At 36.1% G+C, this 72,089-nt stretch overlaps 1 protein-coding gene across 2 annotated transcripts in view; it reads right to left on the reverse strand.

The window, feature by feature from the left end:
* TDP1 (tyrosyl-DNA phosphodiesterase 1) overlaps window positions 1-1,845 on the reverse strand; it is a 49,533-nt gene extending 47,688 nt beyond the window's left edge. For both annotated transcript variants that reach the window (XM_061998063.1, XM_061998061.1), the window contains exons 1-2: window positions 1,771-1,845; window positions 549-1,099 (exon numbers count right to left, since the gene is read on the reverse strand). In XM_061998063.1, coding sequence (XP_061854047.1) covers window positions 549-1,095 — 547 coding nt within the window. In that variant the 5' untranslated portion in view covers window positions 1,096-1,099; window positions 1,771-1,845. The remainder of the gene's footprint in view (window positions 1-548; window positions 1,100-1,770) is intronic.
* Between the last annotated feature and the right edge of the window lie 70,244 nt (window positions 1,846-72,089).

The following is a 72,089-nucleotide window of genomic DNA, read 5'->3' on the forward strand; positions in this document are numbered from 1 at the left end:
GGCACTCCTGAAGTATCAGTATTGTACACCACAGACTCCATTCCATTTTGACAACCTCATTTTTAATTGAGCTGAAATGGGCCTATGAATTCCAGCCACAGAACTTCAAAAGTACTATCTTAATATTGTATCCAGTAATAACAAATCACTAGCTCCAGTTAGCAGCATGAAGACAGGTGCAGACAGCTACCCAGGAAGGATGATTATACATCCAAGGAAAGCATCCCTTTAAGAGCCACAACAAGTGGTTTCAGTCAGATTAACTCACAGGGAAAGCAACAACAAGAAGCACCATACGGTTTGTCTTAGCTAAATGCACATTAGATTTTTGCAGCATAACTCAGAAGTTACAACAGTACCAGCAAATTAATGCTTTATACACCATACTGCTAAAAGAGAAAGGCAAAAGTGACAGAACCAGTTCCTACAATCTGCACATTTAGAACACGAAGGCTCAGCTACACTAACAAATACATACATTTAAAAATGCCCACAAATGAAAAATAAGTATTCTCTTGCAAACAAGTCTCCCAAAAACCACTCTTCACCTTTTATATGGAGGGCTCCAGAATTATAGCTCTGCTCAATTCCTCTGACTTTAGTGAGAAAAAATCTGAAAGGGTTCCCTCCATTCAACATATCCCAGGTATCTTGGGCTTCACTAGGTGTTTCACCATACTCCTCTGCCTTCGGACTCTCTGAGAGTTCATGATCTTTGAGAAGATTCAGAGGATGTTCTTCAGGTGAATCACATCTTTCTTCTTTCTGTGCTTCTTTATAGGCATGCTTTTCCTGATCCTCAGGCTCTTCATCACTACTAGAAAGACACCAGCCTGAGCCTTCTTGGCTGGTTCTCTGTTTTCCTGTTGGAGGTATTTCTGTAGAAAAACTTTTACTGCTGAGCTTCAGTGGAGAAGCTTTTCTCTTGTGAGCAGCTTTCCTAGCTTCAGAGCAGGGGTACTGTGGGCCACTCGTTCTGCCACGTGCAGCATCCAATAGTGAAGATGTAGATGGTTTTTCGCTGTCAGAATTTTCCTCAGTACTTTCATCACTGCTAGATACTGTCCATTTTCCATGTGCACCTTCCTGAAGCATCTTTCTGGGGATTAAAATACAAAACAGCAAACTAAAAAATGCACATTTTTACCACGATGAAGTGTTTTTTCCTTCCTAGTTGCCATTTGAATATTACTAGGGAACCTGTTTTTTTGCACTTAGCAGAATCTCCATACCATTTCTGCCTCGGGAAAGTTTTATAGTGTACAAAAGCTGATTTATTTCTGTGCCCAGGAAGCAAAAAACCCACGTGCAATTGGGAGCAACTATCAAGTGGGAAGAGGACAACGGGGAAATCTGCACATCAAAACCAGGCCAGGACAGCAGCCCGTACAGAAATGCGTTTCGAAAGTTAAAAGAGTGACTCGTATCATAAAGGTATTTCTCATACCGACTCTGTTGCTTACGGGTCTAGCGCGCTCTGGGGAGCGGACACAGGAGCACGGAGCCGAGCCCGGGACACCCTTCCCGACCCGCGCGGCCCGGGCCTCAAGCGTCGGGCGGGGCCAGGAGCGGCGCGCAGCAGCCTCTGGCCCCGCCCACCCACGGCCGCCGCCGGCCGTTCGGGGCCACAAAGCGGAGCGCGGGCCGCGGCGCGGAAGGCCCCAGGAGCCGCTCCCGCCCCGCAGCCAGGCGGCCCCTCCCTCCCGCGCCGGGACCCCGCCAGCCCCAGCGCCCCCCGCCAGAGCCCGCCCTGGCAGGGCAGCAGCTCACCTCTAGGCCTAGCGCCCAGGCAGCACGCCCGCAGCTGCTGATGGAGGGAAGAAGCCGGAGGGCCGCCTTCGCCCCGCCCCTCTCCCTCCTCCCGCGCCAGTGGCGCGCGCCTGAGTGTAGCCAATCAGCGCTGCGCTTGCCTCACGGGCGCGGGTGGTGGCGCGTGGGGACTCGGGGCCGTGCGGCCGCCCGCCGAGGTGAGGGCCTGGAGCGGCCCGGCACTGCCTGAGGGCCGTCAGTGGCCGTGCGGGCGTCGAGGGGCGCTCTGGCATCTCTCTCCGAGCTGGTCAGCCGTCCAAGCCGTCGCGTCGCAGTGACCTGCGTTAATCTAATAAGCCTTTATTTGACCTTAACATCAGTTTAGGGCAGGTGCAGTATTTGCATAATCATTCGTTCAGCTCGGTGTTAATTACTGTGTCTGAGGTGCCTTGCTATTGAGATAACTGTTTGATGACTTCGAGATGGGAGAGGAGAACAGGTGTAAAATTAATCTGAGTAAGAACATGTCTCGCTCTGATTGCGGAAAGGAACCATCTTAGTGTCTCTGTTTCATTTATTACAGGCTTATGACTGACTGTTGTCAACAAATAGTGTGTCATATCAGCGTGTGCTAAAATAGACAAGTTAACACCTAGAAACACATTGATGACATTTTGACCTTTTTTGTGCAGTTTTATTAGTACTTTTCTGAAGAGTTCCATGTAATGCTTCCTGAAACAATCTATATTCTGCAGTGCTATGAGGTTAATTGTTTTATTTTCAACCCTTGCTGAAGGTCTTTTGTGAGAAAAGCTCTTCGGTTTTGTATGTTATGTGCATAATCTTTAAGTATAGACTCAAAACAATATTTGTTTTCTAAAAGTACTTAAGAAATTGTGATGGCTGCTGACTATGCTTGCATTCTGGTTTCTCCTCATAGTTTCTATCTATGTAGTGACTTAACTGATAATTAAAGCCTGGTATTTTTCAAGCAAAAAGTTCAAGATCTTGCAGGAATTAATGTAATTTGGTTTCTAGAAGTCTGTACCATATATTCTAAGTTTGCAAAAAGCCTTTTCATAATAAGCACATAAAATGTAGAAGTAGAAAAGCATTACTGTAACTTAATAAAAATTTAAAGTAAATTGACTTGGTAATTTTCAGTTATTATAACAGTAGATGAATAAAGTTCTGATGGAGGTGTGACTGTAGCCTTAAACGGTTTTTTTCAATAGTATTCAGCAAGCCCCTATTTTATTCTTGGCATAACAGTTACTCAAAGTTACGGTCATGTAAGAAGTTACTGTTTTTTTAATGCAAATCACTTTCTTTCTGTAGGTTTTTGAAGTGTGCGATGAAGATAACAAAGCCAAATTAAGCAGAGAGGACTTCAAAGTTGCTGTAATAACATTTAATTATAAACCTTTAAAGGTATGTATATTTTCATTTGTGTTCTGAAGATCCAGCTTATGTAGATGTCTCACTATTGAGAGCTCTTACTTACTGGTCTGCACTAATTGGAGTGAATTACTATAGGTTTCTTAAACAGAAATACCTAGAAATTCTTAAAGTAATTTTGTTATCTGGGGGTATTTATTTCAAAAGAAAATAATCAAACCTCTACCTTTCCTGCTTCAGACTGTGGTGAGCAGGAGGATGCATTGTATTTCATATGTGTACAAGATGTATGAAATAAATGACTTACTGATCTTTTTATTGATCAATTATTGTTTTTTTGTTAGAGATATGCTCAATTTCTTTACCCACTGGTTTCAGTAGATGTGAAACTACCACGTGCCCGAATAATAAAACAGACATTCTCGAAAGTATAGCAATTTTTTTACTTCAAGGAATATTTTTAGTCTTGACTTCTCTGATATCAATCTATAGCTGTACAAAAATTTTAACTAAAGAAAGGTTTATTCAGAGAAATAATGTATTGCTGTCATGATCCCCTATTGTGTTGCAACTAATTTGGCAGAAGTTAAACCCCCTTGCTTTCCAACCTCAGATAGTTCTGGGTGGCTGGGCTTAATTCCTGTGTGATGTCCAATCAAAGAGGTTATCGTGATCAGGTTTGGTGTATTCTTGGGAACAGAGACTCAAAACAGAGTCCAGTGCTAAACCACTTTATTTTGCTCACAACAACGCTGTAAGAAGAGGGAGAGGGGAGAAAGAAAAGAGAGAGAGAGAAGTTCATAATTGTCACCACGAGTCCACAGCATCCCTAGAAAAGGGATCCTGCTAGTTTCATCTAATGATTGCTTTCTATAACATTGTTTCATTGCAGAGTCATTAAGTTCCTGCTGCTTTGCACATCCATGCTTTCCACTCGGTGGTGAGGCGCATGCCCAGTACCATCTCTGGAGGGTCCTGGAAAGTTCTGGAGAGTCTGAGCACCCTCCGCTCCACTTCTCTTCTGCTGACCCTGGACCCGGGTGCATGCACGGAGGCGATATTTTCTGGGACAGCAGGATGTGCATTCTGAGAGAAAAATATAAGCATCCTCAATGGGTAGAACCTCTTTGGTTGCTGCAGCCATGTGGTTCTGGCAGTTGAGGCATTAGTACCTTACAGTTGCATACTTACAGGAAGATACAGGACAAATTGTATGGCTTAATGTGGGTTCTGGAAGTTTAGGTTTCTGTTCTAGTACTGCAAGTGATCTCAGAAAGAGTATGAAGAACACATGTGCAAGATTCCAGAATGCATACACATATGTCTGTGAGTTTGCCTTTCTCATGGCATGTCAGTACAAGCTTGACCAATATACTATAAACTGTATTTAGCATAGAAATTATGCTTCATTCTTCTTCCGTAAGGACTGCTTGTGTGTATTTTTTTTTTCTTAATATATATTTTAGGAAAATAGTATTAACAAGCTCATAAACAAAATCTTGTCTATGATCATTTAAAGTAAAAAATACAGAAACATTTTATTACACTGAAAGTAGTCATCACTGATACATTTCATCTGTGGGTAAACATTTTCTCAATGAACTAGGGCCAAATCTAAAAATAACTTACACTCTGAAGGGAATCTTGACTGCTGAATTACAAATCTGAAAATGCTTAGCTTCCCCTTATCTATCTCTTTTTACCTTCATGCAAAAATGAGCTGTTCTGTTAAATTCCCTGAGTGTATCTTCCAGTATCTTCCACTCAAAACATGCTTAAGGCATTCAAACAAGAGCAGGTTTGGTGCATAAGTCACTGATGATTCCTTGGAAAGAGAGAAGTGGAGGACTCCTGAGAAGAGAGGAAGTACAGGCTTACTTATTTCTTACTGAAAAGATGCTAAGTCACATCTGCTGTGTCTCTAGGCGGTTCTGTGACCACCCGCCTGTAGACCATTTTAGCTGTGCAGCTGCACAAAATTTATTTTAAAACATTTGCTCTCGGACTGATTCTGTTGTCTAGTGGGTTTACTAGTTCCTTAAGTAGGCTTAGTTCCAGCAACTATTGGTCCTTACCCAAAGCATGCTTATTGTAAAGTACTGAAAGATCCCTGGGTAGACAGAAAGTGCGATTTGTGGCTTTTACTTTCATACATTGACTATGGTTTATGGCACAGCCACACCTTTTGATTTTGCTGATGACTGGGCCTTATAAGTGTTCCTTTCAACATCTGGGTAGCTTTTTGTCTAGTTCTGAGAAACAAAACTTTCTCTGGGCACCAGAGAGGAAGCAAACACTTAAGTTACAATCCTAAAAGTTGATTATTAGGATCCAGTTCTTGAACACATTACTGTGCATTTTACTTTGCTGTCAAAGTGATTAAAAGTAGAGGGTATAGTAACAGCCCCTGACCTGATCTAGGTGAACCTACTTCTGCAGGGGGATTGGACTAGATGATCTCTAAAGGTCCCTTTCAACCCCTACCATACTATGTTTCTATAAGTCAGTAAAAACAACCCTGACGAGCTTTTTCTGAGGAGTAGTGTGTGTATGTTACTTCTTAAGGTGAAACTGTTTCCTCGACTACATTACATGCTAACATAAATTTTTCAGTAGAAATGACAATTACTTGACATCATCAACTGCAATCAAGCAACTGCATTTTTAGTAAATTGTTGCCACATCTGGTTTTTTTTTGGTCATGTTTTAATTTATTCTGTAAATTAAAAGTAATACTGATTTTACCCACTAGATGTCATTAACAAACCCTTTACTGGAGAAAGTAAACCCTGTGAATTTGGATCACTTTCCTACTTTGCTTGCTTTTTCAAAGTGATTTGTTGAAAAACATTTCTATATTATTTTTTATAAAATATTACTTTTATGTTGTTGTTCATAGAAATTCTGAACCCAATACTGTTTTAAGTCAGGCTTTCTGAGACATGTAACTTTGAAAATGTGAAAATAGATTAACTTGATTATTGGACTGATAGTACATGTGCTATATAAAATATATCTACAAATATGATAATTCCTGATAACTAGCTGCATTGTGGGAATCATGTGACACTTTTTGTTTAATGTTTTGTTCAATGATCCTTTTCCCCAAAATTATTTGAACTGGTCTAAAGTACTCTCATATTTCAGTGATCTTTCAGCTAGCTCACTGCACATTCAGATGTTAAGTGTTGCAATTGGAAAGTGTACTGCAGGGATAGTAATGGTGAAAATATGTCATTTCCCAAGCTGAAATTTCATTTCTGGTACTGTGGCTTTCAGATCTAAATAAAAGTACTCTCTACACTGTGTGTAGGAGGCCAGACTCCACAAAATTTCCAGTCTTTTCCCTGACTTCCTACTTTTGGGTCGGGACACCAGCAGGTCGGCATCTGCTGATGAACAAGATGCCAACAGCAGGGCACCTGACATCCAGAGTAGAGAACAGTAGTGTGAGCTGAGGGCTGCTTACAACTTCCAGCTGCTCTTCTGGAATAGCTTACCAAAGCTTTCCAAAAAGGGACTCCCTAGTCTATTTGTGTACATGACATACTTTATGTGAAAATTGTTGCAGGCCAATGGAACACGTTGTCTTAGGTTAACTGTTCGTGGCATGTTTGCTGTGTCTTTTCTTCATAATGGAGTACGATTACGTTGCACTAGAAGCTGTTAACATATCGTTTTCTCTCATAGGAGTTGTCTCAGTGCTGCAACCATGCCCAGTCTTGTATTCTAATAAGACATATGCAAGAATTTGGATTCATAACCACTCAGTCATGCTAAAAAGCACTATAAATATAGCTTGAAGTGGACCTCAGTGGTTTCTTGGATGTATGTTCCATTTCTGTTTCTTACGTGATTCAAGTTACTTTTCCAGTGGTCTCTCGGTCACCTCCCAATTCAATTCTGAAAAGTAAATTTTTTGTTTCATCATGTTTAGCTTTTTGCTGTTGTGCTATTAGTGAACCTTGGTGATACACTAACATTAGTGAATAGAAGTGAATCTTGGTAACAAAATAATCAACATATGTCACTTCTGTTTGTGAAGTAATTATCCTATTGAAAGACGGTAAAGGAGATACATAGTACATAATCAGACAGTAGTAGATTGGTTTTAGGATAGTTGTAGAAGCTGGAGGATGCAAACGGTTTTTTTCCCCATTTCCTTCTCATTTTTTTGTTCTCTATCTTTTTCTTAAAGTTTTTCATTTTAGACAGGTTTACCAAATGAATTTTGATCAAACTAGGTTTTAGGATATAGTCTCCAGTCTGAATATTGAAATATAATGTTCTTTCATTCTTTAAAGGAACTATCAAATTTGGGGACTGACACTCTCAACATTAATTTTTAATATTATAGTTCCTTAGTGTGTAGTTGAACTCCCATCTGTATGAAGTTAAGCATGTTTGTTTACATATACTTAGTTTAAAGTTTGGATTTTGATTAGGATTCTATTAGGACTAAATATACACTTATCTTACTGGATGAAAAAAATTACCTGAAAGGAGTTTGTAGCAAGGTGGATGTTGATCTCACCCAAGTAACAAGCAATAGGAAAAGAGGAAATAGCCTCAAATTGCACCATGGGAGCTTTAGATTGGATATTAAGGAACAATTTTTCACTGAAAGCAGTGTCAAGCTTTGGAGCAGTCTGCTCAGGGAAGTGGCTGAGTCACCATCCCTGGAGGTATTTCAAAGATGTGTGGATATAGCACTTCAGGATGTGGTTAATGGTCAGACTTGACAATCTTAAAGGTCTTTTCCAAGCTAAGCTATTCTATTGTTCTATAATAAACTGACCGTGGCTATTAAATGGGATCATATGATTTCATCTAGTTTTGTAATATTTTTAGTGCTTATATGTTACATTTATCTTGAACTTGATTCTCAATGTGACATTCCTCAATAACAGCATTATATCAATTAGTGATAGGGAAAAGTAATTAGTAACCTTTCATGTTCAAGTTGGTAAGTGATCAGAAAGGTTCTATCAGGTTTTTTGATACTATTCTGCTGTTTACTTGGGCAAACACTGGAGTCTTATGCCCCAGTTCAATAAATATCTCTGTAACAATCCACTTGTTCCTGTAGTTGTGCTTGGGGTTATTTTGTCCTTGAACTTACCAATAATGCCTGTACGTCTGTTTTTGAGGTCGTGTTGTAAGTCTTATTGGAGAGGTGATCCATGTAAAAAATGAAGCAGCAAAATGAAGTGACGCTTTCATTATTAAGTTCTCACATCCCTTTCACCACATGGCCCCACAAGTATTTGTATCAATGCATTTGAAGGGAATTGTGGTGGCTGGTTCCATTTATTCTAGCATTGATCCTAAAACCCATGTTCATTAAACCACACCCTTACTTATAAATCTTTACTTTAGTCAACAAATAAAGTAAAGAATTGGATTTTTTTTGGAGAGGGGAACAACTGGATAGGAATGCCTGAAGGAAAAATGTAATACCCGATTGACTTGAATATTTTTTTTAAGACAAACATTTTATATGTTGAGATAGCTTTACAGACTGTTCTAGTAGCAAGTAAATTGCCAGCTCTCAAGATCAATGAATAGGCAGCACTGTATTATAGGTGTCATTCTGTAAAGGGAAAATTGTATACTATAATTACTCTGAAAGAGAAAAAATAAATGGATGGATAGCTTGTATTGCTTTTCATGGTTTCACTTCCATAGTTATCCCATTGAATAGAAATCTGTTCATGCAGGCAAGTTCAGTATGTTTAGCAATCTCTGTTATTAAAGAAATTGTGTATGTATAGAACCTGGCAGTTGAAAACAGCAAGACTGTTATTCTGGAAACTGAGACTGTAACAGTCCTTAATATGTAATTTTTTTTCCAAGAAGAAACAAGGAAAGGAACACTGGAAATCTGTAAGATTGGATTTTAAGATTCAAATTGAGACAGCAGGTGGAGCTGAAGGAGTTGTGCTTTTGAACCACTGCAGAAAGAATCGAATATGAATGAATCAAAAGAAAGAGAAGTCCAGAGCTTTTGTTATGTTATTTGATAAAGAAAAATCCCTGCAGGATACAGTTATGTTGCTTCCTAAAGAAAACAAAATTGTTTAAAATGAGCATATATAGCAGAAAGATATGAAAAAAATAATATTTGTCTGTGTTCATTGAGCTGAAGTGGGATATTCTTTTGCCAAAAAATCCGCAGAATTTATATTCCAGGGCCTTTGCATGAGGGGCAGATTTTTGTTTCTTAATTTTTATGTTTTGCTTTGAGTTTAGAAGAATTGGTCAATTAAGAACTCACAAACTAGGTTTGCATTTCAGTTTCTTTCATTTTTGGTTCATTAAAAGGATATGATAAATGCGCAAGTAAAGACTTTCATGTAGTATAAATGAGGAATAACCAATCATTGCATTCAATATTATTATGAATTTCATAGGAATCTATATCAAAGGTTATAGATTATCTCACTCACTGCTAGGAATAATGCCAGATAGATTATTTATACAGCATGGATCTTTATCCATGGCATGCAAGTGCTATTGACTTAGAAAAGTCCGTGGTTCTCTCCAGTGCAAAGAAACATGAGATGGCAGGTAACAAGAAAAAAAAAGCAGAATTAGATAGAATTATAGAAAATATGTACAAAAATTTAAATTAAATGTTTCATTGTAATCTTACTTTGAAAGCTATTATTTCTTTTCTGGTTTTGTGTTTATTGATTAAAAATATTCACAATTAGTAGACAATAGTGATATATGTTTTTTATGAGGAAAATAAAACTGACTTTTTTTCAGGGACATTTATTTGTATTTCATATTTTTCTAGGTCTATTTGAAACTTTTTTACACCTCATGAATGCAAAGAAGGCTGTACAGTTATACAGTCCTGAAACTAGACAAATATTTACAGCTTTTGATGTGGAAGGTAAGGTTTTCCTGATAAATATTTGGAGTATTAATTTAATTCTTAAACAATTAAACAAAACAGAATACCTAAAGGAAATCACCTGGATACTGCAAAGTTAGATAAAACAGTACAGACTAACAAAGATCATGATGATATTTCTATAAAGTCAGGATAGTAGGCTGCAGTGTCATAGATGGTAGCTCTGGATTGTCTGTGGCACTATGAGCTCCGCCAGCTGTTAGAGGAAAACTATAGCCATTCACCTTACCTATTCACTGTTACTGCCTCTCATTATTTCTCTTACTTAATGTATGTCCACTCACTTATGCCAAATATTTTACGAATTTCTGTCCCTGGTGATGGCCAAAGGTCTTTTACCTCTCATGACAGACCAAAGAGGAGAGACCAAAGAAACAAGGATTTTTTTCTTATTCCTGTTGGAAGTAGATGTGATTCTTTTTGATTCCTCCTAGACAGCAGAGTTTCTCTCATCATGAAACTGAAAAAAAGAAAACATCAGGAGCCTCTGAGCTCATGGACGTTCAGGTGATCCTTTTCCTTCCTGATCTGAGATAGGACTATGGTCCTTGAAAAGAGGGAAAGTGAAACATGGCAGATCAGATGCTGGGATGATTAGCAACCATTCAGCCTTTTACCTTGAACTTAAAGTAGCTTTTGAAGTGTTATTTTTAGTGACTTATTTCAAAGGACTTGACTGTTTCAAGCACTGTGTGTGCATTTGTCTTGCTGTCTGCTGCACATAATTTGCGATAGCCCTGTTTGAGATAGATTATGAATTCACTTCTAGAGCCAACTGGAAAATAACATAAGTGATTAATCATTTGATATTGCTCTAATATAATGTATTCAGGGTCTGAGGTCTGCAACAGAATTAAACTGAAGGAGAAATTTGTTATGAAAGAGATTTTTTTGAAACATGATGCTTAGAGTAACAAAGAGGTCAATGAAAATGAAAATATGCTCTAAAATATTGCAAAATTAAGTTTCAAATCTATCAAAGTCTTATAAATCTGATATTTTCCGTTCAAAACATCTACTTTTGAAATTAAGAGAGTTGTAGTTGTAGGCACAGTACTTTTGAACAGGGGTCACAGTGACAAAAATCAATTATCAGTATAAAATCAGTCTTAGACTTTTAGTCTATATAATGTAGCCATCCTAAAATATTTTGTGAATATAGTAACTTAAATTTCAGAAATGTGAATTGATAGGCTCATATGCAAATTTAATTCTATTAAGTACTTTAAAAAAAACTCCTTAATTTATACTATTTTTTCTCTTCACTAACCTTCATATAAAAAAGAGAGAATTTTTGTCTTTTGAAGACTTCAAGAGGGCCTTCAATTCTGTTTCTCCTAAGTTATCTGAGAAAACCTGGAGTCTTCAACTACGATCAGATTAACAGAGATCCTTATTCCTTGATGTCAGGTTTTTCGTAGTATATATCAGTTAATTGAAAAGATTAGATTCTGTCATGCAGCTGAAGATAGAAGCTTCAGTTCTTTACTATTTCACTGTCTTTAATGATAAATAAATATAAATAACGTGTAAATAATATAATTAGTACAATTTGTCTAAACAGAAATAATAAAATAATAATTGTAATTAAAATAATAACTATAACCAGATACAGAAAGTAACTTGTTGCTTGTACTGTTTCTGAAGAAGCCTAAATTTATTTGCTTTTACATTTTCTTCCTGTAATCAGGAAATCTGCATTCAAGAGCTCTCTTGAATAATTCAGTTAAATTATATAGCGCATATTGCAAGGCAGTATTGGTGTGATTTACCGGAAGGCAGGATTGACTCAGAAGTGAAAGGATAAAATTTTGAAAGTAATTTGTAGGTCATAAAAAAATTGATCTTACCTCTGCAGTTACCAGTAAACATTGTTCTCAAAAATGTTTTGGAAAACCTTTCATTGCAAGATGTAAAACTTACTTTTTGTGATGTAAATGATTTGTTTGGAAGTAACTCAGGCATTGAGAAAAGTCCTTCAGTTTTGATGCCATGGTATCAGACAGCCTTTGGAACACCATCTTTAAAAGATGGAGCTGAATTTTGGGGCATTTTTCTTCTATGCAGCTATCTGGAGTTATGGTGCGAAGCATTATAGCAGAACAGGAATTGGTCTGTACACCTTTGAAGCCACTGACACACAATAACAAAATAAAAGTATAAAGTGACTAATGTCTTGGATGATAATCTTGTGGTTTGGCACTAAAGATGTAATATCTTTTGCTGAGAGTAATCATTTTAAGAAGGTTTGGAAAGTCATGTGATATATTTTTCTTGATGTCTGGATTTTTTTGGTATATTGTCAAGAAATAAATAGGAAAATATACGTAGAATAACTTGAGGTGTTGTCTTTTAAAATTTTTTTAAAGGATTTCTAAAATTTTAAGGACTTCTGTGAAAGACTAAATGGCCTATTTTGTTGTCCCAGTGATTTAAATGTTTTTCTTTAATATTAACATTTTTTTAGGTTGGAAAAGCATATGTAGTTGCTGTTGATATTGTTTTATTTTCCATTTTTAGATGTTTTTTCATTGTCTTCCTCATTTGAAAAATTGTCAAATAAGTGCAGACTTAGCTGCCCATTATAAAATAGTTCTGAAAACTCTTGGCTTATCCTCAGTCAATGAACCTCCTCAATTTCAAATTCAATTATAATCACAATGAATTTAATAAATGAAGCAAAGTTCAACCAAATGTTACTGTATACTGTGTATGTAGTAAAGAAGATGTGTCCTTATCAACAATAACTCTAATGATATATCTCTAAAATCATAGTCCAGCAAATGAAACTTGAGATTGCATATTTATGAACAAGGTATGAACATGAAAAAAAAATAGGGAAAAATATTTTTCTTGAAAGAAATTACACAGTAGTTTTGTGCAATCAACAAATCTCTTTGGGACTGAACAGGCCAAATCAGCTTGCAACTCATCAGAATTGTAATTTGAAATCAGTTCTGAAGCCTCTTTTAGGTACACATCCTTTTTTGGATATTTTTTGGTATTTCTTGTATCTCTTGGTGTGAATGTTGAACTTTATGTAGGGAAGGACTTTTGTCCTATATAATTGGATTAAACCTGTATATAGAAAAAGCCAGAGGAAATATTTTATATTAATAAAATTTGATATTTTATTAATATAGGAAATCGTAAGAAGCTTCAATGTATTTGTGACACAAATCAGTATTACAATGGGTTGTTAAAACAAACAATGTATATAATTATATATGTGTAGATGTGTTTCTTGTCCTCTCTTTTTTTGTACAGTGATTAATATTGTTTTGTGTTAAGTTTGTGTTAAGACTTTACAATTCATATACCTATAAGATGTTTAGCATCTTTACATGTGATGACTCAAAGTGAGTTCTTAAACTACATCTATATTAACAATACAGCACATAGGGATCAGGTCTGTAGAATAAGAAGTTAGTGCTATGCATCTGTATGACATTCTGTGAGGGAGTTACTTGGACCAATTCTAATCTGGGTAACAGACTGAATGATTTCTAGAAGTTTGGGTGCATGCCATCTCTCAGTTTCATGTCATCTAGAAGGAATGCAGTTTGCATACTGTGATCACTGTGATGTTAATCATAGTACAATCAGTGGGGAAGACTAGAAGATTCAACTTAAAAGAATCTTCCAAATCTTAAATAAAACATCATGGCATATTGAGATAAGGAAAAAAAAATAGCAGAGTTGGTATTCAGAGTTTCGTGAAATTGTTCTATGAAAAGGTGTTTTTATGTTTTTCATAAAACTTTCACCTTGGTGGAAGTGCCATCTCCAAACCCTGTCAGGTACCCGTGGGTTCCTTTAATTTGGAAGTTTGCATGTATTTTATTCTTATACTTGAAATGAAGTAAATGTTACAGAATGAGCTGAATCTGTGATTAGTGTCACAACCACTAAAAGAAAAGGGAATAAAAGAGAACTAGAAAAAACCCCAAACCTAAAGGTGTAGAAATATACTTAGCTTCTCTACTTACCATACAGAGCAGGGCATTGTTTGTTTTCTACTATAGAGTGTAATTCTGAACATATTATTGGACATAAAAATGAAAACAAGAATACTCAAGCTATGAAGAACACGAGGAAGGGCAAATATCAATAACTGATTTTCATTGGGAATGAGGGATCCCACTGAAGTAATTTAGCTTTCAAATCGACTTGATTTGTAGGTATACGAAATGCTCATAATGAGTCACCCATACTTGTTAAATTGATTTTAACAAAGTAGAGGATTGAAAACAGGACTACTGTATTTAACATTCATATATTTTATTAATGTTAAAGTAGTCTTGAAATGTTTAATATAGTAAGAAGCGAAAGAATAATGGATTATTTTTCTAATGTACTTGCACAAAAACTGATATGCTCAAAGTCTTATTGTGACTACCAAGGAGATGTACCTGATACATAAAGCCAAAAATTTATTGTTACTATGTAGAATCTTAGCAATCCATTAGAAAATCATTAGTGGTACAGATTTAATAATTGCAAAAAAAAGGAAAGAAAAGGAAAAAAAAAATAATACTATGCTACAAAAAGTCTCAATGTGGTTAAACGTTATTTTCCTCCTAACATCTACTCCTGTTGTCATTCTCAATCTTTTACTGTCCTTCTTGATCCTGAGGCTGACAGATTCAAGGCAAGCATGGCAGGGTGAATTGTAATTATCCTGATTTCTTCACCAGGAGAAGTATGGTATTCATATTGATGTTGTCTTCTCTCTCACTCTAGTATCTGCTTTGAGTCATTTTTACATGTTTTCCAACACAGTTTACATGTTCCTTTTTCTTCATTGATCTGCAAGCCCACATTGCATCCCAACTTACTAGATATAGCACATATTGCCTACTAAAGGTAATTTGTTCGTTGCTCTCTCTGCCATCCATAAAATCACTTTTGTACAGCTCCCGTGTTTGCATTTCTTTGACCATTGGTGAGTTGTTTATAGTCTTGGTCCTCCAGTATGGCCTATATCGTTACATCACTTGTCTGTCCTATATGCAGTATCTTTACATCTGAAGGCCTCTGTTATCATGCCATATCTGTATCTCTCTACACTCTCTACACAAGCCTCAGTCCTCAGACCTTGCAAACTCATACAGGGTTTGTGGCCTGTATGAGCACGAGCAATGACTGTATCATGAGCAATGACTGTATCATGAGCAATGACTGTATCACGAGCAATGACTGTACTGTATTTACTGGAATACAGGGCTATGAAGCTTTATTTCAATATTATACATTTATGAAAGAATATACAGAGATGTAATTAATTAATTAGTATTGGTAGTAGAACTTCAGGATGGGATGATGTTAAATGCTCTGTTTTATGAAAGAAAAAAGGCACCTCATTCAGCAGTGTTTCTTAGTAGGTGGGTGGTTTGGTGCTGATGTTTTTCTTGATTCCATGGGAGAAGGACCAAATGTAAATATATTTTCATCTCATACTGATAAAATAATACTTACTGTATAATTTTTTTTTTTTTCCTGAGGGATTGTTTTCTTACAACTGTCTGTAATATACTGCACTTAGCTATTGCTAAAGTTTCCAAAATGTGAATATTTTCAGTTTATATTTTACTGTATTAACTGACTATAATCTTTCCTGAACAATAGTGTAATATTTATCATTTCTGACCTAATATTGCAGCTGTATTGAACAAAATGCTCAAGTACTTATCATGCACTTGGTATGCTCTTGATTAAAATGCCATTGTACCATAAAAACTCAACATTCTTGACACAGGAGCTGCAGGAGTACCTCCTAAGGTAAATGTTGCAGTGATATGTTCTTTTATGAGGGAGCTCTTTAATGGGTAGCACACACAAGAATTTATTTATAGTAGTGCTACTGTTCTGCATGTAGCTACATGGATATGAAATGTGATAAGTCCTTTGCAATAATAATTTATGATAAATGACTGTAAGTGAACATGTCTTTCAAAGTGGAATTGAAATTCTTGTAAAAATATTTCAAGTATTGTTTTCCTTTTTTGTTGTGAATGTGTCATATTCAAATTATACAATATTAATTACTGCTGCTGAGAAAATAATTTTCTTAGCTGTGCCATTTGTTTAGAAAAAATAGGTTATTTGTATGCTAAATCCTTAGACCATGATAATGGAAGTAGTAATGGAAATAAGCTGAAAACCAATCACATGTGAATGTGAGTGAACCCATGAATTATGAAAAATGTCTTACAAACCAAAAGTGGACAGAAAGTCTCATACAGTTTTTAAAACTAGCAAGCATAAATCAGATCTTAAGGAAGAAAAGAAGGCATTCATGATCTGCATTTTATGCTGCTATGCCTATAGATTGATAGGATCACACACTAGAGGTATATTAGTACTTCTGTATGTATTGGTACTTTCCATACAAAAAAGATCTGATTGTCTTATATTTCTTTCATGTAATTATCTAGTAATAAGAAAATAACCTGGTTTTTGGAGCCACCCCATGGAAAAAATCTTACGCTCTTTTATGCAAGTTTGATTTATAGACATGTACTGCAGAGCACAGTGAATATGAGACATTCATCTTCCTATGGCTAGTTGCCATGGAAACATAGTACACAGTACAATGTCATTCCAGCTCTGGTGATGCCTGCAGTAGTTTATTCCTTTGTTGTTCTTGTTTCTTAAGCAACTGTGTTGCAGCCTTTCATATTATCACACTTCGTCACCTACAGAAGTCTTTTTCCCTTATCTCCTGAGAACCATCTCTAATAGAAAAGATCCATTTTTTGTCTACCTGTGCATATCAGTGTATGTACTTTTTTTTCCAAATCATCCGTTAAAAGCTTGTCCCATGCCCACAAACAATATACCATTGCCTTAAAACTGGTAAAAGAAGATGGTAAATCTGATAAAGCATCAGAGTGTAAAGGAAGTGGCTCAGCATCTTTGCTTGCTATGTCCTATTAGGGACTGGAGTTAAAGCTGTTTTTCTGTAGTGAGTATCATACTCAGGAAGACAGAAATTAAAAATAATCCAGCAAATTCTCCTACCCATCCATAGCTGGCATTTTTTAGTTGGACAAAAATATAACAGCTGTCTTACAATACCCACTCTGTTTCATCCTTGTGAGATAAGAAATGAGAGGAACTGAAAAAAAAAAATGTCCTCATGATTAATCTAAAGAAACACTAAGGGTGTTCAGGGAGACAAGAGTCAAACTGAATAGTTTTTTATATTGAGAAGCTGTACCCTAACACAAGTTCTTTTTCAAGGCAGTACCTATTTTGTGATTCCTTAAACAGGGTACCAATACACAATTAAGGCTGTATGTGTCCCAGGTTCTGCCTAAGTAAGGTGATACTTTTTGAGAAAACATGTATGGTTGAAAACATTTTGTAGAGAGTGCTGAGTTAACATCTAAAGATAGATATCTTTTTGGGTAATATTAATCATGAGGCTTGATTGCTTTTTTCCTATCTATAACTCTGTTACAAATTTTGTAATCCAGTTATTTAACAATATACTTTGCTACTTGTGGTGGGCTGACCCTGGCCAGCAATTAAACACCCAGTCACTCACTAGCTGCCACAGTGCTACAGTGAAATGGGTCAGATAATCAGAAGAGCAAGAGCAGGAAAACTCATAGGTTGAGATAAGGACAGTTTAACAAGTGAAGCAAAGCTGTGCATGCAAGCAAAGCTAATCGTGGAATTTTTTTAATCACTGCTTCTCATTTGCAGGCCACAAACTTCCCCTCCTTCTTTGTCCTTTCCCCAAGCTTTTATTGCTGATCGTGATGTCATAGAATCATAGGATGGTTTAGGTTGGAAGGAATGTTTAAAGATCAGCTAGTCCGAAGCCCCCTGCCATAGGCAGGGATATCTTTCACTCGAGTCAGTCAATCGTAAGATACAAATCTACAGAAAATGGTGCATTGTCAGCTCAACTACTCACAAAATTGTTTTTTTAGTATGATTTATAACTACTGTATTCTTCTGTTGTGATAGTTCTCTCAGAAGTTTGAAAAGCATAATGCCTTAAATCCTGAAATATTTAATAATATAAGATTATTTCTGAACTTTTTAGGTGTAGCCACTGATTTTTTCTTAAAATCTTTGGTGTATTGTGTAAATTGTCTTAAAAGAAGTTTGATGACAAGAGGAGATTCCTTTGTAATCATGGAATCCTAGAAAAAAAATAAGGTTATGGATACCCTTGACTATGAGCTGCATCTTTTGTTTTGGTACATCAGTGATACTACAGAAGAGTATTCTTCAGTACATAAATTTGTATGACAATAATGAAGCACAAGAGGCAATTTGTACAAATTGTGTCAGAGGAAATTCTGTCTGAATACAGGAAACAAAAATCTTCATTGTTGAAGAGAATTAACATTGGAATAGGCTACCCAGAGATGTGATGGAGTCTCCCTTCCTAGAAAGGCAATGCTCAACTTGACAGGGTCTTGGGTAACTGAATCTAAGGCCCTACTTTGAACATAACTAGGTGATCTTGAGAAGTCCCTTTGAACCCAGAGTTTTGTATGACTCTGTGCTTCTATGATTTCTATTACAGCTCAAGAACCTCAGAAGTCAGAGACTATTCAGTAGCACTTGAGAGACTTAACTAGGGACTAGGGTCACACATTGCACTAGGTGATATAAAATAGTTTCCTTCCCAGATCTTCTCAGTTAAAATCATACATATAAGAAGCAGTATGTTCCTGAACCTGAGTTCCTCTCATCATCTTAGAGAAACAAACTATGTTTCTCTGTGTGCTAAGGACATTTTGAGAATGCAACACCTCCACACTTTTAAGACCTGTGGCATAGATCTCAGTTAGACAGAGATATGGGACTGATTATCCTTAATGGTTTTGGAAAATCATTTTAAGACTCAGAAATGTGTGCACCTGTCAAGACACAAACTGGAACGGTAAAAAAGAAGTCAGTGTGCCAAAGCAATGCAATCTTCTGCATTAGATTGAGTTGGATTACTATCATGTGGATCAGTAGTCCATGTCAGGCCTGAGGCTATGTGAGGTAAGATGTGTCCTGTGCCAAAAAAGATAAATGGTGTTTTTTTCTCACAAGAAAGATTGTCTAGTGTGACTATTTGTTGAGGGAACAATATAGCTAAAAGAGTGATTGAGAGTGCTTCACTGATGTGCTCTAGATAAAATTTCAGTGCTGCATTGTTTGTAATTTGAATCAATAGATTTTGTTGACTTTATAACCAGTTCTTTTAACAAATTCTTTCTATGGATTTGTGGTCTGTATGTCTTTCATTGCTTTTTCTCTTACAAATACAGTGCTTCTAAATGTAAGAAAGAGCATATGTGGCTTTCACACAGAACTTCAGTGTAATTCCTGGGGAGCTGGTACAGAGAAAGCTCTATTCAATCCATTGATTCAGTGGAGTCAAGAGGATTCAATTTCCTGTCATTGTGGACAATTTTTAGATATTCCAAATAAAATGCTGGCCATTTAGAATTCTTTGTTAATATCATCCTTGAGTGCTCAGGGTACTTACCTGACACAAATTCTGGAGAAACGTACCCTCTTGTGGTGTTGTTTTGTTTGAAAAGAGCTTTCTGTGAAAAGGCCTAATTTCCCCACTCCAGAGACTTCCTTCTCTCAGAGGTGACCAGATACTGTGGCTTCAGATTTCTTCAGGCTGTGATTGTATACTGTAGGAGTTGCAGGAAGGGTAGTTGATTCACACTAAATTCACTGTTTCCTTGATAAACAAAAAAAGATATTTCATAGTAATTTCTCACCCCATTAGTGTTTGTTTTCTAGAGTCTTAGTCTTACAATTTTGAATTCCTGCATCCCATCCTGCCTCATCCCCATGAAGCCTCAACTATTTTTTTCCTAATTTTCTTTCATTGTTTATGTTAGTTTTTAACTAGGAATACTGTTGTTATTCCCATATTTCTCTAAAGCAACATTCTTTTTCCTAGGGATCATGTCACACTTTAAAAAAAAATTTCAATATTTGAAACTATTAGTTTCCTATATGAAAACAGGAACTGTCACTGTCCGGATTCTGTATCCTTGAGTTGTGCAACAGCTGTAATTAAATTCTCTGCATTGAACATAGACTCTTCTAAATCAGTTCTTTTTATTTCTTTATTTTCACAGCCTAGCCAAGGCTGTTGAGGGTTCAAGTTTTCAATTCCGACATCACACGAATCTGCATCTAAGTAATTTGATGTGGCCTTTTTTCATTATTATTTGTATTTGAATTCAGACAGATGTTAACAGGACAAAATGAGCAGAGGAGCCTTTTGTCAGAATCTGGTGTATGGCTAATGCTCTATGTTCTTTGTTAGGACCACTTGGCATGACAGTCTTTCCATCTTGATATAGGAAATGTTGTGTATATGCAGTATGAGTACTGCAGATGCATTCAATCTACTCCCAAATACTCCCAGGTATTTAACGAGTACTAAATGTCTGAAAAATTCATTCAACAATTTTTATCATGGTTGTTTCTCTTTTGAGATTTTTTCCTCCAGGTTAATAATCAATTACCAATAGGCTTTTGAGCTTGGAAGCACATTGCTGATGTCCAGACTATTGGTTAGTTCCAAAGCAGAGATTCACCTCCTCTTTTCCTTCCCCAATTCCAAATTTGTGCTGACAATCTGGAATTCACCAAGACTTCATAACTAGATGGAGTTGTGGTTATTATCCACTATGGAGTCTCTTATACACATTGAAGTGCTTTTTTGACAGAGTTTGATTAAGCGTTTGAATCTTATACGAATTCTGAAAGAATCGGTTTGGGAATTGCAGACCAATATCTACAAAAGTTTTGCTGAGTTATAGTTCACTCATGTACACAGTATGGGCAATAAACAGGAAGAGGTGGAGTGCACCAAGGGAAGTGGGACATCGTCACTATTATGGAAATGTGTGGGGATGAGCCACACAACTAGAGTGCAGCACTGGATGGCTACAGGCTCTTCAAAAGGGATAGGCAGGGCAGAGGAGGTGGAGCCTTCTGTGTCAGGGAGTCTCTTTACTGTTTAGAGGTTAATGATGGTGAGGATAGGGTTGAGTGCCTATGGGTAAGAATTAAGTTGAAGGACAACAAGGGGGATATCGTAGTAGAGGAGTCTGTTATAGACTATCCAGCCAGGATGAGGAGATAGATGAGAGGGTCTTTAGGCAGCTGGGAAAACTTTTGTGATTGCTGGATCTTGTTCTTATGGGGGACTTCAACCTAGCGAATGCCTGCTGGGAATGCAAATAGAGCAAAGAGGAGACAATCCAGGTTTCTAGAGTGTATGGAGAATAACTTCCCCACATAGCTGATGAGAGAGCCAACGAGGGAAGGAGCCTTGCTGAACCTGGTGTTTGCAAACAAAGAAGGTCTGGTGGGGGACATGATGATTGGAGGTCGCCTAGTGCAAAGTGATCATGAAATGATTGAGTTCTCAGAGAAGCAAAGAGGAGGATCAGCAGAACTGCCACCTTAGATTTCTGGAGGGCAGACTTGGAGTTGTTTAGAAAGTTGGTAGCCAGTGTCCCTTAGGAGACAGTCCTGAAGGGCAAAGGAGTCCAGGAAGGCTGGACATTCTTCAAGAAGGAAATCTTAAAGATGTAATGTCAAGCTGTCCCCATGTGCAAGCAGGTGAGCTGGTGGGGCAGAAGACCACCCTGGCTGAACAGGGACCTTCTACTGGAGCTCAGGAGGAAAAAGAGAATCTATGATCTCTGGAAGAAAGGGCAGGGAATCCAGGAGAACTACAAGGATGTGGTGAGGTCATGCAGGGAGAAAATTAGAAGGGCCAGGGCTCAAGTAGAAGTTAAGCTTGCCACTACTGTAAAAGACAATAAGAAAAGTTTCTGCAAACATTAGCATCAAAAGGAGGCCTAAGGGGAATCTTCCCCCTTTAATGGATGAAGGGGGAAACCTAGTGAGCAAGGATGAAGAAAAGACTTGAGGTACTTAATGCCTTCTTAGTCTTCAATAGTAAAACCAGCTCTTCTATGGGCACTCATCCACCAGAGCCAGAAGACAGGGCTGGGGACAGACTGAAGCCACCTTAGTGCAAGGGGAAATGGTATGTGACTTCCAGCTCCACCTCAACACACATAAGTCAATGGGGCCAGACCGAATCCATCCCAGGGTGCTGAGGGAGCTGGCAGAAATGCTCTCTGAGCCACTCTACATCATCTACCAGCAGTCCTGGCTCACTGGGAAGGTCCTAGAGGACTGGAGGATGGCAAACGTGACCCCCATCTACAAGAAGGATCCGAAGGAGGATGGCTTGGATGGACCTACTCTGAGATGGGTGAAAAAGTGGCTGGATGCCAGGCCCAGAGATTCATAGTGAATAGAGTTAAATTCAGTTGTTGCCTGGTCAGCAATGGTGTTCCCCAGGGCTTGGTACTGGGACCTGTTCTGTTTAATGTCTGTTTATCAATGATCTAGATGAGGGGATTGAGTGCACCATCACTAAATTCACAGATGACATCAATCTGGGCAGGTGCGTAGACCTGCTTGAAGGCAAAAAGGCCATTCAGAGGGCCCTTACCAGACTAGAGTGATGGGCTGAGGCCAATTGCATGATGTTCAACAACTCCAAGTGCCAGATTCTGCACTTGGGCCACAACAACTCCATGCAATGCTACAGGCTTGGGACAGAGTGGCTGGAAAGCTGCCTGGCCAAAATCAACAGCAGTTGAACGTGAGCCAGCAGTGTGCTCAGGTGGCCAAGAAGGCCAAAGACATCCTGGCTTGTATCAGAAATAGTGTGACCAGGAGGACCAAAGAGGTGATTGTCCGCTTGTACTCAGCACTACAAGAAGGACATGAAGGTGCTGGAGTGTGTCCAGTGATAGGCAGCAAAGCAGGTGAAGGGTCTGGAGCACAAGCCTTATGAGGAGAGACTGAGGGAGCTGAGGATGTTTAGCCCAAAGAAGTGGAGGTATGAGCACTCTCTACACTTACCTGAAGGGAAGTTGCAGTGAGGTAGGGGTTGATCTCTCTAGTAAGAAACGATAGAACACAAGAAAATAGGTTCAAGTTGCACCAGGGGAGGTTTAGATTGGACATTAGAAAGAACTTATTAAGCAGTGGAATGGGCTGTCCAGGGAGATGTGGGAGTCACCATCCCTAGAGATATTAAAAGAACATGTAGATGAAGTACTGAGGGATATGGTTTAGTTTAGTGGTGGGTTTGGCAGTGTGAGGTTAGTGGTTGGACTTGATCTTAAATGTCTTTCAAACTGTAACGATTCTATGATTGGCTGTCTATTGAAAGCTTGGTATTGGAGTTATGTGAGTAGAAGGCATTAGAATACATGTTCACATTGCAAGGAGTGGAGTACATTCTTGGGATTGCTCACACACATGCAAAGGTCATATTTCTCACACTCAAAAAACCATAGGGATACAATTTCTACCAATGTAACACATCACTCCATATTGCCAAATAGCCCGTAGAAACAGTTGAAGAAGTTATTTCAAGTCCTTCACAATTTGAAGTCTTATTCTTCAAGCTAGTTAGGAGTCTTTGCTGAAAGTAAGAGAAATTCCATACATAGAATGCCGTTTTACTGTTGGGAAAGTGATCAATAATCTCAGTAATTTAAAGTACATTTACCAAAGCAAAAATAATGGTCCTTTTTAGAAATACGTTGTATTAAGGATTTTTTTTTTTTTTATAGTGTATTCCCAGTCAGCCTGTCAACCGTGTTTTATGTGTGTCTGTGTGTCCCCTGATTATAAACTTCTAATACTACTGTTCTCTTTTGGAATCAAATGATTTTAGGAAATAAGCAAATGAACAATCCTTGTTTTCTCAACAGATAATTTTGGTGTGTCTTGTCTCCTGTAGCTGACAGTGTCTCTTGATTCATCTAATAAATACTAAGCTGTTTGTCTTACACATCTAAATTGCAAATTTGGGAGTAAATTATCTTCTTTTTTCTATTGGTCTTATTCTGCTGGGTTTTTCTCCCATGAGTAAAATTAATGTGGTGTATGCACTACAATGTCGAATGCAATATTAATTCCTTACCTAAGTTAGTGAATACAAATACATAGTGGCATTGACTTCTGCTTATGTGTAAATATACCTAATATGCTATGGCTCATAGGACCTAATAAATGTTTCCTTATATTAATTCTAGAGTGAAAAATAATATTTCTCAATAAATTTAAACATTTTAGTGTAATTTTAAAGAGCATGTCAAGTTTTATTTTAAAGAATTGATATAAATTCAACCATTTACTCTTTTCCTCCTGGCTTCTTGAGCTGGAAGGTTAATAAATTCTTCAGTCTAACTTTTTCTTGTTGACAAAATGTGCTTCATAAACACTTCAACTGGAGTCTTGTCTGGAGTCATCAAGTAAAAAGGGTTAGTAAGGAGTCACTGACACATTCAATTAACAAAACTGTAATTAATTAATTTGTTCTCCAGCCTTCACCTTAATGTCATTCTTTTTTTAAGATTGATTTTAGTAAATATTTGTTATACTTATTTTCATCTATGTGAATATTGCAGCCATTATATTTTACAGAATCATTCCTATTTATTTCATAATTTTAAAATCCTGACTGAGACTAGAAGCTTCTTGTAGTTGGGCCCTTCTGGTAGCTAATTTCCTTTTGCATTTGTCAATGTCCTTCTTTTAAAAGAAAGCAAATAATGTTCATACCTCACATATAGGCCTAAATGTAGCTGAGGAGGTTAGGAATTTTAGTGACTGTAGCTTCTGAAGTCAAAACTTAATATTCCACAAGCAGTGTCAGTAGTTGGAAAATACCATTCTTATCTGTTAACTGTTCTCTATACTAATGCCTTGCAATAATTTGGACATTTGTCTTTTATTTTGTTTTATACCTTCACTTTTAGGGATGGATAATGTAAGTACCAATGCAGAACTTGGAAATCACTTATTTCTGTTCTTTAACAAATATAGTTTTTGATAGCAACAAATCCTAAATCCAGAGCTTAATTAATAAAGTCAAGGAGTCTGGTGACAATGCCATAAACATTTATAAAAACTTTTTAGTCTCTTTATAAAACATGACTAGGATTTTTTCACTGGCATGAGTTGAAATGACATTATCTTACAGAATGTTTAATGAAGCCTGCAGAGGCACATATGTGCATTTAATGTACATTTAGGGTATATAATATTATTCCATTTTAAAATCTACATGACTTTGCAATGTAATCAGACACTATGAACAGCCTCCTAGTCTCATGTGAACTCTTTCATAGTCTTGTATCTTGATAGTAGGAAGCCTTTTAGATGTTAAAGGAACTATCATCTGCTACTGCAGCTTTAATGGAGAACCATGAAGTATTCTTGATAGTCTTTTTAAGGTCATTGAAGTTAAGTTGATTTAACCTTTTGAAACTTCAGGAAAATCCAACATGGTGGCAGATGTCCTGTCACAACCAGGAACCACTATAATTTACTTTTGGTGACTGGAAAGATCAGTTGTCTCTGATCTGGTTGGCTTGTTTGCTGAGACTGGTGGTGGCAATGGTTCCTGATAGTCTAGGAAGAGTTTGTTGGCCAATATATGCAAGGCTTGCTTTGGAGGGAAGAGCAATGAAGAGAAGTACATGCTTATTTTGATTTGAGATGTCATCCTCAAATACAGCAGAAGAAAGAGGCTGGCAAAAGAAATGAAACAATGAAAAATACACTGAACAAAGAGATTCCTATTTAAGCACATTGCAGACAAATAAATAAAAAAACCTTTTCTTACATTTGTACTTTTTTAGTAGGTGCCAGAGGCCTAACATGTAAGGTGAGGAAATTAGAATGTTTTATTTAGTTTGTTGACATTATAGATTAACTGGAAAGTTGGGGGAAAAAATGTAATTGATAGAAGATGGACATGGACTAAATCATGCTCATATATGAATGAAATCATATATTAAAGAAAATCTTAGGATAAATTGTTATACTGGTGGAACTGTTGATTTCTTCTCCCTTCTTCACCTCTTTTAATGTTTCTTAGACCTGTAAGGACATACATAAAATGGAACAAGATTTTCAGAATAAATGGGAAAACTAGATGAAGATATAGTTCCATGCTAAAGAAAAGAACTTTCTCCTTTGTGTCCAAAGAATGATTCAAGACTAACAATTAGAACTGCTATTTAGGAAACACTCATCTTGTGTATTGCTTGATGATGTTGCCATTTGGTGTCTGTTCACAGAAGGATAGAGACTACTTTTGTCATTGCTTGAATATGGCCTTTATTTAAGAGGTCAGTCTTTATTATAGAACTGAGTGCAAAGTTAGAGGCCTTTTGAAGGGATCGTGTATGCATTGACGTGTAGAAGAAAGGCATAACAACAGGTAGCTGAAGCAAATTACAAGATGGTGGCTACTCTGGAGTAAAGAGACACCTTGAGTTTTCATTCTGTATGGTGACTTTTGATCAATACTACCTCTCTGTTTCATCATACTCCATTCTAGTTTTATAGGAAAGTTAGTCTTATGCATTCACTTTCTGTCTTTTAAAATATATTGACCAATTTCAAGCAAACTGGAGACAAACAGAAATCTAAGCCATCCTAAGCTTGTAGAAGTTAAAATTTTAGCAATACACATTGTTTTCCAACTGAAGTAGAAAACACGGTATTTATTCATTCTGAGAAATGGAAGCAGGTTGTCTGTTAAGCCTGTATTTACTAATTTCTTGCATATATGTAATTTTTGAAAACACATAAATCTTCAGTTAGTTATGGCATATACTGCCTCTTACTCAACCAAACAGAAAGGAAAAGGATGAGAAGCATGAGAACTGGTGGTATTGTAAAGTGAGAAGTCACTGAGGAATCAGGTTATCATGGTAAGTATATGAAGCAAATCTATAGAAGGATAGTTTCATTATTCCTCTACTCATTGAACATCTTGTTTCTGCTCACGAAGTTATTTTGTTTCTAAACCAGAAAATTGGATTGATGCTGACAGCATCTGTTATTTGGCAAGGCTAATTCCTTAGGACATGATAAACCCGTTTCTACCCTGCCATAACTGCCTGGCTTTTTGAAAAGAACTTATTAAAATATTCCAAAAATTGATAGAGTTAGAGGAGGCTGGAGAATGGCAGGTGGTTGATTTTCTTTCATGTTCTGTATTAATTTGTAAGCAAGATTTTTGATTTTTAATCTTAATATAAACCTTTAAAAGTAGACACCTATAATTTCGATATAGTAAGTCTTAAATTTTTTTCACACAATCTTACTGAAGTTAATCTGTTTACTACTCCGTGTAGCTTTCAAGAAACATATAGGACCAATGCCTTCCATTTCCTATTTACTGAAGTAATTGGTTTATCCACTACATCAGTCTATCCACTACTTTCTGTGTTTTAAGCCCTACATTTGCCTCCATGTTTTAACTATATCAAATTTCCACTTTCCTCTACTACCACAATGCTATCATATTTATGAAAGAAGGTTCATCTTAGATAATAACTTATGTTGTTTTTTGCCCTTCCTGCAGGTCTGGTTTTGGTATCCTTTCTCTTTCTTCCATTTTTGACTTCATACCTCTGCTGAAGTTAAGAGATACAGTTCTTCATACAGAATATTTTCTAAATCATCATTTCTTTTTAAATGAATAGAGATAAAAATGAAAAAAAGAGCATCAACATCGAGTATTGAATTATATTTTTTGGTAAGGATTTATTTTTAAAATTGTACAGAAATTCTTAGACAAATTACTCTGAATAAGGTGTGAAAAAATGTGGAAATCAACATCCACATTGAAAGGCATAAAATATTGGAAAGAATGACACAAATAGGAAGTAGAACATGTTCAAAGATAAATGAATATATGACCTAATGTTATGCATGTTGCTTAGCAACAGGCAGTAAAAGTGTGGATGAACAAGTAAGTACAAAAAGTAATTAAAGAGGCATGTGCATGGCATAGTACAGTATAATAGCCAGGAATACAAAAAAGATGAGAAGAGTGAAGATGGAGAAAAAACAGATTTAAAGAATATTAAGAAAAATATTAAACCTTCTTTTTATTCTTTGTAGACTGAATTTTTTCCCCTGTAAAATTAGCTAGAAAAAAAGGGGCAGCAACTTCTTCTGTAATCTACTTCCTTTAGTATAACATAGTTTGACCATAAGGAAACATAAATGTTAAAATGTGAATAGACTGTAAAGTCTTTTAAAACCCCACTAAATAAATTTAAAATATAATAAAAGTTTATTTTGCTATGTAGAATTAACACAGATTTTTAATTATTTCAGTTACTTTGAAAATGAGCAATTGAAATAATACCATTCTTTTTTAACAATAATCCAATTTTCCCACAGTTTCCACCTCTGAGCCACTTCCTGAAGGATTGTGTTCATGTGGTTGCTCCTAAAGCTTCATTTTCTAATGCTTACACAAAATTCCTTATAATACAGTTTTTCACCTAACTGTTGTCAAATCTGGTTTGGAATTTATGAAGAACTTTTTACAAAGAACTTTTAATAAAAATCTATCAAAGTAAATATTTTGCATTTTTTTTCTCTGCACCATTGAATTGGAAAGTTACACTAAGGCTGTCCAGCAGACACGGATCAATGAATGTGTTTAGAATGATAATCTTGCAAGAGCAGTGAGGAAATTTGTGGTTTATATATGTGCCAAAGGTTATCACTTACTCTTCTGCAAATTCCTGTATTGTTTGTACCTCCATTTCTTCATCACAAAATGCATTTCTCACCAGCCACACTGAGCACATTAGTATCATAATCATACAAAGTTAATTGTTTGTAGAGCGATCATGTCATAAGGGAGAACAGAAAAATCGTATTGTAATATACAGAATCTCAAGTACTGGAAGAGATCTCAAAAGATATCCCCCGCCAGAGCAGGACCATCTAGAATAGATCACACAGGAACTCATCCAGGTGGGTTTTGAATGTCCCTAGAGGAGGCTCAAGGACTCATCTGGGCAGTCTGTTCCAGTGCTCCCTCAACCCTCACAGTAAAGAAATTCTTTCTTTTATTTCTTTGGAACCTCTTATGTTCCAGCTTATACCCACTGCCCCTTGTCCTATCATTGGATGTCATTGAGAACAGCCTGGCTCCATCCTCCTGACACCCACTCTTTAGGTATTTGTAAATAATGTACATAATCAGTAGGATTTCTACTCAGAAGAAATTAATGACATCGTTGCAATGCTCTGATTTCACACACAGGGATAAAAGTTGTTTATATATACACACATATATATGTATGTTCTGTTAGCTCAATTGATTATAGGATATATTCCAACTCTAATTGTAAGCTATATAAATATTGTTATACCTGTACTTGGTTGTTTTGAAAATCTGAGAAAACTGTGTCTACAAAGTTTATTTTAAAATAATATTAAGGTTGCAGAGTCAAGCAATCAAAGGGGCATTTACTGTATGGTTTTATTTGAGCCACCTGAGAGATTGTGAACTTTGTAATCTTCAGTTACATGACTACATGTTTCTTTCTTTTCTTTTTTAAAGTTTCCCATTCGTTGTTTCATTCAGAGTCATGAAGTGAAATTGTTCAATTAATGAGCATCTGCTCAGTGTTACGGCTGAGTGCATGGCCTGTGCCTAATTAAATCCATACAGTTCAATTAATTCAGGTGTGATTAATCAATGTGTAAAGCTGCCTTCATGTTACTGTATCCTCTGGTACTGCACCACCAGTCAGTATGTAGACTTTCGGAGTCATAGATTGTGATTCTTAAAGTGTAACTTTAAGAAAGTGTAACCTTCTCTGTGACAGCAAAATATAGGAATGTTAATAGTTCTCTTTGAATGTAAGAGAAGGATATTCATGTCTAAATTTTCAGGATGGTCCCATTGTTAACTACCCATTTAAAAGCTTAGTCCCACATTGCATATGGAATTTATTTACTTGGTAGCTTCTAGTGTCTGTTCCAGTGGTTTCTTCACTCCAGTGCTTGCCTGTTGTCTGTCTTCCACTTAGCTGAGTCACAACGAACAGCCATATATACAGTTCTTCAGAGTACCAATGTACAAGAAAGTTTCCAGGTATCACAGTTAGGAAATCACAGATTTAAGTGTGAAGAATTTAAGAACAGTTACATTGGCAGCACAGCCAACTTCATCAAGGAATCAAAAATAAGCGATAGGGTTTTTTTGTTACAGTTTCTGCTGGTCTTTTTAAAGGTGCAATATCAGTGAGTGTCATTTTCTTTCATGTTTGATAATTGGTCCCTATGAGGAGAACCAACTACTTTGTGTGGAATGTGCTCTAAAAGTAGAAGTGTGAAGTATTTATATTCTCACAAGACGTAGGTCTGCCTTGATTAAGCAGCAGTGAAATAAACAAAATGAATACTTTAATTAGTCTGACTTGCAGAGCACTTGAAACAATGAACTCTGTATACAAACATAGCAATAATAAGTCTCCCAGAGGAGACAACTAAGAGTTGTAGAATAATGGGATGAGAATGACTAGAAAACAGAAAAATTAGATCCAGTGGATTACAAAATACTTAGTCTCAAGTACCAAGACAGTGGAGAGATTAATCTTGACTTGTAGATCTCCTTTTTTTCCCCTTACTTTTTCTTAAAATTTAAATTAAAAAAATATTTTCTATATGCAGCTTGTCTTTAATGAAGATGCTATTTAAATGTTAGTGGAAAGAAAACACTTTTTACAGTAAGAGTGGTCAAACACCATAACAGATTGCCCAGACTGTGAGGTCTCCATCTGTGGAGATATTCAAGAACCAACTCAAGACAATCCTGGGCAACCTATCTAGGAAGGAATTGAACTACATCATCTCAAGAAGTCCCTTTCAATGTTAATAATTCTGTGGTGACACTGAATGTAGAGATCAATGTGTCTATTTTCAAGAAAGACTGCAATTCCAAAATACTCTGTATATATTAACGGAAATCAATGTTCCAAGATTTCTGAAGGCATTTTAGAATAAACTTTTGAAGAAACTTCAACAATGTTAGCTATCAGTTAAAATGCATTTCTGTATAATAGTGAATGAGAATAAAAGGGTAAGAAATTTAGGCTATTTTTAGTTTTCGAAAGACATAAGGAAATGCTTAAGGGATCTAAAATCCAATATAGAAGATAAACAATCAAGTAGCAAAACTTCACAATATAACTTACCTTAGTAGTACATAGAGAAAATGTTGAGGAGTTAGGGGATCCCAATACAGCTAGGAGGAATGATTGGCAATTGCCCAGTGTTTGATAAGAGAATTAATAATTGTTGGGGTTTAGATATGTTTTATTGAAGTAAGAGAAGCGTTAATGTTGAATTTTCACTGGAAATGTGAAATTTTTTTAAAAGAGCACTAAAATATCCAGTAATGCTGGGAAAGAATAATAACATGGTGAACATGTAGAGAAAGATATGTTCTGCATTTGAACAGTAACTTTTGAGCAGTAGCTTAAAAAAACCTTAAGAAAAGAGCAGCAAACCTGGTTAGACTTCCACATGAGATGAGACTGCAAAGATGGGGTAATCTTTAGTTTAAGAGGAAGATAATTTTTAATATACATAGTACCAGTTCCTATTATGGATGTAAAATGTTCTAATTCCATTTTTTCATTTGTTGAGGTTAATAAAGCAAAGGGGTAGTAATAGAACAGGATGAAAAACTTCATTTTACTGAAAGGATATACTTTCTGATATTGGTTTTGGCTGAAAGCAGAGAATAGTTGTCTAAAGAATGCATTCCATTAAGTACAATTCAGAGTCTAAAGCTTAGAACTGTACACGAAGCTGAGACAGTTATATGAATAATAAGGATATTTGCAATTTCATTAGTTATTTGCAGTTCCATTGACAGAAGCAACTTCACACCAAGGAAGAACTGGCAAAAACAATCTTGAGGAGAAGTGCAGAAAAGGAGCTGGGGATGTTGCTTGACAGCTGGCTGAATATGAGCCAGCAGTGTGCCCAGCTGGCTAAGAAGGCCAATGGCATCCTGGTTTGCATCAGAAATTGTGTGGCCAGCAGGACCAGGGAAGTGATTGTCCCCTGTACTTGGCACCGATGAGGCTAAACTTCGAATGCTGTGTTCAGTTTTGGGCCCCTCACTACAAGAAGGACACTGAGGTTCTGGAGCATGTCCAGAGACAGACAATGAAGCTGGTGAAGGGTCCAGAGAACAAATCTTATGAGTAGCTGCTGAAGGAGCTGAGGTTGTTCAGCCTGGAGAAGAGGAGGCTGAGGGGAGACCTTCTTGCTCTCTGCAACTACCTGAAAAGAGGTTATAGTGAGCTGGGGGTTGGTCTCTTCTCCCAAGTTACAAGCGATGAGACAAGAGGAAACAGCCTCATGTTGCACCAGGGGAGATTTAGGTTAAATATTCTGAAAACTTTCTTCATTAAAAGTGTTACCAGGCACTGGAACAGGCTACCCAGGGAAGTGGTTGAGTCACCACTCCTGGAGTTATTTAAAAGATCTGTAGCTGTGGTGCTGAGGGACATGGGTTAGTGATGGACTTGGCAAGATAAAGTTTGCAGTTGGACTTTATAATCTCAAAGGTCTTTTATAACCTAAACAATTCTATGATTCTTTGAGAATATTAGAGACTTTGAAGAGAATAGGTTTTCTGAGAAAACAAGCAGCAAAACTAAAGGATAGAAATGTGCATAGAGAAAAATAGCATGGATAGAAAGTAAAGATGATATTTGTCATAGGTGCACTTGTACTGGCCACAAGGTCTTTAAGCATCAGTTGAAGATAGAGTATTTTCTAATCAAACAAGGTAGAATAAGGTATAATTCTTCTGGAGAGCACAAGCAGTTGATACTTCATAAATGCCTAATTGGTTTATAGTACTTCTCATCACCACATTGCAAAGCTCTGTCTAAGAGATAGTGGCATTCTTCCATTTCACAGAAGCAAAATGTGGTGATGCCATCAGAATTTACCAGAAAACTAAGAGTAGCAGGCATATTCAAGGCGTATTAGACAAATGTAATTTTTTTATTGTTAAGTATCTATTAATGCTGTTCTGTCTGAATGAAACATCATAAAGTATCTGTCAGTTTTGAAGTATCCCCTAGATAAAGAAACATATCTTTTGGTTCATTTTATCTCTTGTTTGCAGTGTTTGGAATGTATAAGAATGTTACACTTTGCATGTTGAAACAAAGTTTCTCCATTAGATGAATATCTAAAAGAAAGATGAAGTAATTATTAGAGAAGCAGGTAATTTTCCATTTTAGGATTCGGACATGTTCCTGTGCAACCTGATCTAGATTGACCTGCATCTGCTGGGGGTTGGACTAGATGATCTCTAAACGTCCCTTCCAACCCTACCATTTTATGATTATGCAGGAATGTTATTTAAGGATTATGAGAAGTCTTAGTTGAGAGATGATGTTCATCTTTCATAGGTGTAGTAACAGAATTAACAAATGAGAACACTGACATAGACGAGGAGGCAGGATTGTAAAGTAATATTTTGTATAGACCAGTTGATGCAGTTGGAAAAACTGGAGGAGTTTTCAGATGTACCAGCTTTTATTGAGGTCAGAAAGCCAAACCTTTATTTTTCAGTCTTGAGTATAAATTCAATCTTTATCTGGATTTGTGACAGAATTAATCAGTTATAAATAGATATCTAGTTATGCGGGCTGAGGAATCAAACCATGGCCATCTCAATCTCATGTTGCTGGCTACAGAAAATAGCAAGCAGGAAACTGTTCTGCAGTAGTGAATATCTAGATTGCATTTGGCTCTTGATCTTGAGTCTTCAGTCTCTCTTTAAATCTTCTACAAATATTACAATTCTAGACCTTTATATAGTTAAATCAAGGATGCACTTAGATGGGATTGAGTTACACAAGAATCAATTGGTTAACAAATACTGACTTGTGCTGGGAGTTAAGAAACATACGTGAGACTCTATTTTCACAGGTACAGAAAAAATATCCAAAATTTTGACTTATATTTAATGTAACAGTTCTATAAGATATTAGTACTTTAGAGTAAATAGAAAGAATTTAGCCTTAAAGCACTTTCCAAGTCTTCACACCCTGTTTCATTTTACTTTTTTGGTAATCTTTTTTTTCCTAGTAAAAATCTTCCCTTAAGTAACAAGCTACCTGTTGTAGAAACAGAAGATCTATCCTGAGAAGAAAGAGATTTCTTAGAAGTGTTTGTTAAAGCAGACATTGCCATGTGCTTTGTTTGGAAAAATGAATCGATCTTGTGATAGTAGCGGCTAATCAAAGTCCTGAGCAAAGACAGATAAGTAGAACTGTGACACTTTAGGAGTGTGCTTTGGCTGCTGTCATTTTTCCTAGACCCATGTGATGACCAGTTCCTCTGGTTGGGTAGGAAACTAGCCAGAGAAGACTTTGGCTTTGAATGGGATCCTGAGAAATATTTCAGTTTAATTATTATTATCTTAACTCTACTATGTACATAAAATCATAGAATATCAGGGAAGGGACCTCCAGGATCATCTGGCCCAACCTTTCTTGGCAAAAGCATTGTCCAGACAAGATGGCCCAGCACCCTGTCTAGATGAATCTTAACAGTGTCCAATGCTGGGGAATCCATGACTTCTCTGCAGAAATTATTCCTATGGCTGATTGTTGTCATTGTGAAAAATTTTCCTCTTGTGTCCTATCAGAATCTCCCCAAGGATAACTTCTACCGATTACTCATCATCTTTTCAGTGTGACTCCTCGTAAAAACAGAATCTCCTTCTTGTTTGTAGCCACCCTATAAAAATACTAGAACTTGTGTCCCCTAGGCCCTCTTTTGTCGAGACTGAACAACCCCAGATCCTTCAGCCTTTCATCATATGGGAGGCTTCCCAGTCCATTGATTGTCATTATGGCCCTTCTTTGGACCTTCTCCAACCTGTCCATGATTTTTTTTGCATAGCAGGGATCAAGACCGAACACAATATTCCAGATGTGGCCTGACACATTGAGCAGAGTGGAATAATGGCTCCTCTATCTCTGCTGGTGATGCCCTTGTTGATGCAAACCAGCATCCTATTGTGACAGGTTGCCAATTTGAAGAGGAGCTACTTACCACCACCCACTGCGTGTGGCCAGTCAGCCAGTTCTCCACCTGCTGCACGACCTCTTGTGTAGACTGTAACACATCAGTTTCTCTAGGAGAAGGCTGTGGGAAACCGTATTGAAAGCTGTGGAGAAATTCAGGTAGACAATGTCAACTGCTTTCACCACATCAGCCAAGATCATGGAAGGTATGTGCTAGGTATGTGTATAGAGGACATCCACAGCCACAAGTTATTCTTGTTTTAGCTGCTCTCCTTTGTTACCTTGAAATCAATGGTGTGCTTTACAGTGCTATTTCTCTTTGAATTCTCTTCCTTAGTATTGTTGCTCTTCTCACAATAGCACTTTTCTTATTAGTATTAAAAGGTCTTTACCTATTTTCTGCCTCCATTAGACATGACATTCCTTCTGGAAAGGAATAAAGGAGTTTTGCTTTTTAGTACACACCACATAGTATTTTCCTCTCTCAATTTCCAAAATTATGTTGTTTCTGTATTGCTTAGAAGTGGGAGGCTGGAGGTTGCAAATATACAGTAGAAATGGGACAATATCTTTATAAGCATAGCATTCAGTAATATCCCATAAATATAATAGAAAAATGATCTAATAGTTTTCATTCCTAATAAAACAGGTAACTAAAAAAGAATTTAAAATTATGTAAGGTCCCAGAGAGTGACTAGATCTGCTGTAGTTATCTTTATGAAAATAGTATTATGTTTAAAGTCATACTGTCATATTTTAATCTACTATTTTTGAATATTTTATATCAAATAGTGTTTTGTTCCAATGTCTCTGAGAAACACTGCTTTTAAGGGAGAGTTAAATGTGGCTGTCACTGTAATACAGCATACAGCTCCTGCATACAAGCTCAAGAACTTTTGATAGCAGTGATTATTCTAAACTATGTGAGTTCCCTGTGCCTTTTAGGGTCCCATTTGATGGTATGAATGGATAGCTGTGCCACACTCTTTATTAGTTTTCCCTTACTGCCCCCAGCAAGGCAGAATATGGACATTGCGTGATTTTACTCTGTGAGATATAAGGCTTGGTGATAAAGATGATTGTGTAGATTTAATATACTTATGATTTTGTGCAATGTAATTTACAATTGTAATTTCTGATTTAAAAGATAGCATTATTGCTCTCTATAACTACCTGAAATGGGGTTTTAGTGAGGTGAGTGTCAGTCTCTTCTCCTGAGTAAAATGTGGTAGGACAAGAGGAAATGGCCTCAGGTTTTGCCAAGGGAGGATTAGAATGGATATTGGGATTTTTATTTTTTTTACTGAGAAAGGCTTAGAGGATAATGTAGACACACATAGCCAAGTCTTCTAGTAGCAGCAGCACTGTAAATGACACTAGTGAGTCATTCCAGTGAGATGCAGAATCTATAATTTCTAATTTGGTGTCAAAACCAACTATCTGCTTTGAATTCAAGGTCCCTTACCAACAATGAGGCACAAGTGCCACCAAGAGTTCACATCTCATCTAGCTTGGACAAAAGGAGTGAAATTTAATTTTAGTTTTCATAATACTTTTTGGTTAACAAGTTTATGAAGTGTCTCTCATTCTTGTTTGGCTCACAACTGAGCATTCTAAACCATTTCTAACTGCTTTTAGGCTTTCTTTGTAAGTTATAGTAAAAACTGTTTTTGTTGCAGCTACCATTTAGAAGCAATGTAAACTTTTAGACAGTATATCCAGGCTCTTCATATTGCCATATTCTCAAATGGAATTGTGCCAGAGCTGAGGAAAATGGGAAGTAAAATAAAGATGGGGTTTTGTTCTTGTTTGACAGATCAAAAACTGAGCCATGGAAATATGACATACAGAAAATAACACACAAAATGTGTAGGTGAAACAGAAACTGAACACAGAGTTTATGAGCAGATATAGTGACCCCAAAGTCATTCTTTTTTCCTTGGTTAGGTCTTTTTTTTCCCCCACTCAATCCTGTTACAACTGTTTTGCCAATCATTTCAGCTTCCATTTTCGAATATTGTGAAGAAGATACTCAGTATCATAGCGCTATTACTGAATGTGCATGGGTCTATGTACTTTAGCAAAAGAAAACAAATTCAGAGTTACTGCATGGCTGCCGACTTCTTCCTGAAATAATGAAATGGTTTTTATTTTTGGCCTTGGGTTCTGTGTGTTCCTCACCTTCATTAGCTCTGCTCAGAAAACTAAGTAAAGTGCAAACTGAAATTACTGCAACATAGCTGCTAAAATTGGGCAAAGTTTGCAGTTTTGTCATTGGAGACCTGGTGCCACCCTGCAGTTAGACTTGCTACCCAGTTACATGTAGGTGAGCACTGAACAAACATAGAAACACCGAAGACTAGCATAAAAAGAAATAATTACCTGCTTGTTATGCTAACATTGAAGAAGGAGAGTTAAAGCTAGCTTCCTTCTGCCTTCTCAACACCAATTAGTAATAAACCACGATTCTCTCCTGGGAGCCCCGAGTCTTAAAACATGCTTTGGCAGGGTTATAGGTGATATGATAATTAGTTAAAGATGAATCAATTATGGACACTGGGGCTGTAGGCAATACATTGCTTTGACTCATACTTCAGTATTTGCCTAATTTTCATTAAAACAATTGGTCGTATATTGCACATGATATGAATAGATTCCAGAGTTTTTTAACAAGAAGTAAAACTGTGATACTTGATCTTTGAGCTCCAGAGGTCAAAAATGTAACCATTTTGTAGAGCTCATTAAAATTAACACCATAGATATGTGCAACTATGTAAGAAGTTCATAAGACTGTCAGTAAAGAGACTTTCTTTAAATAGAAGCCCCTACCTGCCTTATATTTTTGTTATTAACAGCCAATGCTAATTATCTTACCCACCTCTTTGTTTTAAAAAATATACATAAGAGGTAGTAGCAGTTCTGCAAGATGCTCAAGTAAAAGATAAACTGCCTGAAGTGGTTTAGTTTATGTGTGTTAGATATGACTGGATCTTAAGTTTAATATGTGAAAATTCTAGTTCAGGTAAGCCCATCAATATCTTGCATTTATGCTTTTTTTTTTTCCCCTGTAAAATAAATATTGTGAATGTTAAGCTTCCCCAGAAGCATTACACTTGAAATCTTTAAATGGTTAAAACTGAAGAACTTGTATGGAATCTACAGACCTGAAAATGACTTAAAAATCTCTGCTCCAATGTTGGAAATTAAAAATTTAAAGATCCAAAGAAGGTCAGCATTTCAAAACCGTGCTACTAGTATACATTTCCTTAGATGTTAGTAATATGCAGAAGTTTACTGGATAATAGTTTAATTCAAGTAATATTTTATTATAGGAACGTGTCATACAAATCCAGGAAAAATAATTTGCAGCTCTTGTTTCTTTGTAATAAAATACTCCGGAATAATTCCATAATCTTAACCATGGCATCTCCTTATCTCAGATATTTAATATTTTGCATTAATATGCAGAGAGACTATACTTATATGAACATATAGAGAGATTAGATTTAAAATTAGATGAAATTATATTTGATTTAAATGAATTATGTACTATAGATATAGTTCCATGGTATGCTTTTCTACACTGATCATTTCTCATGCTTCAGGCCTAAACTGGAGGAGCTCACTGTAACATTAAGAAATTAATTCAATTTCATACCATTTTTACCACTTGATTCTTGTGTTTTCATAGCTTTCAACCCCTAGCTTCTTTGCTGAGACTGCCAATGATGCTGTGGTAGGTAGCAGGATTTTGGCTGAGACAGTACCTTGTTGGGAGCTAGGCTAACACTATCACTGGATAATAATTGATTTTAACAATTTTCATAGAATCATACACTTATAGAATGGTAGGGTTGGAAGGGACCTTTAGAAATCATCTAGTTCAACTGCTCTGCAGAAGCAGGTCCACTTACATCAGGTCACACAGGAACATGTCCAGGCAGATTTTAAAGGCCTTCAAGGAAGGAGACTCCACAGACTTGCTGGGCAGCCTGTGCCAGGGCTCTCTCACAGTAAAATAGTTTTTCCTTATGTTTAAATGGAACATTTGTGTTCCAGCTTCATCCCATTCCCCCTTGTCCTGTTGCTAAATACAACAGAAAAAAGGGATGCCCCAATCTCCTGACACCGACCATTTAGATACTTGTAAATATTTATGAGATCCTCCCTCAGTCTCCTCCAGACTAAACAGCCCCAGTTCCCACAGCCTCTCCTCATAAAGAACATGCTCCCAGTCCCCTGATTATCTTGGTGACCCTGTCTTGGACTCTCCAGAAGGTCTCTGTCTCTCTTGAGCTGAGGAGCCCAGAACTAGACACAGGACTGCAGATGAGACCTCACCAGGGCAGAGTAGAGAGGGAGGAGAACCTCCCTTAACCTGCTGGCCACACTCTTCTTGATGCATCCTAGAATGCCATTGGTCTTCTTGGCCACGAGGGCACATTGCTGGCTCACGGTTACTTTATTGTCAACCAGGACTCCCAGGTCTCTCTCTGCAGAGCTGCTCTCCAGCAGGTCAGTCCCCAGCCTGTCCTGGTGCATGAGGTTGTTCCTTCCCAAATGCAGGACTCTGCACCTCATGAGGTTCCTCTCTGCCCAACTCTCAAGCTGGTCAAGATCTCGCTGCATGGCAGCACAGCCTCTGGGGAATCAGCCAGTCCTCCCAGTTTGCTGTCATCAGCCAACTTGCTGAGGGTACACTCTGTCCCCTCATCCAGGTCGTTGATGAAGATGTTGAACAAGACTGGCCCCAGAACCGATCCCTGTGGAACTCCACTGGCCACAGGCCTTCAACTCGATTCTGTGCCATTGATCACCACACTCTGGGCTCTGTCATTCAGCCAGCTCTCGATCCACCTCACTGTCCACTCATCCGAGCCACACTGCCTGAGCCTTCTGATGAGGATATTGTGGGAGACAGTGTCGAAAGCCTTGCTGCAGTCAAGGTAGATGACATCTGCTGCTTCCTTCTCATCTAGTCAGCCAGTTATCACTCACAGAAGGCTGTCAGGTCAATTTTAAGAATTTTGAGAACCTTGTACCAGATATAATCTGATAATTTGAAGACAGAGTCCTATATCTAATTATACATCTGTTCCAAGTCAGCCTAGTTCCCCAAAATACACATTGAAAGTACTTACTAGTATGATGAGTGGAAAAAGATAAATTCTATACCTCGTTATATTTTTAAAGTTTTTTGAACAAAAATGGCATTATTGTACACAGTTATTGTACACAAGTTTGCTCCTGGACTGTATTCTATTTTAATATGAGCAGATAATTTTTTTGCCTGTATAGAAGTGTGTTCATATTCACTTTGAGTTTATATTATGTTTTCTGAAGTGATTGCACGTTTCACTATGTAAGTCTAGATTAGTAAGAGAATTGTACATAGTTCTACTATATAGTTTCCATCAGTTCATCTCGTTTCTGCTCACTTCCTATTCTATTATTTACTGTTATTTACTTACTCCTACAGAGTGTTTGAGATTTAGCAGGTTTCTTCCTTGAAAATTAATTCTAACAGTTACTGTGTCTTCTTACTGACTGGTCTTCTGTTGATATATGTGGTTCCAAAGACCTAAGAATATATGCCTATAAATAGGTTTGCGTATCTTCCTCTTCAAAGGCAAGAGATTTCTCAACACACTAACCACGTTTATTAAAAGATACAAAACAGCCATCCAGCAATTGCTGAATTCTGTTCCTTCTTTTATTTGTCTGTTCTCTGTCCCTGAATTTGTAAAATGCAAGCAATGTTTTCGCTTATCATAATGACTAGGGTAGTGCATTTAAATGCTTTTTCCTAAAAATCTACCTCTTCAACGGTTAAAACCAGGAAGCCTCTCAGTGCACATACAGTTTTTCAGCACTCCTAAAATCCTTATTGGAAGTATTGCTTTGCTGAAGTTGTTGACTATAAAGTCAGTGAACTCATGTTTCTGGTGAAGCACAACTATCTAAATATAGATAGACTGGTATGTGGTTCATATAGATAAGCTACAATTTTATTCTGTTCCTGAAGAAACTGTCAGTATTAATATCCTCAGAATTTACATAAACAGAGTTCTAGATCTTATCCCTGCATATTAAATCTTGATTATCTTTTCTGTTATTTCAAATGTGTGTAAGAAAGTAATATTGAAGTGTTCATTTTAATTGTACAGATGTAACAGTTGAAAGCTAAGCTGGAATTCATATTTTGATATGTTAGTAACTTGAAATTATGTTAAAAAATCATAGGAAGATTTGAACATGTTATTCATTGCCAGTAGCCCACTGCTTTTCTTCTTCTTGAAGCTATTTTTTTACATATCCTATTAAACACATGAAATACATTTTTCAAATGTGTGACTATTGCAGCATGCATTCCTCATATTTACATCAAAATTTTGCCTCTACTTGAGATATCAGCCACTTATGACTAGGTCTTGAGGGTTTTTTTACTTAGTTGAAAATGCAGGCAACATGTTTCTCCTAGAAAACATATTTAGTGAAATTACAGTCTTGTTTGCCATATGGTGCTTCATACAGATGGATGATTATTATGCAAATCTTTTGATTTCTGCTATTCTAGGAATCATTTGCTTTGTATATATTGATTTTGTACACATTTAGTTCCATTCTTAGGATGATCTTGGACTGTGCCAAATCTTTAATAATCTTGGTGATATAATTTTTTACAACTTTACACTTTTTTCTTGTATTTATGGTTTATTTAATTTTCTTCATTCATCAGGCAAAAGAATTAGTTTTTACTTCCATTTACCATGTCAGATATATAAACTAAGCAGCATTATTCCACGCCAAATGAAATCAATTGCAAAATGTAAGTCTTTTCATCATAGACATTTTCTCCATGGTTGAAGGCACGTAAGATTGGTGAGGGGACCTGTCAAATACAATATTTCATTTTGCATTCAATGTTTCTTATGCAACAAGAATCTAGTCTGATGATATCTACTAGCTTTTCTCCAAAAAGCAAATTTTGTAGTTGAGCACTGGACAGATTGATTTATAATCGTAGGGAGGTTTTTTTTATTTCTATGTTTCATAAAGATTTTGGATAGGAATTGTATATTTAGCTCTTCATCTGTGAACATGGAATGTGAAAACGGTATGTGAAAAGAAAATGTTACTTTTTGCAGCTAGCCCTTCTGTTAACTTTAGATTCCTTAGATACAAGGGGCTAAGATCTGTGAGTGTTGGAAAGCATTCAGTATATGTGTAAGTCCCTTAACATAGTCTACTCTATATTATGATTTGTTCAGGCTCATGTAAAAATCATTTTTTTTCCACTGCTTCAAGTACACCCAATGTTCATAAAAAATAAAAGATTCCTAAGTGATATAGTTGAAGTTCAAGCACAGGAGCATGAGACTTCTTATTTCTGCAGAGAGGTAAAAATTAGACCTTCATACAGCTGAGATCCAAGGAAATATGAGAGGTGTCACTTAGGCTCTCCTACAGAATGGTAATGCTGCACATCACAGTATGTGTTCCAGGAATGGATTTTTGTAAATTAAGCTAATCTTTTATTTTTGTCATAAAACATTCTAATGAATGAGTCTACTAAAGCAAAATTTAGATTTTTAAGTGTATTATTTCATGCAATATTTTGATGTCGTGTAAATATTTCAGACATAAACAATATAAAATGTTATAAAGTGATATTCTTTAACTACATAATTCAGGGTTATAGCGAAGGCGATGGTTTCCAAGAGAAAATTTATGATCAAAGCTGTTGCCTTTCATCCATTTATCTAAATCAGCTCATTAAAACATTTAATGAATATATAGATACCTATCTCATAGAAAGCTCTTACTTCCTCAACGGTTATTGAAAATAAAGCAATTTTACCTATAGCCAAGGTAAAGACCTTAAATTGACTAGCTGTGAAGCTGCACTGAATAATTTATTTCATCAGAGACATTATTGGTTAGAAATTTTGGGGCATTGAGGAAGACTAAATGGTTATGGCAAGCCATTTTAGTTTTAATCCCATGAATCTATTAATCATCTGTCTGTAATAAGTTGAATTCTAGATTTTTTAAGTCATCACAAGGTAAAAGAACAATTTTACTATTGTCAGAGAATTGCTTGAAACATTATGCTTCTGTAATTTAAAAAAAAATGCTCTTTTTTCTTTATACTAGTTAAGACTTTTATGTTATTTCTTACTATATTAAATACTGTAAAATATTTTTTTCTACCTCTAAACCAGTAAAGTTCTTAACTTAACTTTACTTCACTTTAGTTGTTAACTAACTTGAAAATGTGTCTAAATACGTGGTAGTCTATGTAGTGGAAATGTTCCCGAAATGGCTCCTACTTTAAGAGACAATACAGTCATTTTTGGACCTGATGGAGTCTGATTTTGTATATGAAGACTTTTATTTTTTCATATTAATATTTATCACTTCGCTGTGGCACTCTCTTGAATTTTGCACGTTATCAAAATGAGATGTTTGTTTTAGTAAGGAGCTTCTAAATAGCCTGTCCACAACAGTAAGCAGAATGGGCAACAGCTGACAAATAAAGAAACCAAATCACTTGCTGAGAGGCTCGATATCAAATCCATTAGAATTTAGAGAATTTCTTTGGTAGGGAACTACAGAGGCTGAATTACTTAGTTTCTCAGTTTGCTATCTCAATCTTTTAAATACATGATTCCTTATCCCTCCTGGTTCCAAGTCTGAGTTCTGCTGTCATTTTGTTTTATCTGCTTGACAGTCCTATCTGTGAGTGTTATGACCTTCAGTTCTGGCATAGCACATGTCCTACACTGAAATATTATAGCAGTATTCTCTAGTTCTTGCCAAGGCTTACATATAATACTGTGTAGTGATTGTTCAGCTTGTATTAATGATTGCTGTGAATTACACTAGTAACTGCTAGTTTTCCCAGTATTAAAATCCTTGTAAAAATATCCTTCATCAGTGTTATGGGTCTGGGATGATAGTGATTTTCCACAGCAGCTCTTGCAGTGCTGTGCTTACTGTTGATATCAATAGTATGACTACTGCTCACACAGCATCAGGGCTGTCCCTCCAGCATTCCTTCCCCCACCTTCACCAATAGCTGTGGGTGGGCATGATCTTGGGAGGGACTATGGCCAGAACAGCTGACCCAGGCTGACCAAGGAGATATTCCATACCTTATGACATCAGCTCAGTAATATAAACTGGGGGAGAGGAGCAGGAAGGGGAGGCGAGATTCATTTCTGGCCTTCCCAAAGCAACCACTATTCGTACCAAAGCCCTGCTTCTCGGGAGGTGGCCAGACATCGCTGCTGATGGGAAGTAGAGAGTAACAGTGCATGGCTTTGCTGTTTCTTTATTAAATTGCTTTTATCTCAACCCATGAGATTTTTATCTTATTTCTCCCCTTCCCTGGCTTGCTGAGGAGGTGGGTGATAGAGCAGTGTGGTGGGCACTGGCATCCAACCAGGCTCAAACTACCACAGCCTTTTGGCGCCCAACGTGGGGCAAGATAATAGCAGTTTTACATTAAATGCATTGTAATTTTCTCATCATCCTACTCCCTTGTTGCTTTTATTCTGTTCTGTTTCTTGTAGAATAAAGTTTCCTACTTTCCTCTCTAAGTCTAATACTGGAGTCTGTTTTGCTCAGAACCATAATTGGCAGCGAGCCCTCCCTGCCCTTGTCTTAATCCACAACAACCTTGCTTATCTTTTTACTCCCATTTCGCTGGGGCCTCCTCCATCCTAACGAGGGTGGGGGTGAATGGAGGCACCAAGTGAGAGTCTGTCGTGGTACTGCTGTGCTAGCTGGGCCAAACCACAACAATCAGAATCTTCTTATATGGAACTACCCAGTTTGTATTGCTCATATAGCACATTATTTGGAATAGATTCTTACCTATCCATGTTAACTTAGCAATTTCTCCCTTCCTCCGAAAGCAGTGATAAAGAAACTGATGCTGTACATCCAAAAGTTCAGCACTTCACTTACACCATTTAGCTAGAAATATTTTCAAACTGGTATATTACTAATTTATAATCATCTTAATTTTCTAATATGTTTTTAATTGAAGTAACAGGGAAAAGTGCTTATAGTTGCTACTGTTCCTGAATACAACTCTTACGTTTTATTGGGAACTGGTAAAAAAAAAGAATGAATAATAGGGGAATATATTTTCTTTTACAGCATTAAAAATTTAAGCAATAGAAGGAAAGTTAAGATGTTCTTAAAACATGACTATGAATTCAGAAATATTACTTTATAGGAAGGAAAAAAAAATCTGAATGGTAACAGAGGAATGAGACTATAAAGGCCAGAGTGTTAATGGAGGAGGAGCAGGTAGTGTATAGATTCTAACTATGTTCAAACATTGGACTAGATGATCTCTAAAGGTTCCTTCCAATCTCTACCATTATATGATTCTATGATTCTGTGGCTTTTCCATTTCAGAGATGAGATGCTCAAGAAGCTGGGAGGGAGCATGGCCAGGATAGCTGACCGAAACTAGCCAAAGGGCTATTCCATACCATAGGACATCCTACCCTGGAGTGGGGATTGCTGCTCAGAGTCTGGATAGGCATTGTTCAGTGATTGTGAGCAATTGCATTGTTCATCACTTGTCTCTCTTGGGTGTTATTTATCCCTATGTTATATCCTTTTTAATTACAATTATTATTGTTGCTAATACGTATCTTTAAAATTTATATTATATTTTGCTTCATTTGAATTGTTGAGCTATTCTTATTTCAACCTGTGAGATTTACTTTTTTTTGGTGATTCTCCTCCCCATCCCACTGGGAGGGGAGGAGTGAGCAAGAGGCTATATGGTACTTAGTTGCTGGCTGTGGTTAAACCATGACATGTTCCTTTCAGAACTGTACTTTCTTTGTGACTATGTTAGAGTGTATGTGAATTTGGTTTTATTGTTCTCTTTTGTAGTTCTGAGGTTAAATCTGTATTGTGATGCCACTATCATTAAAATTTCAATAGGCAGAAATATTCTTTCATTACAAACAAATTTATTGCTTCACTGGTTTGCATAGTAAAAATGTGAGAAGCTACAAATTAAAAGCATGACTCTTCTCTGTAACAGAAAAATGGTTGGATGGAAAGAAGGTAAATACTATTTACTACAAATGTATAATGTTTGTCTTGCATAATTACCCACTAGAAATCATGGACAGCTATACATTTCTCAGCACTTAACTTTAATATTTTGTTCTATTGGACTGATGATGATTGAAAGTGTAATTTCTAAAACACTAAATGAACTATATTCTGCACAAATGGATAATGGTCAGATACAATGAAGGAAATTACTTTTGGAGAATGATGGTCAGCAGACATTTTTCCTTCCAAAATCCCACCACTATTGTCAGATATTGATAAAATAAAAATTCAAATGTAATTTCTTCATGTAAATTAAGAAATAGTATCTCCACTAGCTCTAGTAAGATATGGATAAGTCAGATGTAGCTTATCTTTTAATATTTAGACCATTATTTGTCATTGTTTATCACTGTAACTGAGAGTATTATGTAGCTTGTCTGTTTAGATGTTACACATAGAACAGCTTTCATTCATGACCTCCAAATGTGCTGGTAGCAGACACTATTTTATTTTTTTAAATGCTTGGTTTTGTTAAAACTCGCTTTTTCTTACTTCTATTTAAATTACAAGATTGCATTTAAAGTATTGTTTCTATGAAAAAAGAAAGGCAATTCATTTAAATGAAACAAGATTTGAATAACTGATATGCTTGAAATCTTACCTGTTTTATCCAGCTGTCTAATGAAAGATACTAACCTGTTATCAGTTCCAGCTCTCTTCCAATTCTTCATCTGCCTTAGTGAAACTAAACCTGACTAAAACACCTCTGAAAAGAAAATTACTACATAAATAGTATTAGTAAGAAGTAGTACTTTTACTTGGTAATATTTGTTCCACTTCAGTGGCGAATTATCACAGAATCACAAAATAGTAGAGGTTCAAAGGAAATTCTAAACATCATCAAGTGCAACCCCCTGCTCAAGTAGGTTCACTTTGATCAGGTCACTCAGGAGCACCTCCAGATGGATTTTGAAAACCTCTAGAGAGGGAGACTCTACAACCTCCCTGGGCAGTCTGTGCCAGGGCTCCCTCATCTGAACAGCAAAGCAGTTTTTGTTGTGTTTAAGTGGAACTTTTTCTATTCCAGCTTATGTCCATTACCCCTAGTCCTGTTGCTAGACACTACAGAAAAAAAAATGGTAACTCCATCCTCCTGACATCCACCCTTTAGGTACTTAAAATAGTTGATGAAGTCCCCCCTCAGCCTTCTTTTCTCCCGCAGCCTTTCATCATACAAAAGATGAGACAAACGTTTTCTTCAAACTGCCAAGTTGTCTTTCAGACTGCAATTTATATCCTTTTAACACCCACAGAACTACTGGCTGAGCCAGAAATATGCAAAACACACATCCTTTTTTGTGTGTATGTGTAAATAAATAGAAGACTGTGTTTTGTCTTATAACACATGGGCTATACTACAGTGATGCTTGTCTTCATGAACTAATGAAGATATTCACTGCAATACCAATCTGTCTTTGCTGTAGTGGTCCATGATCTCAGATAAGCTGTTTGAGACCATCAGTTTGATATTTCTGACCCATCAACACATTTATGCTTAGCTGAATTTAGTGGTTTAGTGTTCATATTAAAGACTTTTAACAGTATTGGTAAAAGGTGGTGGAGGTAGTGCTTCCCAAATTGTAGTAATGAGTTTTCTACCCTTAAACCCATCATGAACTACAAAGCTGACCTTCCTCAATGGAAGGGAAGAAGTTTTAAAGCTTTTACCAGGAGAGAGGAAGTAGACCTGCTCTTCTTGTCTTCAGGACCAAACCACATATTCCTCACTTCAACTTTTTTTCAAGAACTGCAATGAAAAAAATAGTAAGAAGAATCAAAACAGATAAAAAGAAGCACAGGTAGGAATGAAAAGAGGCAAACAACCCCTTAACTGTGGTTGCATCATGGTCAAAGTACTAAGCAACTGTGGTTTTATCTATATGTTGGACAAAACGGGAAAAAAAAGTTGTCTTGTGTTGGATATCGTAATAAATATTGAATTACCTTAGTGATGAGGGTACTCAATTTGTTAGGAACTCTGAGGTCCTTAGACTAAGATATGGGTATCTTATAGCCATATTGAAAGTGTATAATAAGAGGTTTTTAGAGAGCGAAGGTTACATTCTCTCAATGTTGTAAACAAGAAAGCTGAAGCACAGAGTAGATGAAGTGGCTTGGTTGGTATCACACAGTAGCTGAACACAGGCCTCCAGTTCTAGACTAGACCATCTGTCTACCAGCCATATTTCTTCTTTATGATTCTGTCTTTGGTTATTCAATCCATATATCATTTTTGTAAGTGGAATGACACATTCCACTCTCTATGCAGTGCTTTTTCAATTTTGTATGATTTCCTTTAGGAAACAGAAATATAGCTTATTTACTGCAAGCCTTCATGGGAGAAAATAGTAGTTATATCTAAATAGTAAAATAGACAGTACTTACTGCTGTGCTTTCATTTGTTTTTCTGTCTTGCTTATAGAACTGTTGACTGCAGTATTTCAGCATAAAATGAACAGTTGCATCAGATCACAGAGATATTTTGTCATGGAGAATACCAAATTCTAATAAATAAGTATAAGTAAATGTACATGTAAATTAATTCTATCATGTAGTAGAAGCTTTATTAAACTTTCAGAAACGTTCACCATTGTAGCTTGACCGTCTCCTTTTTCACATGATCTTTTGACATAATCTACACTGCTAAATAATGGGATCTCATTACTTTCCTTGGGACTTATGGGTATGTACCTAACTGCTGTTATGTAATTAATTTAAATTGTTTTTTACATAGCCTGGGCAGGTGTGGAAGTAGAAGAAAAAGCACGCTTACTTTCAGAGAGGTTAGGGTGAGGAAAAATATGGTTCTCACCACAAAGACACCACAGATCTTCTGTGGATGTTTTACATTTTGTTACACACAAACTTCCATGCTGATCAGAGTTTTGAACGCTTTCAGGATTAGAACTATATCTATGTCTAAAAAACAGAGAAGTACATGCATAAAATAAAGAGTAAATGGAAAACATGAATCAGCTTTCAATAGTGAGATAGCATCTGATTAAATAGTACGTTTTGAAAATACATTTATTAACTAAAAGGTGTGAAGAATGAAGTTACTGGTTAATAAAGAATGTCAGATTGTTTATGTTGTTTGAGACTGTATGGGTTTATTGTGATTTCTAATGGAAACTTCATTACAAAGTAAATTGGTAACCCAGTAGAAGATGAACACCATTATGTAAGAATTAAGGTTACATATAGCCAAAGGAATGATTTGCAAGTCATATGCATTCTCAGTTCTAGATTGTCAGAAAGTACTCAAGGAAATGATCTGCATACTTTCACAGCCATGTCAATGAACGTCTCTGCTTGTATTCAGCAGTATCAAAACCATATGGGAATGGTGTTGGGAAGTAAACAGAACAAGAAAAAAAAACAATATTGGAAGATTAAACTGGTGTAAACTGCTGTCATTCCTTTCCTTTGTTTGCTCCACATGATTTTTTTAAGGATTATTTACAGGGATAATTCATCCCACCTATCTTAGATGCCTGTGTTAAGATGGGATGCTTTCCTCTCAGGAAGTGCCTCTCTCTTTCCAGTAGCTTGATTAAACCAAGATAACAAGTTTCAACTAGACAGAACTTTTTGATGACAAGTTAGACCACATAAATTTATCCTCCTGACTCAGAATGGCTTTGTTTTTAATGGAAAAATTCCAGAAATGGGCAAAAAGTAATATAGATAAGGACAAACTTGCATGTGAGAAGAAATTGGAAAGATTGGGATCAGTTGGCTTGGATAAGAGATGAATAAGAACATGCATGATTGAAAGAAAGAAAAAGGAGGATGTTAAAAAAGACAAGAAACTCTGAAATAGTACTTACCTTCTACTGTAATAAAAGTAGAAATGCCATGTGAAAAAAATACAATGAGACTTGCATGAAAACAGAACACATTATAGAAATCCTCGTATTCAATAGTATTCAGAAAAGGCTTTAGCCTTTTACTCCTAAGAGAAGGAAAATTACAGTAAGTTCTATTATGTAGATTTTTATCTAGATAAAAAAGTATGAATGTTTAAAGGCAGACACATACCAGTGAGCATTGGGAAGAACATTCCTCTGGGAATGCCTGTTTCAATACTTAAGACTATTGGCAAGTAATAGTATTTTTTCCTGAAGTATCTCCTATTGATAACTGTCTAAGGCTGGGTACAAGATAAAACCAATTATTTGATCTAGTGTGGCAATTTTTGTATTTATTTCTAATATGAAAACCTAAGTTAGAGGGAAAGCTAGTTCATTTCAGATGCTATGCAAATGGATTAGGTTTTGCATTACATAAGTTTTTGGTGTTAGAGGGTGTAGTTGTACCATAACATTTTTCCATAAAATGGGAATTAGCTTTCTAGAGATCACTGTAGTCTTTTACAGATTTCGGGAAAATGTGAAGTGCCAGTGAAAAGCTGTACTCTCAGAGTCATGAAAACATCATCTTGTTATGTTTACCCTTCCCCGCTACTTCTCATACCTATTACAATTGTATCTTAATTACAGAGAGAAAACTATAGAACTGGTTCCTTAAAGACAAAGGAGTTTTACCAGTGGATTGAAGAATTTAAAAGTGAATTCTCTCATTTTCTCTGTCTTTTAGAGCTTTTATAGAATTTCCCTATGGCAGCAAGGAACATAGCTTGTAATGAAACTCAGTATAGAGTATTGTATTTGTGGTGTAGCATACACCTGTCGGCTTTCAACAGTGAAAGCGAGCACTTGTCAGTACTGGAGATTTGCAGAAACAGAATACTATAACTCCATAGACTGGTAAATAGCCTTCTTTTAAGAATTTTTAGTGTAAATGTATTGCTTCTCTTTCTGAGGAATAGTATATGCTGGTATTCTGCATCTTGAAATAACTCCTGATATTGGTAAAACCAGTTTAGTCTCCTTTAATACATCTAGAAATTCTTTGTTTAAAAATAGAAATAAAGACAGTTTAATGACAATATGGTTTGGCAAGTATACAGTAATGGATTCTGCAAAGTGTATTTATTTTATAATTTTAGTATATAACTGCAAATTCTTCTGAAATTATGATTTCTGTAAATCTGAAAAGAGATCTACCTCTACTATTTTCTTCTTAAACCTGCTTTTAGCATGTATTTCTATTTTTGTGCTTTATCTTCTTACATACAATACTGCTGTATAGGAGCACACCTAATGAAGCATCCAGGTTTAATGATAGTTTAGTTCAGTGTTTACAGTAACATCTTTTACTGAAGTAGTCTAGATAGCTGGCCTTGTTTTCTTTAAATAAACACAAAATTTTCCCTTTATAAGGAAAAAGTATAACTCCAGCAACTGTACATATAAAGATTACATTTGTATGATTCCATCTGTTTTTATCTAGGCAGCTTTTGAGGCAGTTGATGTCATCCAGCTCTATGCTACCCTTATGTGATGCTTTATACTGAAACAGATGGTGAATCCAGTTGCTAAACAAGGAGAAAAATGACAAGAAATAATAAGAAATCATAAATATCAGAAAACCTCAAAGTGAAAAATGTTTGACACACAGTTAATGCTATTTTTACATCTTAATGTTTTTTTCCCAATAATATTCAGTAAATAGGAAAAACAAAGCACAAAATTAATGTCAGATTCGTTGTAACCAATACTTTTTTTGTGTTCATTCATTTTTAAAAGTTTCCTAAAATAGTTTCCTAAGCCCTCTCTTAATATCTTGAAACATTTATTTGCTGTGTTCTCAAATTGTGCATAGGAAAAATATAGGAGAAAATGGAAAACTAAAATATCAAATCTGTGAATTAAAAGATTTATTTTAAGGTATCTGTCATGTTACATGCTCTGATGCAGATAGCATCAGTGAAATCTGTAAATTCCTAATACCATTTTCATAATTAATATTACCTCCAGATTGAAATTCCTTGAGATTTATGCCTCAAAAGAAATAATATAATCTGGCCCGTTGGCACTGGAAGAAAATTTATGATTTACAGAGTAGAATACAAATACTCTTAGAAACTTGCATTTTTGCATCACTTCACATTTCACAATCTTATATGCAAACTCATTAATCCATCACTGGAATAAAGGCACCTCCGAGGAAACATGTGGCAGAATTGTACGGTAATGCAAGAATCAAGTTAGAATCAATAACAAAAGCCTACCATATGCAATTACAGTGAGTTGTTTAGGTAGGCAGAATGTAAGAATCAAACATATAAGGTTGACTGTGTGCTTCAGTAATTCTTGTTTATCTCATGAGGGTTTTATCTTTCACACAATGCTAGTCACAGAAACTGTAGTGCCTCTATATCTTATAGTATACAGAAGATCAAGAAGTCTGTTCTGTTTAATTAGTAGTATGAATAGGTGATCACAAGGAGACTTTCTGATGCTAATAAAATAAATTGAGAGATATTTATTTTTCAGTAAGTGTAGAAATGTTTTAGAAAACATTAAAAGTTGAGTATATACAAATCATAAAATCTCATATGAATACCAATGTTGTCAAAAGAGTTCTTAGTGATATTTTACTTTTTCCAGTAGTGCATATAACAAAATAGTCACCTTCTTTGTGTTTCTAGAAAATATTATGGAAAAGCTCACCTCAAAAACCGAATCTTTAAATAATATTGCAGTTCGTGCATAGTTTAAGAAATTGGTTATGTAAATGTGAAGGTAGCAGATGCAGTGTGATAGGTCAATCAAGTGAAGTATTAATAGAAATCTGTCTCTGTGCCTCAGTAAGTCAAGAGGTATGTACTTATTCTGGCTGATGTTAACAGCACATGGCAGTACTAAGAACCAGGGCTCTATCTATCTATGTTGTAAACTATTCCCTACTATTATGTAGCACAGTAATTGGTATTAGTTGCTATTTTCTGTTGCTTTTGCTTTATTTTGTCCCTTAAGGAAATTGTGTCGTGGTTTGGAAAGGTTAATATTTGTTGAATGATGTCATCCCTAGACCACGTGCAGTATTATAAACATAAATTAATTTTAAATCTCTGGTAACCTGTATGCACAATATATCTTACAAATCAAGTTTAATCAAACATTGGTGTGCTTGTTGCCTTAATGGTATTTTCATTAGTTGTCATCAAACTAGCCTTTTAGAATGTGTGCAAGTTCCATTTACCTTGCAATATAATGTTAGATGCAGGAGCACCTGGTTAAAACATTTAAAAACGTTTCACAGTAATAGACAAGCTTCTCCCAAATATTTCAAAATTGAAACTGCAAATATAAATGTGATGTCAAAAATTTATACAGATGTTTTCATGACCTTTTAAATGCATGATACAAAGAGAACTCTGTAGCAAGTGACTTCTAGCTGATGCTCTGCTGCTTGCCCTAGAAAAAGGTGCTGTCAGTGTTCCGTAATATCAACACCAACAGTTCCGGCAGACCTTGGAACATCCCAGACGTGCCTTTCTCTGGGGCTCCATCGCAGTCTGTTAACAGCAGAGAAAACTCCAGCAAGTTGGCAGATAGGTTGTACTTAGTCAAACGTCCTCAAAAGGTCCTTGAAACTCCTCCTTGAGCAGCCATACTTTCTTTTCCCACACTCCACATTGAAGCTGCTTGAGTATTTGTGTGTCATCCATGTACCTGTGCCTTCACTTTCGGAATCACAATTAGGATTTCATTTGAATGTATCAGTGAATGTGCAGTCAGAGCCATGCTGTCTCTCATCCTATCCAGTCCCATGGGTATGTATTCTCAGCTTCCAGGATTGACAAATATGTATTAATCTCTGCTACATTAGTTCTGAAGTTACAAACCCTCACCACATCTGATAATATGAACTCATCACTGTCAAAAACTGCACTCATCTATGATGCCATAGATGCTAAAATGGTCGGTTTTCCTGTATTGTTTCTTTTGAAGTACTTCCTCTTACTGTGAAAATTCTCTGTTACTGTAAACATATTTTTCCTCATTATTATACTACTTTTCTAGCTGGATCATAACATACTAGAATACTGTTGAGTACAAAGTGAAAAGCTCTTCAGAATATCTGTTCTTAAGGGATTAAATGATTATGATCACTGTCCCATTTCTTTCGTCTTATAATCGACTTCAAGATGGTACTGGATAGCTCAGTTGAAGTGATTATATATTTGAAATAGAAATTATTTGATCTTCTTTTTGCTATCACAGTCTTTAAGACAGATGGATTTATTTCTATTAATGTTCATATATTTATAGTTCCTTGTAACTGTCCTCTTGAAGACTTGAGGGACACTTAGAATATAGATCTGTCTAACAGGAACTGATATGCTAGAGGTAGTATTTCAAACTCTATTATTTACTTTGATACTAATAAATACAATTAAGAAGTTAAGACATGTTTCTGTAGCTGAATTCAGTGTAGAGAATGGAAACTTGATACCTTGGAGAAATCTTGATGGGAGATAGGACCTCTTGCTTGAGTGATCATTCTTCAAAAGCTTTTATTACATGGTGATGATATAACTTTTAGTATTTCTAAGGTTAATTGATTATAGAAAAGTTTTTGTTGATATAACCAATATTTTAGTTAATGTCATATGGCATCCGTTTTGATAATTTGTACAGAGACACTGAGTATGTGTCTGAAGAAATCTTCATTTGTATTTGTCCTTAGGTGAATAGAGTATTTCTGGATTTTCAGTCCTTTTTTAAAAAACTTTAATCTCTGCATGTGAGATGTGGCATGAGAAATTAATTTTTTGATTCACCTTAAATATATTACTGACTAATAAAATTTAAATGGAATTATTAAAAGTGCCTAGCACACATTACTTTCTGGATCTGTTAGGCACTTACAATTCTGTCTCACTGAAAAGAAATTACACTTTGGTCTCCAAACTTTTTAAGTGTTTTGGAAATTTTCACATTGCCTCTTAATATTTTGCTTTCTTCCTAAAGATTTGTGAAACACATTTGTCCAATGTATTTTTATTTAACATGTAACCATCACTCACATGGAACATCCTAGTTCACTTAAGACATGCAGTGCCACATTTGGAAGAAACAGCGAATACTCTTTTACTCAGATATTTATACATACTTTATTATGTTTGTATCTGAGCCATTTTCAGAACAAATAGGGGTAACACAAATATGTTTTTATTTTCCTACATTTTCTTCTATTGCAGAAAACAAAAACTTGTTAGATTTTTAGGAATTTATTTAGAACTGTTGTATTATTATTACATAGAACTCGTTATTGAGATTAACATCCAAAAAGTACATCTTGTACTCAATAGCAAGTGATAGTGCTTTAGATGTTACAAGCATTTGTTCAACTGCTTTAGACTATTCTCTGTCAAAGCTCTACCTAGAGCACAAAATAAGCATTGTCCTTAATGGGACAGAGCTGCAAGTTCTCAGTTGATCCTTTAGGAATCCTGTTCCTTGACTATTGGATACCTTAAAGGTAATGACAAAGACATAAAACTTGGCTCAATATTTTAGAGAGCCAAAGAGCTAGTGTAGGAGATGAAAGCAGATTTGATGTACTTATAGTACCCAGGGTTGCAGCGGAAATGTGCTGCTGTGTTCTGTACTATTTTAAGTTTCCTAAGGGCTAATGGCTTAATGCCCAGGATCCTGCATCACTGTAGTCCAGCTGAAAGGTGACAAAAACATGTATTACAGAGACCATATAATGAACAGTAAAGGTAGGATGAGTTCTTCTAGCTGTTTTAGAATTGTTGGAGAGGGAAGTCCAGGATCAGTTCTAAACTATGGACTGACTTGCCTAAATGGATTTATGTAACATCAGCAAATAGGTACTTCACTGTGCCACAAGCTCCTTAAAGTGTTCCGTTCTGCCATCAAGTAGAACTTATCATTTTCTCAATTTCTGCTTCCACCTTCTGCTTTTATCCATGAACTCAAGTACTGAGGCAGTTTGGTGACATTGTACAATAAGATAAAAGAGTGGAATGTTGTAATGTCTACATAGTGTTTTCACTGGAGTTCATGACACCACTCCAGTTCTTTACAGTCTCTGTGTCTGTATTTTAATGTTGACAAAAAAGGAAACTGTGAGGGGCATTTTTCTACTGTTCCTCTTTGGTTATGGCTCTGTTAAGTAAACCATTTCAAAACAGCCTCTTTTACATACAGTTCATTAACTATGTCAACTGCTATAGAAGACTTGAAAAAAAGAGCAGGCATGACTATGGTGCTTATAGTGTGGATTGTCTGACAGCGGCAGCAATGTTCTTATCCCATGTCCTGCAATGAATTAAAATCATAGCAGGTGATTGGTAGTATCCAGTTGAAAGTGTAGGCAAAAAGAATATAATAGTCAAGACTAGCAAGAATATCTTTAGAGTGTGACATTGGATTCAGATGTGTTTATGTAGTGCTACCACGCAAGTTACTATCTTAATTTGTGAAATTCAAAACATAAACTTTGACACAACATGACAACTACACACACATGAACAGATGAGTATTTGAAAGCATGAGAAACAAGCAGGATGTTCATGAAAGATAAACATTTAAGAGTGTGAGAAAATGGTGTTATCTGTCAAGGAGGACATTTGTCACTTCTTTCAAAGTTTATATCATGAGTTTTCAGCTTTGGACAAATAGGAGAGCTGAACTCACCACCTCTCAGCCTATTGATGTGCCCATGGTCTTCAATACTCAGCTTTTAATTTTTTTAGAAAGATAACATCCTATGTCACAGAGTATCTCTCTGTTCATGCTAGAACGTTGTTCTGAGAATGGCTTAGAGTTACACTACTCATTAGTACTGGGAAAGTAACATTACTCTGTTCTATTCCAAAATATGGATTTTATTTAAAACTTTTCAGATCTGATCCTATCTAGCTTGCAAGACCTGAGAGTACAGCTTTAAATAGTAGGAAAAAAAGGTGAAATATATATATGTGTGCTTTTCCCTGTAGTCTGAAAATGAGCTAGAAGACAGTAGTCTTCTTTTTCAGAAGGAGGCATGAAGGAAGCAAAAATTGATACCATCTAGTTACACCACATTTGGTTGCTTGATGATATCTAACTATTTGCTCTTCTCCAGGAAACATGGGGAGAGTGCAGGTGACCATCTGCTCAAACTGGAGCTTTAGGTGGTTACGTATCCTCCTTTACTTCTACCAAAGCTGGGTGAGTGAGGTAAATGATTGTCACACAGGGAATCCTTGGCTAAATGAAGTAGTGTATAATGAAATGTCTTAAAGATTTGGCAATTCTGGTAGCAGGGTGACTGTTTGCAACCTGGACCTTAATAACCGAAGTACAATTTTGACAGCACTGGATGGAGTAGTACTCATCTACTTTGATTAGACTTTTTTTTAGGTATTTTTCAGGTATAAGCTAACTATTTCTGGGGTTTATCTTCTGTATTTTATAGTTCTTTGTTAAATGAGACCTCGAGCCTGATTGGGGAATTTAGGCAACAGCACAAGATGAATATTAATGATAAAAATATTTAATATGTTAGCCATGAAGTAACGTATTTCGTATTTTCAAATAAATCTATTGAGAGGAGATAAAAGGATGAATATATTAAATGTTAGATATATCTAAAAGCATGGTTTTTAAACTCCATTTTTTTCATCTCATGAGTTAATATTATGGAGAAAATAGTCAATCTCTGAGTCAGCCTCAGTGCTTTTACTGAGTAATTAAAGGCAGAATTAGTAGTTCTAGAGTTAGATGTCTAGTCCTCATCAAGGGTGATCGTTTTAAAGCAGTTTCACTTGGTAAAATGGGAAGAGGTGAGAGTTTATCTGAACTTTTGATGTAAGTAATAGTGATAAAGATTTTTTAAGAACACTAGCTTGAGTACCTGTACATTACAGGCTATATATTTTGAATCATTTTTCCCTAAACATTTTTATTTTATTCTTCATTTTGTCTCTTCTTAGCCTTTGTCACTAATTCTTGTTCACTAGCCATTTGGTAGTAAGTATCATCTCTATGGAGGTAAACTATGGTCATGTCAACAGCATCTGATGGAAATGAAGGAACTGAATACCTTTGGGCAATTTCTGTTTCCAAATAATTTTTTGGCAGATTAGGTTTCTATATCATCTAATGTTTTAAGTATTCTTTTAAAAAAACAGACACCAGGGTTGTATTCAGTATTCTAGTATGGCTGTTATCCATGGCGTTTTGCATCTGCAGTATAAACAACACTTCTTATTTATATAACTAAAGATTCGTTCACTCTTTATGTCTTGACTGCTTCTTAAAATTCATGCTCAGTTACTTTTACACTAAGATTCCAGAGCTCCTTAGATCATCTTTCTGTGATAAACCTCCCATTGGGGATATAGTCTGCATTTCTTTTTATCAGACTTCTAGGTTTAACTCTGCACAAAGGGATTTTGTTTGAACAGGCAAGCTTAATGCACAATTCAGACTTTTGTGTCCAACTAGCATGTCTTCCACATTACATACTATTGCATCATTCTCTGAATCACCCATAAATTACATATTGTTTATAGTTGTAATATAATTTAACATTATTTCATTAGATAATGGTTTTGTTCTATATTGCACATTAAATATTACCTATTCTTACATTGTATGCTATACACTATGTGGTGTATATACAATTATATTCCTAAGTAGTATTATAATAGCTATCATATATTATGAATTCTATTTAATTCTAAGTCAGGGATGAAAGTATTTATTAAGGATGCTGTGCCTACAACTGTTTATTAAATAAATCCACAAGAAACATACACATTTGGTAATGGATCCAAATGGCAGTTCCATCTTGAACTCTGCAAGGTGTTTTTTAATTCACTTATAAAACATGGAGATCCTTGTAGATTTCAGTAGACCTTTTCTAAGGGACAGAGTGTAAAACAAACAGTAAGAAAGGTTGACAAAAGCAAGGGTCATTTATATTCAAAGGATAAATTGGTTTTCCTAAGTGAAACAGAGTGAGAAAACGTGAGAAGATGAGTTACGGTGGGCAGTTGCATAGCAAAAAAAATCAAGATGAGCTAGGAAACATACTGAGAGAAGGAGAGGCTCAGAGCTCCTGTTGAGTTCTGGTCTGCAGAAAAAGAAGGCAGAAGTGACTGAGAGAAGCAGGTCTGGGTTAGCTTACTCACTGAGAAGCATTCAGAGAAACATACTGAAGAGTTACTCAAGTGCCACTACTAAGTCCAATGGGATCAACCATGACATGAATGATAAGGACTTCAGAAAACAGAACAGTTAAGAAAGAGAAGAAAAAATTCAGCAGTACTATGGTGTTCCAAGACTATTTCCATTGTTCAGAGATGACAAAATTGGGGAAAAGTATACATCAATGGATAATGAATATTACAGGTAGAAAACTGGGTATCCAGAAGAAAATATATTACAGTTACTGAGAGCAGTAATGAGACAGCACTCTCAGGAAAGGACAGTATTTAGCCCAGAGAAGAAACAACTGGAAGTAGTATATTGTTGGTGTAGTTTTCCCCTCAGCTAGTAATTAATTTTTTCTCTACTTTAAAAAACAATTTTAAAAAATCTGAACAACGTTGATGGTAAAGTGAAGTGCATTTCTACATTAATAGTAATATAGTTCTTAAATTCTCCTACCTAACTGAAACTTGTGCTATTAGTCCAAAACCATGTCCTGTTTCAGGAAGTAAAACTAGGCATATCTTTGTAATTCTTCTGTATTTACCAAAGATCTGAATGGCTTTTCTCAACACTTAGGTCTTTAAAGAAGTGAAATTAATATACACATTAGTAAAAAAACAGCTGTGGAGCTCTGCAGGAATCCCATCAACAAGGAAGTGAGCAGGATGAGCAGAGAGAACCAGCTGGTTAATCAGAAGAGAAGGCAGCTTGTTGAAGAAGCTGTCATCCTTGAATCTTCAATTGGTGGGCTATTTTATCCCCAGCAGGGACTCCTTCATGAATTGTAATTTTTACTCTCACCATTCTGTCGGTTCGACAGTTTCAGTTCTAAATGCAGTGAAAGTCTTTGCTCTCATTTAAATTAATCCCTGATAGTTTATTTGAAATGATACAATAAATATAATAGCAATAAAATTTGAATGCAAAAGATATAACCCATTTTTAACTCTGGATATGAAAACCTTATTCTTAAACTTGATGCTGCATGTATTTTATAAATTTCTGCACTTTCTAGCGATTGTTTTCAGATTATTTTGGTGGAGGTAGTAGGTTTTTTTCTGAATAATTGTCAAGTAGTGAGTTTTTTACTCAGAACAATTCAAATTGTGAAATACAGTATTTCAGCTGCTGTAGACCCACAGATCTCTATGGCCATTGTATAGTTTAATGCATATTCAAGTGATATTTCTGCTTACTGTCTAGAATTGTAGTAGTATGGAATATTTTTATGAATGTTTGTTTCACAGATTGGTACTTTGGAAAGTCATAAGAAAATGTTCTGTTTTTCTCATTGCTGTTGCCATAAGTAGTTTGCATAGGAGGGGAAAAAAAGGAGCTTTTGCTAGTTAATATGACTTACTTTTCCAGCATGATAGTTGTCTGTTAGAGGCAATATTAGTTTCTAAAACTGTGACCAAATAGTAGGAAAACATGTTTAACAGACCTGTACCTGTAACTTGTCTTATTTTAAAAGTTTTTACATTATTATTTGTATTGTAATTCCCAAATATCTAACCCAGAAGTTGGTGTGAAGTTCTAATAGGGTTAGACAGAATTGCATACATACACAACTTGGAAAAATGTGTTCCTGAGGCACGTGCAATGGATGATAAAGTTTTAACAAGAAAGATGGTTTCCTTGGAAATTGAATCCGGATTTTCTGACTGAGGCAGAGCAAAGATAGTGTCAGAAATACTAGAAGAGCAGTAAAGGATCACAAGGTAAATTACATTATTTCAGTAATTCTGCTTCCTTGAAAATACAAGTCAGATCAAAATTTGACATCGTGTAATGTTAGTGAAAAAGGCAGTGGGATTAGGTGCCTTCTCCTTATGAAATCACCATGAATATCCCGTGTAGGCTGGCTCCCTATGATCTTCATAAATCCAATGAAAAAAATTTAGTATACTAGAAAATAGGCTTTGTTTTATTGCAGCCAGGTGAGAAGAGAGTCAGGCAGATGTTGTTAAACCTGAATAGTACCAGAAACTGAAGCGTAAATGAACTATGCCCAGAAATACTTGCAAAATGGACTCCAGCTCTAAATCATTCATGACCAGCAATCCTGCTGGCCTCTGGTGTCTAAGTAAGATACAGCATTTGATATGTAGAAAATATTTAATGAGACAATAAATGTACTGTGAGAGTTGCAAGGTAGTACTGACGAAGGACTCACAGTAGTTAAAAGTAATTCAGATACAATATGTCATGGTAATTTAGGAAACTGCACTCCTTAGCACTTCTCTGAAGTAATTTAAATAAAATGCACAGTATACACCTAAATAATGAGATAGCAGAGAACTCTCTATATATATGGATTTTGGAGATTTGTGATAGAAATGTGTATGAATGCTTAATCTCATTTCTGTGGCTGCAATAAGTAGGGAAAACCACTGCTACTCTTAGTTTTGACTTAAAACCAGGGAAATGTAAATTGTGACTTGACGATCCCGTTTTATGAGCCTGGCATGTTCTTGTCTCTAATTCAGGAGGACTAGTATATAATATTACTATGTTTTTCAGTGTGGAAGAAAATTTAAAAAAATCACTCTGGTTTCATAGACAGTTACAGAAATGTGTTACTTATACATATATTAGAATTCATAATGTATTCACCTACTCTGAGAAAAGAGTTGTTTTGTAGCAATGCATAAAAGGCCTCGTATTATGCCCCCACATGTAGGCATTTGTAGGCATGTAAGAAAATGTGTATGAAAAATAGGTACTTCTGTAACTTATTGTTTCTCATAATACCTCGGTTAATGGGAACGAAAAGTGTTTTGAAACAAGTATTTAAAATTCCTCAAATTTCTAACTTTATTTGTAAACAGCAAATCTTTTTATATTTAGTTATGATAATTATTAATGCCGTTACCCAAAGTTAAAGGTATCATTAAAGTTTTTAAGGCATACATTAGACAATAAATTCACTGGAAACTCAAGTAACCATTTCTATAACTTTTAAATAAATACTACCTTTTTATTATTATTATTTGAACAGTAACCAAGGTGAACCCCTATTCATATCTTTGTGAGAGGGGACCTTGGAGTTTTCCTTCTTAGTGCTGTATCTCATGTTAAATTTATCTTCCTGTATTTCATTTATGTGATATTTCTGGTGCTTTCTCTTCACTAATCACTTTGAAAACTGCACTAAATAGAGTAAATGCAAATTTCCTCCCTAAGGGTTAACTTCAGTTCTTTCAAAGTGAGGACTGTCCATCTTTAATATAATTAATGATCTCTAAGGATGTTTACATGGTGGAGAAATCTAAGTTAGTTTTAAGCTACCCTTGCATTTGTCTGATGTATGGCCATGGCATCAGAGATATGAACAGAGTTTCATTTATCCTGGCTCTTATTTGACTTCTGGGGCTTGTCCTACTGAGCTAACCAGTCGAAAGCCAACTCAAGAGAGGTCTCTGCTAGCTCTGCAGTGCAATCACTACTACTCTTTTTTTTTGGTTCCAAAATAGAAATGATTGCTTAATTCTCTGATTTACTACTTTGGACAGATACTGAATTTCCTAGAGAAATACAGAGTAGAATTAAAATACTTGCTCTATATTTTTGCATATTTTGGACAGATGTGATGGATTAATTAATTAAAAAATCAGATAGATGCAGTATTTTTCAAATTATTCCTACTTTAAGAGGTAGTTATTCTGTGAGAGTCTTTCCATATAAAAAAGAAGAAATATGGCCAAATTCTATGGCTTTGTTTTTGTCTCTGGAACTGCAAGATCTGACCACATGTAAATTGTTATGGAGTTAATTAGGAAAAAGCTTAATTGACTGATTAATACATACATCTGTTTATAAAATAAAAGGCTAGACTATATTTGCATGTGGATGCTTTCCTGATAAGTACTAATTTCAGTGAATTAATATATATGAAACTTCAAGAGACAACTTATATTAAACATTAGTCTTTTAGGATATTCATTTACTCTGCTCAGATTTAAGGTTAAAACGTTTCTATCAGAAGGAAAGTACCATTTATCTAACCCAGTTTCCTATGAAAATACACTTAGGTGATTTGGGGACTCTTCAGTTACCTAATTGTATAAGAGAATACTTTATACCTCACAGTCAGTAACTTGTGATGCTTATTAGTATTCAATTTTCAGTGAAAGTACAGACAATCTACCCAAGGCACTGCATACCTTGAAATATCTATGTATGTTTTACTAAGAGTGTTAAATGAATAGTGACCTGTGAAATAAAGATCAATATGCTGTGACATAGTATTTTCATAATCACCAGGATGAATATATCTTTTGCTTCAGCTAGAAGAAAATCAAAATCTAACAGTCCAATGACATTTTTGCTTTCAGGTTATATTTGGCTAGATTTCAAAAATCCATAACATTTATTTAAATGTAGTGTTTCGGATTACAACAACTACTTACCAATGTATTTGTCATTTATTTATCACCCAACATATCTTGCTAATCTCTGCTGAGAGATTGTTCGGAAAGTGATTCTTAATTCAAAGCATCATTTAGGGACTTTCAGGGTGTTGAACAAACATCATGTAAAGTTGTGGGGCATTTTTCAACAGCAGTTTCCAAACAGGTATATATGGTGAATATAAACATTAAAGATGTGATTTATGCCCATAACTCAGAAATTTTGAGTGAAATGCTTGCCTCCTGAAAATTAATGACAAAACTCTCATTAACTTCAGTTTAGCCAGATTGTCAGCACTAACTTCTGAAACATTCATGAAGTGATCTTCCAGAATTAAATTCTGAGAATACATCATAATATTACAAAAAATAGGTGTTGCTATTTGATTATTATACATTTTCTCAGATATTTAAATTTGTACATTTTTCTTTGAAAAAAACTAATTTACTTTCAAATAGCACAGGTTATAATAACAGTCATTGTCATTAAAATGCTATTTTTGTTTAAAAATGCTTCAATGCTTTAATCTTTAAAAACAGATCCCTTTTATGCACCTTTTTATGCACACAGAAGGGTACTTAAATGATAAAGAACATCTAATGACTTGCAGGTTCGAAAACAAAGAAGAGACTGTACTTAGTTGTAGAGCAGGTGTTCAAGCCATGGGCTTCACATCAGTTCAAGATGCTGTTAGACAAATCCATGCAGTACACATACATCATGACTAATTACATGCAGACACATATGTGTGGTTTACAAAACTCCTGAATGTACAGAGAATACACTAAGGAGACGGTGGAGTAAACCAAGGAAGTATCACTTCCCATATCCCTGAGCAAGTTACCTCAATAGTTCAGCAACCTCCTTAAAAAAAATCCTAAAGTTATAAATTTTTATAAATTTTATAAAATTATAAATTTTTATAACTTTGGCTTCACGTTGTGCCTATCATTGTGTCTTTCCTTATAAGCTTAAAAAGATACTACCCAAAATGTTTCCCTAGAGAGATCCTTACAGTCTTGATTTGATTGTATCAGTTCTCCAGTCTATTTTTGAAGAGAGTATTTTAATGTCTCATTATAAAGCATGTTTTCCAAAACTTGGGTAATTACTGTAGATATTTTCTCAATTCTTTTAAGTTCCTTGGTATCTTTTTTGAAGTGCAGGCACCAGAAAAGAGACACAGTGTTTCCTTCGCAATTTTCCTAACACCATACTCTGAAATAAAACCAGTCTTGTATTTGTTTTAGATTTTATACTGCTTATACATTCAAGGATCATATTCACCCTCTTATGTAAAGCATCACAGTAGGAGATAATCTTCATTTGATTACTTTCTACGACTCCTCAGTCCTTTTCAGTCACTGTTTTCCAGGGCAGCATCTCTATTTTGTAATTATGACCTGCATTCATCTCTTACTAGTGAATAAGTTTGCATTTTTTGTAGTATAACATGTGGTGCTTGAAAGATCCCTTTCATCAAGAAAGTGTGTGACTCGTTCTGGTGGTTTAGCTAGGTATCCACCAAGTCATAATATCACTCCCCCTCCTAAACTGGACAGGAGAGAGAAAGAAATACAACAAGTGGTTTATGAGTCAGGATAAGGACAGAGAGACTGCCCAGCAATTAGTATCACGGGCAAAACAGACTCAACTTAAAGATAAATAGTTTGATTTATTAAAGGAACAATAAGAGCAGGGAGATGAGAAATAAAACTGAATAATAAAAACACCTCCCCGCACCCCTCCCTCCTCCTGGGACTCCCTTTTTTTCCACTCTGGTGGCGCAGGGGGTGAGTGCTACAGTCAGTTCATTACAGATGGACTTTGCCGCTGCTTCTTCTCAGGGGGAGGCCTCCTCAGACTTCCCATTGTTACACTGTGGGGTCCCTCCCATGGGAGACAGTCCCTCATGAACTTCTCCAGCATGGATCCTTCCCATGGGCTGCAGCTCCTCACAAACTGCTCCATCATGGGGCCTCCCATGGGGGCAGCTCCTCACACCCTGCCCCAGTGTGGGTCACCCACCAGTAGAACAGTTCTTCAGGTACCAACTGCTCCAGCCTGAGTCCCTCACAGGATCACAAGTCCTGACAGCAAGCCTGCTCTGGCCTGGGCTACTCTCTCCCCACAGACTCCAAGGTCCTGCCAGGAACCTGCTCCAGGTGAGCTTCCCACGGAGTCACAGCCTCCTTCAGGCATCCACCCGCTCTGGCGTGGGTTCCTCCATGGGCTGTGAGTGGATCTCTGCTCCCTGGTGGCCTCCATGGACTGCAGGGGCACAGCTGCCTCACCATGGGCTGCACCACAGGTCACAGGGGAGTCTTTCTGCCAGTGCCTGGGCACCTCCTCCTCCTTCTCCACTGACATTGGTGTCTGCAGAGATGTTTTCACATTCTCACTCCCTGTTGCTGCTGTAGTTTAGCAACTGCACAACAACTTCCTCTCAAGTATATTATTCACAGAAGTGTTACCTCCATCATTAATTGGCCTGGGCTGGGTCAGCTGTGGAGTCCATCTTAGAAACGACTGGCCCTAGCCCTATCAACTACAGGGGAAGCTTCTGGCAGATCTTTGTTTAAAGAAGCCACCCCTGTAGCTCCCCCCTCGATACCAAAAACCTGGCCCAGGCCAAAACGCTACACTGGTCCATCTACAGCTATCATGTTGTCCCTGAAGATTTGGTTAATGGTAATCATTATCTCAAGCTTGTCCTTACCTGAAAAGCAGTAGAATATCATCATGTTTTGTTCTTAATCTAGAGACAACAATAAAATGAAGGAATTAATTTCATTTAAATATTTCCGTAATGACAGTAGCATTTCATGTGTTTATAGCCAATGTAAGGTTCATCATTGCACCATGAGGCTTGAACTATGTCTGACCAAGTCTGCTTCGCAAGAGGTTAATAGGTCATTGATAGCAAAGTTAAGCATAGTACAGATCGTTTATTGCCAAGAGATGGGAGGAATCTTACAAAATGATGTTAATAGTTCCAGAGAATTAGGGAGTTTGTAGTCTGAGAGATTATTGAAAAAGGTGAAAATTAATAATTTTTATTGAAGAGGAGAATTATATTTCAACCTAAATAGTACTTCTTCAGGGAAAAGAGAAGCATGTATTTCGTGTATCAAGACCCTCCATCTGTGAAGACAAAGATGCAGTGTTTTTTTCAGAAGAAATCTATCTTTAGTCCCGTGATTTGATAGTCACAGGTGTCTTGAAAGCTGGATAATCTAGAGAAGCTGCTTGCAACTGAGGAGAGGATAGTTAGATAGATGCAAGCAGTTTTCTGTTGTCTGTCATCAGGCTTTGTAACCTTTTAAACTATGTTTCTCTATTTGAAGCTTTAGTGGTTTGGTTTTGCCTGGGCCAGATTTTTGCTAGTGGAGGGGCTACAGGTGTGGCTTCTTTAAACAAAGATCTGCCAGAAGCCTCCCCTGTAGCTGACAAGGCTAATACCAGTCAATTCTAAGATGGACCCTGCATCTGACCCAGGCCTGGCCAATTAGTGACTGAGGTAACACCTCTGTGAATAATGTATTTGAGAAGGGGAAGTTGCTAAACTGTAGCAGCAACAGGAGGATGCTTAGGCCTTGAAAGAAAGACTCCCCTGTGACCTGTGGCGCAGACCATGGTGAGGCTGGTTGTCCCCTTGCATTTCATGGAGGCCACCAGGAAGCAGAGATCCACTGCAGGCTGTGGAGGAACCCATGCTGGAGAGGATGGATGCCTGAAGGAGGCTGTGACTCCTAGATGATGAGCAAATGTTGATTTGCAACGAGTCAGTTTTTTAATTACTTGATTTTAACTTTTCTGTAAGTGTATTTCTAGTACAAATGCTAGGCAGGACTAACGCAAATACAGAATGTTATTTTGTCAGCTTAATTTATAACTGCATCAAATAATTTTGCAAAGTGTATTTGATAAAACTTAGCCCTGTGTATTAATGGCATTAATTGAATTGCCATCATCTCTCAGTTTATGTAATAGAAAAAAATATTGTCAGCTTTTCTTTTTCAGAGACTTTTTTTGACTATTCAAATATCCACTTTAGCATATACTAACATACAAATTACTTTTTTTTTCTTATAACCACAAGGAGCATTTATCCTGTTAACATAAACTTTGTTTCAAAGTAAGCTGCGTGCAGCATGTGGAAGGTCATGGGGCAATTTGGGAAATACTAAATGTAAATTTGTTGTGTCCCAAGACCTAGAGGTCTAGGGTTACATGTTATGTTATAGAACTCTGAGGATCTATGCCAAAGGTGATTGAGTCTGGGGAATCTGGGATGAGGCATACAAACTGAATTTGAGCTAGAAGTGCTAAATTTGCACAAGTCATATTGGTGTTAACTTTTACTGCCCCTTGAATACACATAATGATCTTGTTAGTTTTAAAAAGCTTTGAGGTCCTTATAGAGATGTACTACACAAAAACCATTTTTAATTCATTAATTCTTTGCACAGAGTTCAAGTAGTAGGTCTCTTGAGCTGTTCAAAAACAATATTGGTGTTGGGTATCTACTGCTAAGTATAACGTCTGTTTTACATAACGTCTTCTGGGTTTTAAATGCCAAATTGCTTTTCTCTTACAGAGAAGGATTCTGATGGCCACATCAGCTTCAAAGAGTTTGAATCTGCAATGAAATACGAACAAGATGAAGTATCACCAGTGTACTTTGCCTAAAGAATACTCTCTGGTGAAAAGACAAAGTGGAAACTTCAGATCTCAAGATATTTAAAAATCAATGAAACTTCATTTGTTTCAGCCAGCATTTTAATAACTTTGACTGTAAGTGTAGCTCTGAAGAACAGCCTTTGAAGCTTTACTGTTGACAAGTTGGGTGTATTAATTTACATGTATGTATGTGTGTAGAATACTTAAAATATTTGAAATCTTGATTGATTCCCAGTCATTCTAGTTAGGAACTGAAACTCCATACTTTTTCTTTTTGACTGAGCACATGGAAAAGGAGCTACTCTGATTTCCAGTTACTGTGAAATTTATTTGTTCACTTTTTCAACAGCCCTTCATTGAAAGACCAAAACACATATAGAAACTGATTAAATTTGTGGCAGGTAATGACTGAGCTTTTTAAAAAAATCAGTAGTATATTTCTCTTCCCTTTATTCTTTCCCTTTCATGTATTATTCTTTTCTATATATTAAAAATATGTTAAATTTAATTTATTGGTTAATTAGCTACATGATTTAATTGTGAACAATTATCAAGAACTATGTATGTAATAAGTATAAATACAGAGATTATTTTTTTAAACAATTTTTAAACAGAAATAAGAGTAAACCTCAGTGTCATAGGCTGAAATTCTGTGTTTCCAAACCTCTAGCTGACTTCTAGGAAAGAATCTGGATATATATGTGTACTTACGCAAGATCAGAGAATTTCCCAAGAGTTTACAGGAAGTGTAAGGTAGAATCTGTCATTGTCTACAAAGCTGTCTTCTCTCTCTCTCTCATCCAGTAACTGGGAGATTCTTGGCTGGTGTAGCTTTATATACATCCATCCAAGCTGGGCTGTGGTGAGATAAATCTGTCTTATTTATTTTATCTGTGGACACTTATTTCTACTGCCTTTGTGTGTTCATATTAATGTTACGGATGCTAGAGATTTCATCGTGAGCATTATCTCTGATCATATAGTCCACTCTGTTTCTTCTTTCCTGTTTACCTGCCAGTTGCTAGGTTGTCCAGAGACAATCCTTTCCTCAAGTGAGTTTACAGACTATAGTGCATACTTAATACTGCTGTAAATAAATAACAAATAATAATGATTAGTAAAAGGAAGAAAATATCAATTCCATTCTAAAGAAAGTCTCTGATTTCTTTCAAATTTTGGTGAGGAGTTCTGGAGTACAATTTACAGGTGAAGTATTTATAAAATGATGTCTGTTTTTTGTTCCCATTACATGTGTGTATCTCATTGGGTACAGGCAAAGTGAAATCTTTCTGGTTTTCAGTTGCAAGGCAGATAATATATATATATAAATAATGGGAGGAAGTTGGAGACACTGAATATGTCAGTAGATATATCTGATTATGTAAGAACCACACATCCATTCAATGAAATTAGCTATAACTCAATGTTCTTTATGCTTTAATCCATGGGAAGGATCTGGTATTACTTTTGAAAGGTGATGGCAAAATGTGCTAATAGAATGGAGGTTTGGCCTTAGAAATGCCATTTCCCACTGTTTTCATAACAGAATCATCTCCATGGATGTTAATAATACCATCATGGCCTCTTCTGAGATGCAGGAGATTGTATTGCTGTCCCAAAGGGATAGTCACTACAGGTCTAGACACATTCCTGAAAAAATATGTGATCAATTGCACTGATATTACTTTACATATTAATTTTTTTGGTCAGTAGAATTTGGGGTTTACGGTGCCTGGACCTTGTACCCTTCCTAACCACTTGAATCCATGCAGCATTATTTTATTTTTATTGATTTATTTTTATTGTAACATTATTTATTATTATTGAATATCTGACTCATTAAAAAATAACTATTTACTTCATAAGGAGCAGTTACAAAGTCTGTGTCCTCCTCTAGCCCAGCTGTGATTTGTTGTCTAAATATCTGACAATGTATCTGCTATGTTGTACAAGTATAGTCTTTTTTGAAATATTGTAACAGACAGAAAGGTGTTTGTATGCTTTTCATTTTAAGGAATATGTATGTCTTGTATATATGGCAAGGAACTCTAGAGAGCAAAGGACTCTGTATCTCTTTTATTTCCATATGTTCTCACTCCTCATTTTCTTGAGGACTTGAAAAGTTGCTATGAACTTGAATTGCTGAGAACATAAACTCTAGAGAGGCCAGTGAAAGTATTTTACCAGGTTGGAAAGTTTTTTTAGGAAAGAACAGAACTCTATTAAAGGATCATAAATGTTATTATTTCTCCTTCCATGGGGACTGACAGAAAGAAACTGCAGATGATCACAGCTGAGGGGAACTGAGAAGGCCATGGCGACACTCTTCCTACTGACTGGTTGAGTAAAAATTCGTTACTACCTAGTGCTTGTCAAGGTCTTGGCTAGCAAACTGCAGAAACACTTCAGCCATCACTACAAACTGATAAAATTAGGAATGACTTTTATTAGATGGGTTAGGTGGTGGCTCGTTCTCAGTAGTGGTTTGGGAGACAATAAAATCAATAACTACCCAGGTATTCAACAAAGGAAGCCACATGTTGTTAATTTTTGTATATTTTCTGCTGCTGATGTAATGGTTCACCATGAAAGGTCAACCTTGAGGGATCAGCAGAGTTGAGAGCTATGATCAGCCTTCATCTGACAACTCCCATCAACAGTAACAAAGTGGCACTATACACTCATTATAGGTTACATTCCTATCTGCAATATTTTCAAGCCTGTAAGGACATCAATGATACGAGCTCAGATAAGAAGTTTTCTTTTGTTTGATGGCTACCATCTTTGGCACAACCCTGGGAACTGAATTGAGGCTGAACCTCTAGCTGAAAAGATTAATTACAGTAGATAAAGAGCCATAGGTCTTTAACAAATAATTGCTCATGTACCCTGTGGAACAGCACAGAGGAGAATCTTTGGTGTTTGCTTGTCAGTATGTTATACTATACTTTATACTGTACTATACTTTTCCAAGTTTATGAGTACATTTGCTTTGTTATTATGTAGACTTCAGTTGTTTTCTGACACTTGAGTTACTTAACAAGCAGGATTTCCTTGTTAAAAGTATCCATAAAAAAAGAATACTTACCTTTCTCAAGTTTTCAAGTGAGGAATCATCTCTTTAAATTATTTTCAAATGGATCCTTTATGCATATCACTTATTTCTGCCATTTTATAGCAAATAGATTCTATAACTGTAAATACCATTCAAGTATAATTTTTTTGTTCCTCTGGGGTTTCTGTAATTCACAGTAGCTTTTGAAATCTAGTCATCTGTAATTTCCTTTTAAAGGATTTGAAGGATTGAGACTTTTACCAAGGTTTGTACTGACAGGACAAGGGGAAACAGTTTTAAACTGAAAGAGGGTAGATTTAGATTGGACAGGTTGTGGATGTCCTGTCATTGGAAGTGTTCAAGGTGAGGTTGGATGGGGCTTTAGGGAACCTGATCTAGTGAAAGATGTCTAGATGGCTTTTATGGGTCCCTTCCAACTCAAACCATTCTATGATTTTATTATTACATCAATTGGATGAGTGATTGTTCAACTATGATCTTTGGGCAACAGGGCATTCCTGGTAGCCTGCACAGTGTAGTATAGTGAAATCTGAGAGCTTTGGCTGAAAAAGAATTCAGACAATTAAATCCAATGTCAATATTGTCTTCATTGAAATATTTTGTTTGGTTTACCCCTAGTGTATCAA

This window comes from Colius striatus, chromosome 6 (assembly GCF_028858725.1).
Source record: "Colius striatus isolate bColStr4 chromosome 6, bColStr4.1.hap1, whole genome shotgun sequence".
Lineage (NCBI taxonomy): Eukaryota > Metazoa > Chordata > Aves > Coliiformes > Coliidae > Colius > Colius striatus.